The sequence below is a fragment of the Chenopodium quinoa genome, unplaced genomic scaffold (genome assembly GCF_001683475.1).
Source record: "Chenopodium quinoa cultivar QQ74 unplaced genomic scaffold, ASM168347v1, whole genome shotgun sequence".
In the NCBI taxonomy this organism is placed as follows: Eukaryota; Viridiplantae; Streptophyta; class Magnoliopsida; order Caryophyllales; family Amaranthaceae; genus Chenopodium; species Chenopodium quinoa.
In genome coordinates, this window is record NW_018743051.1 from 199,150 (window position 1) to 271,238 (window position 72,089).

Consider the following 72,089-nt stretch of genomic DNA (forward strand, 5'->3'; position numbering starts at 1 on the left):
CGGTCTGACCGGGCGAAGCCTGCCCGATCGGGCGCGCGTTGCACCGTTCAGAATTGGGCTTCTTCCTGTGAACTCCTCATTGCCCGGTCTGCCCGGGCAAGCCATGCCCGGTCGGGCATTCCACATAAATTGCAGTTCTTGGCTATCAACTCTTCCGAATCTACTAAAAACACGTCCAATTGCCTAGAAACGCTTCATATTCCTGAAAAGCTTACTAAAACAATCGAATACACTAAAGAAGAGATTGTTAGCAAGAAATAGCTCCGTAGAGCTCAAAACCATGTAAAATCATGCAATCAAACCGGGGAAAACCATTGTATAAAACACGTATATCAAAGATTTTCTAAAAAGATTTACTTCTTAAAAACATATTATCAAAAGATACTATTAGAATTGATAAATTATCTTTGATAAGTTTTCTAAAAGATTTTCTTTAAAATAGATTTACTTAAAACCGTGTTTTGGGATTTTGTTAAATTAACATATTTATTTTTTGAAAACTCCACTTTCTATAAGAGCTAGTCTTGTATAAGTAGTAGAAATCCCATTTCATTATTTTTTGTGAGTTTATGCGTGAAGAGATCGAATTGTGCTTAATTGTGTAAGTTTGTCAAGCTCATAACTTTGTCATATTAGTTTCGGGTTTCATGCGTAGCTTGCCTTTCATATACTAGGAGTCAAGTATTTTGTATTGGTTCGGTTCTTGAGTGAGTGTGTGACATATATCTTTGCATACAGTTGTGTGGGCTTCTAGTGTCAAGCTGAGTGAATAGTAATCAGGGAGTACGAGTGAATCTAAGTATGGGACTTAGGTTGGGTAGGATAGGGTCCTATTATGTAGCAAGTTCAGTCTGGAACTTATGAGTAAAGGTCTGAGTATAATAGGTTGTAACTTGTGTGTTTGCCCTATTATAGTGAAGTGGTTTGGTTTTGGAAATCCCTTAGAAGGGTCGAGGTTTTACTTCTAGTTAGGTCCTTGAAGGTTTCCTCGTAAAATACTGTGTGCATTGCAAGTTCCTTTACATTCTGTTTTTATATTTTGCAAAAGTAGCCACTAGGAACTCACATACAATTCACCCCCCTCTTGTAGTGATCGTCTCAACTAACAATTGGTATCAGAGCACGATTCTCACGTGCAAGAAGATAACTTTGATGAGTAATAAGTTGCTCAGGAGAGATGAATTACAAGGAGAAACTTGAAGATGGTACTCTACCCAACGTCCACCTATGTTTAATGCTAACTTTTACACCTATTGGAAGAATAGGATGGAATTCTTCATCAAGGCCGAAAATTACCAGGTATGGCGTATAATTGAATCTGGTGATTTTGAGGTAACTACAACCAATGAGAAAAACGAGGTAGTTCCTAAATTTATTTCTGATTATGATAAGGAAGACTATCAGAAACTTGAGTTGAATGCTTTAGCTATAAAATATTTTCATTATAGACTTGGACCCCATGAGCATAGTCATATCATGGGCTGCAAGTCTGCTAAACAGATTTGGGATCTACTAGAGGTTACTCATGAAGGTATAAATGAGGTAAAACGTTCTAAAATTGACTTATTGATGTCTAGATATGAGAGGTTTTAAATGATGTCTAAGGAAACCAGGGCTTAGAAGAAATTTTTACTAGGTTTAATGATATAATTAATGAACTGATCTCCCTTGGCAGGCATATTCCTATAGATGAATAGGCAAGAAAGATCTTGAGGAGTCTATCACAAAATGAACGATGGAGATCCAAGGTTACTGCAATGTAGGAAGCTAAGGACTTCATAAAGTTCAACATGGAACAACGGACAGGATCATTGATGACTCATGAACTTCACTTGAGTTCCAATGTAGAAAGTTCCAAGAACAAGAGTCTTAGCTTGCTCTTAAAGCACAAGACTCAGAAGAATCTGAAGTTGATGATGAAGAGATGGCAATGCTAGGAAGAAAGTTCTAGAGGATAATGAACAATAGGAAGTTTGATAGGAACAAGAAGGTTACAGGTTCCAAAGACACTACCTGTTTCAAGTGTGGCTCAAAAGATCATTTCATAAAAGACTGTCTATTCAAGGAAGGTGACAAAGGAAAGATCAGAGGAAAAGATCAATACAAGGATTATATAGTCTACAAGCTTTACTTCTCTAAGGAGAATGTTAAGAAGGCTATGATGGCTTCTTGGGGAAACCATTAAACAAACTCTTCATGAAGATTTAGACACATTATGAGTGTTGTAAGTCTTTGTTTGTGTGTCCCCCTATCTTTATTCATTCTCAAGGATTCTTGTATAATTGGTTCGTTAATGGTGATTCACGCGGTAATTAGTTCATTGATAAGGATCATGCGGGGTGAAACAATGTATCTAAAAAGGATGTATCATGTATGTATGAAAGACATACTTCATTGCAAGATTTATACAACATTAATGTGTATTTTGGTGAAGAAAGCCTACTTTGATTTAATTCGTTATATATTTGCAAATTGTTATTAAATTCAGACTTTCTTTATACAAGTTATATAACATTTAAGCGATTTAACCTTATTATAAAATAAATGCGATGAAAGTTAAAATATAAATAGTGTGTATATTTCAAAGAATTGTGATGCTTAAATTGAAAAAAGTAGATAACTTATAGACAACGTAATAGTCAAACTATCAAATCAGGTTTGCAAATGGGTTCGAGTGGGATTTTGACCATTTGTGAGTAGGGTCATACTAGATTACTCCAGCACTAGTTTGTTTTCTCCAACCAATCAACATCTATGATGAAGCAATCTTATTATTTTCTCCCAGTATAATCAATAATTATCTACAATTTCCCATCATACAAAGTATATTGAAAAGAAAAATACAAAGACCAAAGGTGCAAAACAATCACAAATTATCCATTACTATAACAAGAGTAAATGATGCAAGCTAAAAGCTCATCATTCATGCTTACAATATTTGAACCTTAAAATCTCCAATCCATGTACAACTTTTCCCAACACAAATATGACTGATTCACATTAGTTAGTGATTACACTCAATAATAAGTCTAAATAAAACAACACCAATAAAAGCAAAACCACCAATTACATTTTACATATACATTTCCATTTTTCGATTTCTTGTCTTAATGGCTCTTAAGAGCAACGGTGGAGAGAATAACCAGCAATACGAAAAAAACTGCAGTGACAAATGATGCCACCACTGCTCCACTAGACCTCGAGCAAAAATTGTCAAATTGTTGGCAAATCGCAATCCAGTTTGTGTTTGTGTTCCCTTTGTGAGCCAAGGATACTATAGCAGCAGCCGCAGCAGCAGCAGAGATAGTCAAAGTCAACGCGATCTACACATAAATATCAACATCCAAGATTATAATCACAACTATGGTTTACTACTACCTCCGTTAATGATTATCTGCAACTTTAGAATTTTTTATACCTCACAAATAATACCCTAAAATTGCAGATAACTATTAACGGAGGTAGCAGAAAAAATATATAAATTGAATAGGTTTTTCATGCAAATCGTTCCCATATATAATACGAAGTATATAATATTGTTTCGTTAGATGGTAACAAAATCATTGGATCAAAATTTTTTTAAAGCTAGGCTAATCATTTGATGATATTTTATTTTGAGGAAATTTTTATAAATTTTTTTAAATACGGGTACAAATGTTAGACCTGTGTCATTGGAAGAACCTTATGTTATGTCAATTAATTATTAGAATAATAAAAGCTAAGAGTGGAAATTAATTAAAAAGAAATGAAGCTCACGGTGTCAAAGATGACTAGTATAAGCCTTGGTGCCTTGACAAGGGGCCTAACAATTGTGACAATGGAGAAAGGCATTGAAAGAACCAGATATGCTGCTACTATAGCATTAGCTACCACGAAATACCTGCAAAACAACGAATCAATGCAACGATACTCAATTAAATTATAAAATAATCAAAGTAATTAAATTATGAAATAATCGAAGATATTTAGTTGTATAGTTATCATAAATTTTATGGTCTAATAAGTATTAGACCTATAACATTACATGACAACACGTAACGAGTTATTAAATAAGAAAACTTACGTGAACGTAGGGAGATCATAATATCTAGCACGAAATTGGAAGAATTGGGTGAAGAAAGGGAGAGTTTGATCAGTAGTACCCATAATAATCGTAGCAGCAAGAGCAGCTGTAAGAGCTAACAGCCTCACAACAAAATCAATAACACTAACCCCTCTCTTAACCGCGGCGCCACCATCCCTATCGTGTCCAACGTCTTTTCCAATCAATGGAGCCTCCATGACGGGGCTCTTCCCCTTGGTGTCGCGTGTTCTACTGCTCTCGCCTTCCACCTCGAGGGTCGAGTAGTGCTCTCCGTTCTTTGTCATCTCGGTGTTGTTGGTGGTGGTTAGTTGTTGAAAATGTAAAGAGAAAGGAAGAAGAATAATAGAGAAGATTATGCAAGAGATAATTGCTAAGAGAGTTGTAAAGGTGTTGGGTGTTGTATGAGACATTAGAGACATATATAGGGTGTTTATTCTATAATTCTTAAATAAAATTGCATGGTGGAGTTGTTACGTAGTTATGTGTTTAGTAGTTTTGTTTGGTCGTGATTTATTAAGTATGTTTTATAATTAAGTGTTGGATTAGATGATTAAAATGTTACTTTATAGTATAAAATTTTAGGTGAATAATGAATGGATTGGGTAGTAATCTGATATGATTTTATGTGCTTTGACAACCAATTATAAGTCATAGAGTAGGTTCACCTTTGACATATGAATTAAAGTTGACCTTTTTTTTTTTACATTAGAGAAGTTGTAAAGCTACTGTATATCTTATTTAAAAAGCATAATTTCAATCTAAAAAGCTAGGCAGCCATTTTTGCTCATCAACTTGACAAAGAATATGTTAATTCTTTCCTAATCCATCAAAGGACAAGACAATAAGTGTGACTTGTGAATCGGAATGTATACATGCGTGTACTACGTCAAAAAATAAATAACTAATCTAAATAAATGGCATATAAGCACATTGATCAATCTAGTCTGAATGAATTTTTAAGGTCTAATAATATGGTATAGTCTGGGTTAGGGGTGATAATGAGATTGAGCTGTTCGTGAACTATTCAAGCTCGGTTCGGTCAAAGCTTGATCATAGCTCGGTTCGACGAGGCTCGACTCGAGTTCGAGTTTGGCTCGAAACCTTAACGAGCCGAGCCGAGCAAGTCAAAGCTTGGCTCGAATGAACAATACAAGAGGGGGTGAATTGTATTGTGGAGGAACTACGGTAATTTTTGCGGAATTCTTAAAGGAACTTAAACAAAAACTTAAAGTGCAAAGAGAGATTTTACGTGGAAAACTTCTTAGCTCTAATCAAGAAGAAAAACCACGACCACAAGGGATTTTAAACTCAACTCTTAATAATAATAGGGCAAACAACCTATTACAAATTAAGACTCTAAACTCAAGTTCCTCAATGAACTCAAGTCCCCTTCAACTGATCCCTCAATCAGTTGAACTCTCTTAACTCTCTCTTTCTCCTTACTTCACTCAAAGCAATAAACACTCTAGAGTTTACCCAAACTCTAACCCAATACAACTCAAGATTAAACTCTAAAATGCTAAGTACAAAGACACTTAAGGACTTAAGTGGATTATGACTCTTTTCGAAAGCTAAAAAATTGTAATGCTCAAATGTGTTTTTCTCAACAGAAAACCAAGTCTATTTATAGAAGAATCAGGAAGTTAATATTATCGTTGCCTCAATCACCACTTAACCACAACTCCCTTAGAATTAAGAAGTGTAAGGAGTGGGATCTTGGGCAACAAGTAAAACCGTAACTAAAGAAAGTGGTTTTACTGCTTCCTTAATTTTCTCAAAACTCTTTTAACAAAGTAAACACATGTTGAAATAAAGATTTTCCATAGCTGATTTTCCAAAATATAAGCATGAATAAAACAAAAAGTCTTTTTATCAAAAAGATATTTTAACTAAAGGATATTTTTCAAAATAAATAAGTTAGAAAATGGAAAATAAAATCTTTATCAAAAATTAAATCCACTTAAATCCTATCAATTATCATTGTACTTAACATAAATACAAGAAGCTTGAAATAAAGATAAAATACGTTAGACTCCTTGAGACTCTGTGAAGCTCCGACTCTAGAGTTTCAGTTCTTCACTCAAGGAACTTGACTTCTGATTTTCTTCTTTATCCTTCCATAGCATATCTTTAGACCTTGTTCCATGCTCCATTCTTACTCTAGAATTTCGTTGCATAAACTTGTCATCAATCAAAGCTAAAAACGAAAGTTAAACTAATATGAGTTTGCTTAGGTTCCTTGAGTCATCATCAAAACATAAGGTCGACATGCATCTTTAACACGCACATTCAATATAATATTCCGATCTTTCTCTTGATAGAAAGGATCAAGCTTAATAGATGACGAGATGTTCCAATGTCGATACTCTAGTACCATTCGGAGGGACTCGAATACTTTGTTATGTGAGAACCATTGCACCGTCTTCACGGATAGGGTTAAGTTAATATCCGCCGAGTAATTATTATTGTTATCAATCTTCATTGACGACACATCAAAAGAGTCAAACCTGGAATCTGAAAGGAGGTGAGCTTATATACTCGTATATAAGTACTAGAGGTAGAATTACCCAAAAAAAGGGTCAAAAAAAGAGCAATGGCGAAAAATAAGCAGCAATCATCACGTGGAGGCACAACTGAAGGGCTCGTGGTCATCTTCTTCGAGTTCTGGTTGATATTATAATTGTTGAGAAGCGGCAGTTTGGATTCACAAACGAGCTCGTCTTGTATGTGGCTGGCCACAGCGTGTGACCACTTAAGAAAAAACAAAGTAACCCCTATAACACTGACCTAGTAACCCCTGTAATACTGAATGAGTAACCCCTATAACACTAATCAAATAACCCTATAACCTTGATGAAGTAACCCCTTTAACACTGACCAAGTAAACCCCTATTACACTAACGAAGTAACCCTTTCCACACGGTGTGGCCAGCCACATATAAGACTTTGTGTTCACGAACATTATGATTGTTTTCATCTTGAGAAGTTGTCATGGGAACCGTAGAAGATCAAAAGAATTCAATTAGGCCACAATGAGATATCTTATAGTCTTCAAAGGGTATTTTAGCGTGCAAACTGTACGAAATAGGTAAAGTAAAATAAGTTTTTTGTTTAGGTTTGAGTAAACGAATTTGGATTGGTTTTGGATTCTATAAAATTCCAAGGATGATACAATTAAGGGGACGTTTGGTTCCCACAAGGGAAACGGAATGGAATCAACAAAGAGAAAGGAGGAGAAAAGAAAGCTAATCCCTCATTTTTGTATTATTGTTTGTTTTACACAAACAAAGGGAATCACATTTGCAACCACCATAACCCTCATCCTTCTACAACCACCAATCCACCACTACCCCTTAAATCTACCATTCACTTACCACCACCACCACCACTTTAGCCACCACCCTCCTCATGACCTACCACCATTTCCCCTGTTCCCCACCCTTTTCGCCGTTGGTTTCATCCTTTCTACCGTCGTTGATGCCCTCTTCACTTAGTTTTTGCGGGGAGTGGGGGAGGAGAGCTCCGGCGAGGCATGGGGGAGCCCCAACAATGGGCAGGGGAGATCCGACGAGGAATGGTGGAGGTGCGGCGATGGTGGCTGGGTGGTGGGGATAGGGTAGGATGGCGGTGGCTGGTTTGTATATGGTGGTGGTGTTGTGGTGGCTAAGGAAGGGGAATTGAAAAGACTAGGGGGGTAGGGAATGAAGTTGGAAGGATTTGGGGTAATAGAGGGGGTAAAGAAAATGGAAAAAAATGTCAAACAAACAACAATAAAGGGAATTGGGACAGTTGATTCCCATTCCCTTTGATGAATACCCCCAACCAAACGCACCCTAAGTAAAATAAATCTTTTAGGAATACATGATAATATGATATCTAAGATGAGATTTAGGTAACTTATGAGGAATTAGGAAGTTAAAGCAGAATTTTTATAAAAACAAATTAGGCAATTTATGCAATTTTTCTGGGTTTTTGAGAAGAAAAAAAACTTGTGCGGACCTAAGGTTCATATGTGCCAATCGACATTATGTTGAACATAATGACTAGTGGTGTCCATTCGGATGTAGCTCGGGTCAAGTCTTTTTTATTTATATTTTTTTAGAAAAGTCTATTTTTAATTTGAGTCAAGCTAAATATTGTGTTTAACTTAGTCTATATTTGAATATAATTTTTTTTTTCAAGTCGGGCCAGTCAAGTATCAATATAATCAAGTAGGTTTTTTTACTGTGTAAAAAAAACGTTTTTTAACACCTCTAATAGTGACCCTAGCTTAATTTTAAAATATTGACAATCATTATTACTGTATTTATATTGACCAGAATATTAAACCGCTCATTATGCTAAATTGCTACATATTACTCACTCTATTTCAGAATAACTAACACAATTAAACTTTACACAGATGTCGATACAACAATTTGACCTAAGTTTTATATAATTAAATCACGATAAAATTATATATATATGTAACAAACTTGCATAGGTGTGCATAGATGTGAGAGGTGAGAGAACAGTATTGATGTGCCAATGAAAGAACCTAATACAAACATGATATGACTTTAACACTCAAAACTCAATAGATTTCAACAAGCTACAAAGTGAAAAATTTACTCAAAACCTTCATAGACTTGTTGAAGATATCCTCAATTCACAAGCTCTCAAATTGCCAACGAAAATATTTAAGAATCACTAACACACACAAACAAAAAAAAACATGGAGTAGTAGAATAGTAGAGCACAATTAAGGTAATTCATGCGAGGCATGGGCCGTGCCGGCACGCGGGCGCACGAGCTCAACACGATTCCGGCACGGAGGCCCACTTGTGGGCCGTTGGCCGTGCCGTGAACACAAATATTGAAAATTGGCATGGCATGGAACGACATGGGCACGATCGTCGGCACGCCGGCACGTTAATTTTATAATATATATATATATATATATATATATATATATATATATATATATATATATATATATATGTATATATATATTTATAAATAAAAAAATTAAAAAAATCGTGGTGGCCCGTGGCACGGCATGGCACGGCCCGCCAAGCACGTGGGTCGTGCCGTGCCGTGGGCTAGGGTGTGCCAAATCTTGGCACAACACGGCACGGCCCGCCACCAAGCCGGCACGGCACAACACGGCACGAGCCCCACCCCGGCAAGGCCAAGCACGGCCCGCGACAGCACGGCACATCACGATGCCCATCTTTATGCGAAATATTGCGAATGTTAGTCATCCTCAAATGGATGAAAGTGTTCAAACTGATTCTACTCTAACCCGCTACCGCTAGTTTTGCACCTAAAAACTCTAGATGAACATAATACAATCAATGTATCAAACTAATGGACAGCCCTATTTGTGGAAATTTATGGGCCTTAGGCATAATATAAGAAAAGGGCCCTTTACGTAAAAAAAAATTTTACACGGAATATCTTTAATAAAAGACAATGAAAAAGCTTATATTATTTGAATAGTAAGTCTCCATACACAATGCTGCAGTAATAACTTTATTTGCATAATATTGCGGTAATTGAATAAATATGAAACGGTGTAATGAAATTATTAATATTTTGAAGCGGATACTCATAAAAATCGGAAGATTAGAAGAAGAAGTGAAGATGTTATATTGCATTGTTATCTCCACCTAATTGTCATTTAAGTAATTTAATATTAATTGCTAACTAATTGCAATAATCTATATCTATACTACTATACTTATATCTACACTTATATATTAAAAAATAAAAAGCGTTTCTAAAAATGTCAATGTGCCACTTGTATCTCATTCTTACACCAACATAATGCCACATCATCATTCAATATACCACATGTACTTCTAGAATATTTTTGTTTCGTGTCATGGTTAACCAAAAATGCATACAATAAGGTTTGAACACAAGACCTCATTGAATGTAGATCAATTTATTACCATCCAAGCTATAAGCTAATGTTGTTCTATCTATGCACATAAATATATAAATACATATTAGAAATAAAAGAAAAAATTATTCAAAACTACGAGTATTTATTATTATAATTGTAATATTATAATTTTCAACAATAAAAAAATTCCTTCAAGGTCTTTAATAATATCATGATAAAAATACTCAAAGTAACACTCGGAGCAACTCCCGGGCCGAACACTAGTTCTCTTTTTAAAAGAAGTTTTTTTTTAACAAGTAAAAAACTACAGAGTAAAATTCTACAGCTATGTTTTTTTTAAATTTTTGGGCCCCTTTCTGACGTGGGCCCTAGGCGGTCGCACTCGAGGCCCTCTGGGCCGGCCCTGCTAATGGATATACTATTATACTCCATACATAATTTTTCTAGGATGAAATTCAAAGAGATTTTAGCAATTTTAGCATTGGTTTCTTTTTTTGAAAACAACTGCATTGGTTTCTTTATTATAGTGTACTAAATTAGATCTCATGCCATGCACGATTTTTTTTACTCTTTATTACGGTGTATTAATTTAAAATTATATTTAAATATATAATAAATAATTTGGTCAAAAAAAAATTTCTTATTTTATTCCAAATCAAGCAACTTAAAATATTATTTTTTTTATCATTTATGATTGCATATTGTATTTTTTATTCAAGCTTTTTTATATTTTGAACCCTAATGGCATATTATTTTTTATTCTATGTTTGATAATTTTTCATCTACTAATTAAATGTTAGCTTGAACATACATATTCATGATTTTTTTACTATAAATAATCATACATTTAAAAGTAATTGTTTATAAAGGAATTTATATAAAGATATGGTTAGATATCTAAGTTGCTAAATATATTATTTTATAATTATTTCTCTTAATTTTTAGAAGAAAAATTTGCATATATTCTCTATGAATTTTTTTAAAAGTGTATTTTTTTAAAAAAAATATATATACTAAGGACACACCAGAAGATGACACGTGTTATTGCTGGTGTGTCTTTTAGTATATATTTATTGATTGATTGATTTGGAAGGCATATACTCATCAATGTTAAGTTATTATAAATGACAATTATTTTAAACGTGGCACCAAGACCTATCAATTATTACTTAAAAAACCATTGTTTGATTGTTCTTTTAAGGTAAACTAAGGTGGCTAACTCGCGCACATCATATCTAGTCTTGTTCGAGAATCTCTTTTAATTGGTTTTATATCATAACTTTAGTTTTAAGTGGTTCTAAACACTATTTTTAAGAGTTACCTCAATTTTTTTAAAAGGTAGAGAAGAAAAGGCTAAAAAAGAGACCAAAGAGCTACGCTAATATTGTTCATAACCGTTTGGTTAAACTTTTAATAAAGTAGAGATATAGGTCTTAAATAGGTTAATCAACTCAACCAAATAAAAAGTTGTTGGCTAATCAACTCAACCGTTAAAAATGTCGTTGATTAATGATTATCGACTATTCAAATTTTATGCCGAATCGTAACTTGGATTGGGCTATTTTGCCCATTGGTACAAACTAAGAGTAAGGTCTCGTTCTCTTCACCTTAATTTTGCTGAAATGAAATTATTTTTACTGAACTGAAATTATTTTTACTAAACTTAAATTAATTTTATTGAAGTTAAATTATTTTTGCTGAACTGAAATTATTTTTACTAATTTTCTATTATAATTCTTCATTAAGAAAACTGAATTTTACTGAACTGAACTGAAATTAATTTTACTGAACTAAACTTATTTTTAATGAACTGAAATTATTTTAATTAATACTCTCTCCGTTTTTAAATACTTGCTCCATTTCTCTTGGACACGCATGCCGATGCTAATCTTTGATCACTAATATCTTTAATTATCAATAAGTATAAATTCTAACAATTGAAAATTAATAATCTAATTATTGAGATGATTCCTACAAATACCCAAAAGACTATATTTTTTCTTATGTATAAATCACAAACATTAGTCAAAAAGTAGGACAAATGAATAGTGCAAAAAATAGAAATGGAGCAAGTATTTAAAAACGGAGGAAGTATTATCTATAGTAATCTATAAAGAGAAAGCACTTCTTCGTTGATAAATTTTGCTTTTCCTAAAATACCCTTCTATTTTTTTAAAATTACATTATTTACCCACAATTAAAACTTATTTTTTTTATTAAAAAAAATATCCAATCATAACTACTCATAAATATAAACCATTATTTAAGAGCTTGTTTGGCATCAGTTTTGGTTTTCAGTTTCCTGTTTTTTTAAAAACCAAAAACAGGAAACAAGAAAAAGGTGTTTCCACTTTTCTATTGTCAGTTTTCAAAATTATCATGATTTTAATAAGTTCAAATAATTTTTGATTCATTATGAGGCATACATCATATACTTTAAAAAACAAAAACCAAAAAACAGAAAACCACAATAAAACGAACCCTAAATAAATAAATAAATAAATAAATAAAACTACCTATCATAACTACCCTATAATAATTGCTTCACTTATTTCACATGAATGTATATCTTCAACTGTAAAACCGCTCTTAAGTTTTTTTTTTTTTTTTTAATTTGTGGTTAATTTTTTTTTTCTTCTAATTTTTTATATGTACACGCATAAAGCGTATCTCTTAGCTTATTTTTTTTAATTTAAGGTGAAAAGAATAGGAACCCATATACATGTTCCTCCGTACATCAATTCAATTAGACCATCAAAATACTCACAAACACTTTCGATAAAATAACACACTTTCTTTTCCTCAATAAAAAAAACACACACACACACTTTCTTCTCTTTTAGCTTAAGGCCGTTGTTTACTATAAGCAGAACAATTAAACAACCGATGGGACCAACCGCCGACGATGGGCCGCCGGAAGTCACTCTACAGACTTCCATGGGTCCTTTCACTATTGAGGTCCTTTTTCTGTCTCTTTTATCTTCGCTTGCCTTTATTATTATGCTAATTTTTCCTGGTTTTTTGTGTTTTTTTACAAAATACTTTCTTAATCGCAAAATATGTATGTTAATTTAGCTGTACAACAAGCATGCCCCAAGAACATGCCGGAATTTTCTGGAACTTTCCCGTCGAGGCTACTACGACAATGTCATATTCCATCGAATCATCAAAGTATTAAACTTACCCTTATTTATTTTCATGATTTATGCTGTTAATTTTGGTGGGTTAGATTCTAATTGGGATGATTTTGGGTGCAGGAGTTTATAGTTCAAGGAGGAGATCCTACTGGAACTGGAAGAGGTGGTGAATCAATTTATGGGTATTGCCCTTTACTCTTCCAATTTCTTAATTTTGTATTACTCGTTTATGGGTTTGTGTTTGAATTGACAATTTGGTATATTGTTCTTGATAAAGCTAATAATCTAGGGTACATGAGGGTGGGGGGCCGAGGACGGGGTGGGGTGGTGCGGGGCGGGGCGGGGCGAGCGGTGGCTGGGAAGAGAAGAGTTTGCTAAGTATGGTATTTTGAAGTTTTGAACCATGTCCTTACATTTGCCTTGATTCAACATATAATTAATTTGAATGTGTTTTCAGACCTCATATTTCTCTCAAAAATCCAACAAGGGTTTAGTTTAACAAACTAAAAACTAGTATGAGTTGTATACAAATATTTGGAATTCAGAATACCTTGTGCCATACACGTACCAATACACAAGTAGGTTAGCGTTACAATCCTCTGAATCCTGTGTGTAATTTTGATTTGGTCAAGATTTTCTTGTCCCGTTTCTGTTTTTGCAAACTTGACCATTTTCACCTTTGTGTACGGCCTGTACGCTACTTAAAATCAGCTATTTGTGTCGGACACAGGCACATCTCCACGTGTTCGACTGCTACAATTTACAAAAATAAAAATTATGAATTTGGTCCGAAATGAAGTGTCAGTATATCCATACCCATCTTGGAGTTTTGAGAATTTTACGTGGGCATTCAGGTGAAATTGAGAAGTTCAAGTAACAATGTTCTCATGTAATACCTTGTTTTGATATGTCATGTATAGTGGTTGCCTGGTTGGTTCTATGACAGATGAATACCTATGTGTAAGACATGTTAGAGAAGTCCTTTTGGTTTGGGTTCATTGTAACTCATGAAAAAAACCAGAATTTGCTTTATGGAGGGAGGGGGGTGAGAGGGGCAATCTGTGGTTGAACTTCAGATGAAAACCAGAAGTTTTGATCTTGGGGGTTTTCCACCAATGCAACAGTTAAGAAGTCGTTATGCTCTGTCATATCTGTGGGTTAATTTGAGAAGTGGATTTTCACTTGAATGTGTTTCAAACTACTCACATAATTAAAGGAATATATGGTGCCATTCCTCTCCCCTAGAGGAGTGGATGTGAAAATTCTATGGCGCACATCAGGGAAATCTCTAAAAAAGGATAATTTAAATCCCACATATTGACATTACTGCAATACTGCTTGATGATTGAGCTGTTATATTATGTAGATATAAAAGGAGGAGGTCATTCAGAATATTTTATTATTTCTTTGGGCAATTTCTCAATTAAATGGCACTTTTGCTGGAGAATAATATAGTGCCAGTGAGGCTTTAACTAACCGCTATTCCCTTGATCTGAAATGAGGGTGGATTATAAATGAATAAAGAAAAAATGTGGTCGTGCACTGGTACTCCACTTTAGTTTTATGATTACCAATCCACTTTCAGGTTTTGACTAATTTTGTATGTACTGCAGTAAACGCTTTGAAGACGAGATAAATCCAGAATTGAAGCATACTGGCGCTGGCATTTTATCCATGGCAAATGCTGGTCCTAATACAAATGGAAGCCAGTTTTTTATAACTCTAGCTCCTACTCCCTCTCTTGATGGTAATTCAACACCCCATTTCCTCTTCAAAAAAGTATCTTGTGTTTGTCTTTGGCTTTTATCTAAATTGAGGGTCAAGCCGATCATATTTGCATCTCAATATATTCAGTTTGACCTTCAATGTGCCACATCCTAGTTTAATAGGATTTGTTTTCAAGCTCATTCGAAATGAGTTTCTAGCTGTAAAATTTAGATCCCAAATAACGTCCAGACATAACTCATAGTTCAGATATTTCCATACACGTAGCAACATCCATGTATGTTTTTGGTTATTTTACATGGAGCAATTAGGACATATATATGTGCTTTTCACAATTTATGTGAAATTCTTATTGAGTATATTATTTTGGGAGAGGGTTTGTTTTCTGTTTGCTGTATTCAGTGGTAAGTTTTGACAGTTTGTCATTATCTTTTCTCACCTTTGTTCCTTTTGAATAGCTGATATCAAATCACCATTCATGTAAAAAGTGATATCTATGAGTAATCGTTTTCTCGAAGGGCTCTCATTGAAAGACTATATGTTCCATCTTACATTCGTATTTGTACTTAAAATTTCTAATATTGTTATATTGTAATGGTTTTTTTAGGAAAGCACACAATATTTGGAAGGGTTTGTAAGGGAATGGAGATAATTAAGAGGCTTGGCAGTGTCCAGACCGACAATACTGATAGGTTTGTCTTTTATTTTTATTTTTTTTGTTTCTCTTTCTTTCAGATTTATCAATAGCCGTGTTATTTAGGGATAAATTTTCGAAAGCTGTATGCTTTGTTATGCCTATGCATATTGCACTAGCCTAGTAGGCGTAGTACCTTGACTCATTAATATTTCTTGGAGTTTGTGGATTATTATGGTCGATGATTTTGCTATATGATTTGAAGTAATTGACATCACTATATTGTGGAAATTTTCATGTGAAACAAGTTAGATCAAAACAAATGGTTTTGTGAGGGTAGAATGAGATGTGAGGAAAAACATGAAAAGGTTGACAAGGTATCTTGTAACCCATATAAGCACCATTACTCATCCTTTAGGAGGGAAGGAAAAAAAAAAAAAAAAAAACCTTCACCATACTAACCGCCATGGCTTATCAGATCTTTTAGGTGGGGAAGAAGATATCTAATTACCCTCTTTTTTCCTGCTAAACTCCTTTAACTCTTCTATAAGCTACCTCACGAAATAAGAGATACTAGAATCGCTTCATCTGACTTATGTTATCCATTCATTGATATCTTTATATCAATTTGTATGTCGCTCACTAATTTTTTTGTTGAGCACACCTTTATAAGTTTGACTCCGCTTAATTTCACATCCTGCTACTTTTGTTATGTCCTGATGACTCGTCATTTGTTGTTGCTGTTGCAGACCTATTCATGATGTCAAGATACTAAAGGCAACAGTTAAGGATTGATCAAGAAAAATCTGTCAACAAGATGCGTCTCTCTGCTCATTATCTAACATGCTGTTAAGTTCTCTTGGCAACCTATTCATGATGTCAGCTATCCGTTTTCAGTTTATCATACAAACTCTGTTGGCAACACAATATCATATTTGTAACTTTAAAACAGAAAAAACTCCATCTCCCATAGATGGCTATATGATGTGATGTACCTCCTGAAGTTGCTGGTTTTGCTACTTTAACAGAAATACAACAGGGCATGTGTATTTAGTGATGAGTTGCCTCTTTTGTTCAAATAAATTATTTAGTATTTCATGTAATATTTGATACAGGGGCATAATTTTAGCAAACTGTCTAAATTGTTAACTTAGATTAAAAAGGTATTATTGTGGGTTTTTTCAAACATGTATCTACAAAATTAAACTTATAATTTTGATAACTATAGAAAAGAGGAAATCATTTTTACTTGTTTACTATTTTTGGAAACTTATAATTAAACATGTATCTACTATGATCCGCACAGGCCCTGAATGTTCGTAGTAGTTTACTGTCAGCTACAATATATACTCCGTATTTCTGTAAGATCAGGGGAACACCACGTTGGTGGTTAAAGGCTTATAAAAAGGAACGGTGAATAAGAGAATAGGATAGCCCAAGTGCCCAACATTCTTCCTGTTCCCATGTTCTTGAACTGCCTTTGCTAAGGTTATCTTCTTTTGATTTTGGATTTCTTGGATTATACCACCCTAACAAGCCTGTTTTTTTTTTTTTTTAATTATTATTTTTTTTTAAAAAATATATTTAATCACCTATTTAAAGGAAAATTTACCAATCGCAACCCTTTAAAGTTTGTAGTTTGTAAATTGCTGCCATTAAAAAAAAAATCCAAATTGCAGCCATTTGTATTTTGTAAGTTTGAATGCTTTAATGAATTGGACTCTTTAGAGTATTTTATAGGTGAAATGTAATTCGGGGCTTTTTAAATTGGAAGCTTCAATATTGTTCAAAGTGTTAGTTATGCCCTGGTATTACTACATAGTAACCAGAAGATCAATAAAAGATGATTATGTTTTCTTAGCTCTCTTAAATGGATATAAAAAGTAGCATAAATATCTTTATTAAATTATAATTTAAGTCTAGATATTATGAAAATCGTTGAACTCTCAAAAAATTGTTTTTGATATTATGCCAAATGCCTAGATATCAAAATTATGTGCTCTTTGATACCTCCAATTGTTGTATCTATATCTATACAAAATATAAGTTTCATGTTTACTCTTTCTTATCGGATTAGCTTCTTTAATTTATCCGTTGAGTTCCCTCCCATGAATCCATGATATTATGATATGCTCTATATAAATAGATAGTTACATGGCTGTTTAACCATGCATTGCATGCTTTGTGGGTTGAGGAGGGAGGAGGAGGAGGAAGGAGGGGGCAGTAGGTGGAGGGAGATTAAATAATTAGTGAATTGGAGTAGTAAAATGAATTCCTCAATCTTCTTCGGTCTGAAGGGTAAAAAGTAACACAACGGAGGTTAAAGTTTGGTTGTGGAGACAGATACACGATCCGCATGGTGCATGCCTCCACATAAAACATTTCAAACGGAGGTAGGGAGAAAATGTTGACAAATCTCAAATTTTGGGATACAAAAGGGCCTTTTCTTTTGGAGTTGCCTCTATTGGTATGTTGTTGGTTTTTATTCCAAGCCAACATAATAATCAGGTGCTAATTTTTTAATGTTAATGCCCTTAATTTGCTTACTAATTACAGTTGTATTCATTTGGTTTAGGGTAAATCATTATATAAAATAGATATATCACTTAGCATGGGGTTTACATTCAAAAAAAGAGTTATGTTTTAAATATTTAGCTCGAATATACGAACCCACAAATTATTATGATATGAGATTATTTTCCAATAACTTAAATTACCAAGAGGCAGAGTTGATTGCTTTAGTTTTCCTTAAACCTAATCCCCTTTGACTTTTGGTTGACAAATTTTGTCCCAGGAAATCATGGGTAGGCTATTCTTATCCTGAGATTGTTTCCAAAAAAAAATTTACGGTTAATTTGATCCAAAAAGTTAGTGTTTGTTTTAGGAAGACGCAAAATAGTCACGTACAAATATCCATTCCAATAATAGGCCAATAATATTCCTTGGACACCGTGTCAAACACCGACACTCGTGGGACACATGACGATACGTCTCAAATTGTATCCTACTATTATAGGGGATATTCAACTTTTTTTAAATAAGAAAATTTAAGTAAAGTAAGATAAATAAACTAATTGTTAAATAATATGAGTGCCTTCATATATAGTATGATCTAATAAGATGACGGAATGACAAATATATCGTAAAATTCTTCTTTTAAAAATATATGATATCAATTTTAACATTTCACAGCCATGTCCCTTATTTTAAGATAAACGTTTTCTCGTATCCATATCATATATACCCGTATCTGTGTCACTACCCGTTCTTGCGCAACCTAAGTTGTGTATATGCATTAACCTCCGTTTGGAAGCCCCGTGCCCAAAACAGTCTGAACCTGTCGGGTTAAGCTTGACCCCAAACCAAACAAACTCAAACTTGACCCCAAACCAACCAAACTTGACCCCACAACTCCATTTTTCCAAAAATATCAAAATTACAGTGATTTTTATTCTCTCGCCATTACAGTGCAGTAAACTTCATCATCGATCAACAATGAGTGGCGCCGGAGATTCTTCTCGGGAGCCGTTGTTGAGCAACGTTAGAGCTAAAGTTTGTTCACTTACCTCCCGTCTTCGCTTTTGGAGAGCTCGTTCTCCCCGTGGTGGCACCACCTCCTCCGAGCGCCACGCAAATTCGGAAGACTAAAGCTGCGTTTGGAACCATTTCACAGCTCGCCATATTGTTTTTTGGCATTGGAGCGCTCTGTGGCGCAATGGCAACAATCTTCAAACTGACGGATGTGAAAATCACTGACGTAATTACAATTTTATTGTTACATTAGATACTCCCTCCGTTTTTAAATACTTGCTCCACTTTTCTTTTCCGATCGTTTTTAAATACTTGGTCCATTTTCTATTTTGGAAAGCTTTTAATTCATTTCTCACACTTAATGGACCCAACATAATACTTTTTCTCCTCCTATTCTTCCACTACTTCTCATTTTTACAATTTTATATTTTCTCAACTATCCCACTACCTCCATATTTTATTACTTTCTCCAATTTCTCCTAAAACTCCGCGCATGGAGAAATGGAGCAAGTATTTAAAAACGGAGGGAGTATTACATTCAATTTTTCAAAACACTAACCACTTCATTATTCATATTCATTAACAGTATGTAGCATATTAAGTATACACAACATTAGCTTAATTGCTTCCAATAAACTAAAAAAAAAAAAACCTCAAAAACAAATCAGTGAGGTTGTTCTTAGCTCAATTAAAAAAAGATATTTATTGAGGACACATTGGTGAACGTCGGAGCAAAGGTACTACTTTTTTGTTTTTGTCATTTTTGTGTATTGCAATTGTATCTTGTGCATTTATTTAGCTATTTAGTTGTTAATTGTCGGTTGCTTATATTGGTTTAGTTTGAATGGGGAATTCTTGTTGTAATTTTCATAATACATACGCAGGACATATTTGTGGTTTTAAATTTCAAAGATTATTCTTAATTCACTCTTTTGCTGTGTAGTTGATATTTTGCATTGTTTATTTTGGCAGTTACCAAGGTGGTATAGGAAAATGAAGAGGTTGCCATGAAGAGACAACTAGCAAAAATAATATTGACAGGTATGTGATGAGAACATCTTATATCTGGGTGCCTTTTGTTTATCTTACCAGAATACTAGATTGCCCTTTGTCCTTTGTTGACAATCTTATGAGAAAATTGAATCATGAGAAGAGGTTATATTTTGTTAATTCTTCTAAATCATTTTTTGACAAGTCAACAAGTTGTAAATTCCCCTTCTATGCAAGAAGCCTCGACCTTTGGCTGCGTGAGATACCACTATTTTAATTATTTCATCAAGGAATTCAATGTTAGTATGTTACTAATACGTTAAGAAAGAAAGCCGCAATTACAATTCCTTCGAATGTATGAGATGGAGAAGAAGGAACAATAAGGTGGGAGAAAGTAAGGGATGGATAGAAAAGGCAAGTGAGATAGGGAGAAGGAAAGAGAGTGTATACAACAATGATGAAGGAAAAAGCGATGAATAAACTTTAAGACAAGTGATAAAAGGATGAGGGGGGAGTTATCATAAATTTACTTCATAATATTAGCAAAACTATAAAAACAGAGTCATAGCGATTATTAGAGTGTAGTTTTTATGAAAATTCAATTGTCACTAGCAAGTGACAATCACAAGAAAATATTGTAACACATACATATGTTGTGATTAAAAATTAGTCTTAAACTTGTCTAACTATAATCAAGGTACTTAAATTCAGTCGAGAAAATAGATTGATAACTTGATGAACCACAAATCTTAATGGATGATAAAAAGTAAAAGGGAAATTATCATTGGTACACTCCAGCTTTTGGCTTTATCTTTGGTACACCTCATTAAATTTTAATTATCAGCGGTACACTCATAATTAACATCTAATTACTGCAGTAACTACACCGTTAATGAAATGTTTAGTTGTTAATACAACACATTTTAATTGAAAAAAAAAAGAGTAAAAGACCTCAAAGCCCTCCCATTTAATCTCCCTCCAACCTTTTCCTCCAACATTTCCCTCCTTATATAAACCTAAAATAATCAAAAATCAGTAACACTATAGCATGCAAACTAAAGGCATCAATTTTGAATAAAGTTAGTCAAAAGAGTACAAAAATAAGCAAGCATACATATTCATATGCAAAACAAACATAAACCAAGGCTAAATTAAGCAACATTAGAGCACAATTCGACCAATCCACAGTACATAATTCAACCATTCACTAGAATTTGCAAATTTCATCTAAAACCTAGCAATTTAAACCAAAAAATTCAGAACTTACAACAAGAGATAACCACTACCCTTTTTAAATCCACAAAGCAAGCCTGAAACTCCTTGGAGTAAATGAATACAGCTGGGCTTGGAAGGAGAGTTATTGAGTGGGAGGCATTTTAGTCAAGTCAAGTTTAAACAAAATCCCTGTCATTTACCCTCACTTAATGTTTGTTTAACGGTTTAGTTACTATATTATTTAGGTGTTAATTATGAGTGTACCGCTGATAATGAAAATTTAATGAGGTGTACCAAAGATAAAAGCCAAAAGCTGGAGTGTACCAGTGATAATTTCCCAAAGTAAAAAAAAATCACTCGAGAAACAACACCGATAACAAATTCAGTCGAGAATATACATTGATAACTCGCGCGGGTCCACAACTAGTGTAAAACAAAAATCAGAATTTATGATGATGAACAATAGAGTTTAGGCATTTCTAACATTGCTAAATTGGCAAATTCATATAGTTGACAATCCACAATTAACAAAAGGGTCAAATATGTTTACTTACTAGTTACTACTAAAAATTAATAAGTACATGAATTATCCTTAACTTCATTAACATTTTTAATTTCAACATTTTATTAAACTAGAAAAAAACCCAAGATTCCAAGATCCACATGGTGAAAAACCTAGGGTCTCATTTCCACAATGGCCCTACCGTGAATTTTTTATGTCATATCACCTTTGTTTATCGATTTTGCAAGTGGACAAGGTGAATATTTTACTATTGTGTGCATGATTACACAATCAAATCATGACATTATAAAAATAAATATATTGTTGGGAAAAGGGTAAGAATTTTCTCACTTCAAAGTGCCCCTTAGTGAGATTTGATCTTAAACTTTATGTTAATAAATGCAAAAAAAAATCACTAGGTAAAGCCTTAGGGTGGGTTTATCGCAAGTAACAACCAAAGTCTTAACAAGAATCTTATGAAAGACTTTAGCAATAATGTGATAAAAGACTATGATGAGTCTTGCTAGGGGTTTGGTAAATTAAAACCCAATTCAAGACTATGCATGTGGGGCAATTAAGTTGACAAATTTTGCATGGCCCAATAATACCATGCCACCTCATCATCATCATCATGTATTTTTAAGTTTCATTTGCCTTTAAATTTCACGTGCTTTAGAGTTAATTGTTATTGTATTATATCCAAAATTATCGTTATTTTATATTTTATGTATTTTGATGTTCATCTCTCTGTCAAAAAAAAAAAAAAAAAAAAAAAAATCAGCTCGTCATTAAATTACCAATGTCCATTACAAATTTTATTCTAATTTAATTTTTTCCTAATCTAATATATATATTTAAAGGGGAGTTTTCCCCGAGTTTTTAGAGAGCCATGTAGAATTTAATTTTCTTAGTACGCCATGTAAGATTATAAATTTAAGTGGTAGCCAATTAAATAAGAGATTATTAATTTCTTTTACAATTAAATAATTCAAATGCCACGTAAGCAAAATTTGCAAATGAGATTTTAAAGTTTAAATTAATTATATACAAAATATTATCTTTTGAGATTAAGAATTTTATCTAATATTTCAAAACTAATATATATAATAACAATTTTAATCACATAAATAAATAAATATATATATATATATACTAATAAACCGTGCATCGCACGGGCTTCATCTAGTTATTATAATACTCGAAGTATTTTTTTTTCAAACTATAATATATACAAATAGACATTATATCATTAGTATTACAAATAATTTTATAAAATAAATAGATTTATAAAATTAATGTTATTATTTAGGAAGGTAAGTGAGTCTGGAGTGAGTCTTGGGATAATGTATGAAAATGGAGAGAGTCTTGTGTAAGTCTGAATAATAAAAAGTAATTAAAAGTTAGTGGAAAGCTGATGTGACAGAGTCTGGAATCTTAGTCAGAGTCTGGGGATAAACTTACCCTTAGATTGGTAATTCAAACCTCATCTTCAGCAATCGTACAATACAGAATATTTGAAATGACTTATATACATAATTGCTACAGAGCTAGTGTTGTGCTTGTATAAGAAACATTTCAGGGTACAATATTCTGAATGCGTTTTCCACTGAAGAAAAATTAACATCAAAACCATAACTTTGACCTCCATACTGTGCATAAAGGTAGTCTTTTGAAGACATAGGGCGCGGAAGAATTTCTGCAAGCTCAGGAAATCCGGAACTGGATGGTTTCGCATCTTCCTCCTTCGAAGAGTAATACACATCAGCCAGTTGAAGCCAAATGAGATCAGGATCAATTGATGCAAGTCCAGAAAGGGCGTCTATTGAAGCATCCCGGAGCCCAGTCACACCACTACATGCTATTCCTACCACAAGACCACTAACTTTTTTAAGTACTACTTCAAGAGCTGAAGCACTCTTTTTATCCCGCGACAGCTCAGCAATCATGCGGAGAACTGCTACTTGGGTTTTCAGATTGGAAGATTCAGATATGGGATCTTCCAATGTGCGAGAAGTACTTCTATAAGGTAGAAGTGGTGCTTTCTCATCACTTGAAATAGGTTTTCTTTTGAACGGTGATGTACTTAAGAGCTTCCAAAAATGGGACCCGTCAGTATGGAAACGTCGAGAAAAAAAGTCTCCACCACAAATTTTCACCACATTGCTTATCACTTCTGCACATCTACGAACAGGCTGCAAAAACATGAGAATTATCAGGAAATGCAAGCAAAATGGAGCAACAGTTGCGCCCCACACATTCCCTCCAAACCCACACAAAAAGAGGAAAAACGATTGTACAACTTACAATATTTAGTGCCAATTCCCACTTGTTTATGAAGAAAAAAATTCAAAAAAATACTTTGTGAATTATCAGATTTTCTGACACTCATTCACCGTCTGACCTAACCTTCCTAGTCTTGTTTCTATCCCATTTAAATCTTTCTACCTTCCCATAACTAATAGCTTCCCTTCTATTCTGTTTCTAAAAAGTGTTGCTCGTAGTTTCAGGATAGAGCTGCAAGGAAGAGAATGCCTGACCCCTTATAAAGAAAATTTTCAGGGTATGCTAAGGGAAAGAGAGAGGGAACAGGAGTAGAATAATGGAAACAATAGTTTTTTTTGTTCTTTTTTTTTTTGGGTTTTTTTAGGGGGGGGGGGGGGAAGGGGTTGACAAACAATAGTGAAATTCGAGCAAGGTTCAGGAGAAGAATAAATGCAGGGGGGGGGGTTGAGAGAAGGCAAACAACCAGGGAAAAAACATAAATAATATCACATTGAAAAATTAAAACCAACAATAAAAACCAACCAAAAAAAAATAGAAAGTAGCACTAAAAAATGACAAAATTGCTTATGCTACAGCAAAAGTTACAAGGCTATCAGAATTAGTATTTAACCTAAAATAAAAACCTTCCTTTCTAAAAAGTTAAATAGATAAAATAAGCAGCTGTTTATAAGATATAGTGCTCTTTATGGCTTATCTTGGGATTCTTTTTTGGATTCATGAGCTGTTTATAAGTTATAACAAATTGTAATTCGCCTTTTACCAACTAAACACCCAATAATATTAAATCATTTTAGTAATTTCTCTGCTATATTTTTTCCTCGTAGCCTTGTTATACTCCAACACATACACCAGGGACCAAGCAAGCAGAAAACCTCTCCATCTGATACCACTCTCACCGTTAAAGAGAACGACAACCAATCTTATTCATAGGGACTACGAGGAAAATTTTGTGATACACCACAGATTACACAATGACAGTTTGTGGCTGAAAGGAGAACCAAAAAAATTACTTTTCCATTTGCTATTACCTGTTGCATGTAAGGGAGGCACATATACTAAGTAATAGTTGTGAGATAAAGAGAGAGAACATGGCAACCCGTGTATCGAGAGAGAAAGAAAACACATTACCAAAAATGGATATGTAGCGTTTATATGAAACTTCTATGATAGGGACATGTAGCAATTCATAGAAAACGCAGGGAGAAGATGCTTACCGCAGGGATCCTATTTCGTACACAAGCAACCAAATATGGCCATACTGTGTTCATCGTTGGAAGTAGTCTGTTCTCATCATTCCCCTCCTCGGCAACATCAAGAATGTCTTTAAGATGATAAAAGGAACACAAAGATGCTACTTCTTCAATGCCTCCTTTAGCTTCTTTCTCATGCCTGAACGCTTCCTCCACATTTGCCAGTGTCACAAAACCATCCTACAGAGGGGAGGAAAGAATCAGATAACTAATTACATACTTCATTAGATAAATGAACCCGGCTAAATTGAAGTCTAGCCAGCATCTTGATACATTCAATAAAAAAACAGAGCTTTCTGTTATTCTGTAATCCACCAATCTGACAACACTCGCATAAATAACTTTGTAGCCACTCTACAGTTTAGATATGCAACACACCCACATGTACTTTAGGGCAGGTAAAACCACAGAAAAAAAATGTCTTAAATATAGAGGTATTGAGCCATCATATTTCATAGAAAATGATACTGTATTACTTAGAGATAAAGTAGAGGAGAAGAGTTTTTAAATCAAATGGAAGCAAATTATACATTAATTGAGAAAAACAATTAGCAAGTGCAAAAGATGATACTTCTGGATGAAAATCTAGAGATACCTCAATTACGTTCAATGCAATCAAGCATATCGGTTCCTTTTCAGATCCAAGCAACGGAGTAACAGCTCTGAAACAGGATACTGCAACAGATGCAACGATCCGACGATACCTCTTATTGTCATGTAATTTAAACAAAATATTCTCCCACTCTTCCACTGTCACAACAATGTCGCGACTAAAGGCAACATCACATGGTTCTGCAAATTGCATGATCAAAAGTAAGAGCAAAGCACCAAAATAAAGGATATTCATTGCATTTAAATGCAAAGAGCACAAATTGGCTACAAACCAGTAAAGCACCTGAAGTAGAGATAATCATGATACATAGCATGGCTTGTCCAAGCAGACAAGCTAGTTATTTGGCTTGCAAAAAGGGGGGTCGGGGTGGGAAGATGGACAACAAAAAGAAAAACAATGAAGACAAGAAAAACCATGGTATAGTCGTTTAGAAATAGCGTGTCCACATTGGCAACGGAACAACGCCTATATCTACTATTGACAGCCATTTGGCCCTACAATATAACACTTCCCAAAAGCAAAAAGATTGGACACTAGAAGCTATATTCCTCTTTGATCAATTAAGATAAAAGACTCCATAAATCTGCCTGAACCAAAATTTTGCATTACAAAGCTACGGAATAAGAAACTTGATAGGATACCCAGAGCAATGGATTTTCAGGGGTAGGGAGTCAGGGAGATTATACAGTGTTTCACATACTGCTATACCTGGTTCCTCTGCATTGACAGTATCCCGTTCGAGTTCCATTTTCACATCAGAAACTTTAGAATTAACAACTGCCAAAAAGGATTCAGCTTGAGCAGGCAACAATTGGGCCTCGTGCTTAGCTGCCTTAACCATCTCTGCTACAGCCTGACATAAAATTGAAACATCATCATAAACATACCAGTGATACAATTGGAAACATAAGCTTCAACATCACATTACTAATCAAGTATTGTGGCAAATTTCTTTTTGTGATCTCTGTGTGATGAGGAAGGGGAGCTGATTAACTTTCTTTTCAAAAAGGGCTGATAGTCCTTGTCAACCAAATAGAAAATTCATTAGCCTAGCCACTCTTTTCCAAGTTCCATCATCCCGCTAAATAATCTAATAATCTAGTAATGCACAGAGACCAAAAAAACTTCTTACACACGTTGTAAGCTAACACTCGAAGGTTTGTGTTTAAAAGACCACAACAAGTATAAATGCATAACCTCAGTCACAAGACGTTATAAAGTCTTAGCAACTATTTTGACCACGAAAACAGCCCAAGGATGGCAAACTGGCCAGTTTACACAATTTAAAATAGGAAATAACACCTAATTAGTGATCTAAACTTCGCTAGTATGGCTTATTCTGACTAGCTACCTATCAATGAATCTATCTACTCATTCCTAGGAACAGATAATCACAATAGTATGTGCAAACCACAAGCCAAAAAATTTTAGAGGAACATAACGCCTGCATGACACTTGATCAATTTTCAAATACTAGCTAATTAAGATTTGAAAATCAGAAGTACAGAATATAAAATGTATTCACACAGTGCACTCAGAAAATTCAATTACCTGAAAATACCAATATGGCAATATTTCAATGATAAAATAAGCTAATAACAGTTTAAGACCAAGATAGGAGGCAGATGACTTATAAAATACAATAAACAGCAACGAAAAATCATCAATAAACATTTCTAAACAAAGTTTCAAATGAAAATGAAAACCTTCAAGAAATGAATAGTCAACTCCGGGTGCTGATGCCTTCCAAGGATTTCCAGTTCCATCGAAACAGAGCGCATCTACAAAAAGTTTTAAAATAAGGCATAACTAGTCACATACCATAAATAATGGATGGTAAAGATAGTTGATGTTCTACATAATTTTAAGAGGACCAAAAAGCCAAGCAGATGTCTCAAAAATACAATTGAAAATCATGGCCCCATTTTAAAAGTGTGATGTAAGAATTTGCTTGAAACTTGCCAATTTTGGGGAAAAAAAAATACAAAAACCCTAAAAAGAATCTGCCAAGGCGACTCTAGATGTTTTCAACAATTCTTATCATATTTGCCAGCTCAATGACTAATAAATCAAGTCAATAAAGTTTATAGCTTATAATTTACACAGAAAAGGCATGAGCTACACTTGTTGAGTTATTTATCACCCATCATAGATTATAGAGTTATTAATTATCAGGGGTTTTGAACAAAAATACTGGATCCAAAACATAAACCCCAACTTACAAAGAGGGTGCAAAAATGTCTCAATATATATATATATATATATGCAGGCATGATAGGTTAGTTAATAACTATTGTACAGGCCTATACTAGCAGGCCCCATCATTTGTCATAATACTATTATAAGTATTTCATATACTATTCCAAGCTAATTATTGTGCCAAAAAAAAAAAAAAAAAAAAAAGTTAATATCAGCATCAAATTAGCACTAAATATACATACATTAATTGATTTACCACCATGTAAATAAAATAAAAAAAATAAATAAAAAGGTTTCAACATATTGATTTATTATCCTACAAAAAAAAGGTATATTATGAATCTATAATATGCAGCAAACTAAATTCCCCATATAGCAAGCATTGGTAAACTCATATTATGTTTTTGACCTGAGATGCCGGTTGGGTTTTCCAACCAAGAAAGGCATGGGATGCACCCTTTCGAACTATGTCTCTCGGAGAAGCGCTCTTTCGGCTACCTTCTCCTCGAGGTATGGTTTGAGCACTTTTTCCATGTTTGAGATTAAAAAAAAATGTGCTTTTTTCGTCAGCCTTGTAGCCTACGGGTCTGTGCACATCAGCCCATCACATCAAGATGACAGGATTCGAACCTATGGCCCTCTGTACCCAAAACAGATGCGCTGACCAGACTGCACAAACAAATTGCTAAAAATAATATAAAGGAAAATTTGTATTTAAAAAAAAAAAAAAAAAAAAAAAAAAAAATTTAACTTACTTTTTTATCAGAAAAAACCTTTCAAATTTTTTTGGCAAGTTAAAACCATAAAAAAAAATTTGTTGTTGTAAGAGACAGCCTAATCCCATTTTCCAATGTTACCGACCTATTTCCGGCATTGACTTGGGGTGCGCAGGTCATATGACCATACCTTTTCCTATTTCCACCCTCTTCCCTTCGTTAAAATCTGCTCTCTCTAATTTCATCCCCATTTGCTCATTTAATCTCAATCAAAGGTCGAAATCAGCCCTAAGAAAGTTAGTGTTTGTAATTAAAGACTTTCCCAATTGAATTTTAAATTCCTCTATAATTTGTCCTTAATTCATTGAATTGAAGGTTTTTGATATATTAGGGTTTCTTCCCCCAATTTTCAAATTTTATCAATCAGACTGAGAATTGCTGAGAGTGTAACTAATATAAGGGAGTAGCACAATGGAGTAAATGCAAGGAAGAGGAAGGCAAAGAAACAAAATATCATTGAGAAAGGGGGCTAATAAGATGAAGTTGGTGTATTGCCAGTTGTTGGGGAGGTGGTAAATGATAGTCTTCCTATTATTAAGCGACTATACCTATTTAACACTTTCTATTTCCAACGTTGACTTAATGCCTTAATACTTATTATATGTGACATCTAATCATCACATTCACTATACTATTTTCCTTAATAACCGCATAAAATCACCAAATGTAACCAAGTTTCAAGAACAGAGGGAGTAACATATAATCTAGTAAAAAATAGCAAGCGCTTTAATTAATGTTCTTATTAACAATTTTCAAGTATATTCAATAAATTAATGCTTATGATAGACAAACAATTCCACACATATTGCGACAAATTATGACTAAAGTATTGTCACTATTGTTAGTTGTTACATCTTATTAAAGTCAATATATGATTCTTTTGGAGTATATTTGAAACTGTTTGACTCGGACCACGGTAATTTATAATTACCACATAATGATTCCATTTCTAAATTGTGGTTTTTTTGGATTCTCAATGATAATTAATAACCAATCAAAGACTTTATTACGGGGAAAAAAGAGAAATAAATAAGATCTTTTTTTTTTTTTTTGAAAGCAGAAATGAATAACATGTAGAAGACATAGCATTTGTCATTTGATTTTCTAAACTGAGAATCACCCTTTTTTGCTATAACCAAACACTTCAAGAACCAGAAACAGGGTGAAAGGATAGCAGAACAGGTTTTCACAATTAACGAAATTTGGAACATACCGGCTCCTCCAACAATGCCAATATTTTATGAGTCACACCAACACAAGAAAGCATTGCGGCAAGCACGTTTGGGACGTGAGGATTCAGATCCAAATGACGCAATTGATGGCATAATGAATCAATAACATAGTCTGAATTTAGCATAACTAGTTCACAACAATTAACGAAATTTGGAACATACCGGCTCCTCCAACAATGCCAATATTTTATGAGTCACACCAACACAAGAAAGCATTGCGGCAAGCACGTTTGGGACGTGAGGATTCAGATCCAAATGACGCAATTGATGGCATAATGAATCAATAACATAGTCTGAATTTAACATAACTAGGTGACCAACCTGTAGATTGTTTGGGTCAGAAAGTCAGTAAACCAGGAATTGGCAAAAGGGATAAGGCATAGTATGACTCTTACCGATGAACATCCAGATGTGGCAGAAATTAAACGTAGCACAACATCAGATGCATGTCTGACGTCAGAGTTTGAGCACATCAGGTTTTCAAGCAACAGATATAGAGAGGAACAGAGGAACCCACTTGAAGCAAATTGCTCACGAAGTGTAGTATTGAAGATCCCAATTCCCTCGATGAGCACCTGTTGGTAATAAATATGAAAAGTGTTAGAGCTAGACAAGATATAAAAACAATAAAAAGCAGCTTAAAATGACAAGTTATGGAAGTGTCATTTCCTGGTGTAGATTGGCAACATCGTGTAAGAAGTTCTTATCAATACTTTCACTGCCAGATTTAAGAAGAGATGTTTCAAGTATAACTGGAAGGTCCCAAATTTCTTGAGTTATGTACTCATGTAAAATGGTACCAACACAATCAATTACATGCTGCCTCACGTTCTCAGCTCCTTTAGTCTGCCAATGTGATCCATGAGCAACATGGCATCGTACTTGGCAAGAATGACCAAAAGCAGTGGCATCACTATTTTGCTTCTCTTCAATTCTTACTCCTGAGTTCTTAAATATTTTTCCAAAGACATTCATAGCTTGATCTGACATGCCAAATAACATTTCATTAAGGATACATGCAGCAGTTCCAGCTTGTCGCAACAATTGACCTGAATTTGTCCTAGCGTACCAAGATTCCCAGCTTTCACTATTGTACTCCTTCCTACGTATCTCAAAGACTAATTTACGCAAATTATCCAAAGGAATCTCGATAATCTTTGATAACGGCACTTCATTTCTATAGTCTGTTTGGCACATAGAAAACAGAAACAAGATACACATAAGTCAGAATATTGACAAGAACATCAGGATCCAATCAGAAAATTATACAATTGAGGAATACATTACCAGAAATTAAGGATAAACCCACAAGTCTTAGAATTCCTGCAAGTGCTTGATACAATTTATGAAAGTTTACATTGGCAAACCAAGGAGGCATACGTGGAAGTTCATAATTCTCATAAGTTTGTCCTTCGGAATACTCCATTTCCTTGACCAAAGTGTGCATGTTTGATACTTCATATATATTGGAATTATTGACAGGATATTGGTCTTCAGAAATCTTACTTCCAATTTTTAACTCTGCAAGAGAATGCAAGTATCCAGTAGAAGAAGGCCTTGATAAGACTATTTTTCCAAGAGAGCCAGCAAAGACAGACTCCTCACTCAGACACAAGGCAAATACGTCAAATAACTTTGCAGCCTTAATCTGCATGGTCATATATTTATAATTAGCTGTGATGTTTAGCTCATAAATAAATAAGCAGAGAGAGTGAAAGGTGCAAATAATTCCACATACAATAACAGATAAAATACTCTCTCCACCCATTTATTTTGTGATACTGGTTATACTAGTAATTAATTCCTAATTCGCAATCCCTATATCTCACATACACCACTCTATCTCCTACTTTTTTTGATGCATCACTCTCTTTCCTACTTTTTCTAACACACACCCCACTTGCTTCCTTCACTCCCCTACCCTTATGGTTTTTGTAGCTACAACAAATGTAACCAACAAAAAAACAGAGTATAAAGCTTATAGGAAAGGCTATAGTTTATGATCAGCTAAAAGAGGGAGCAACCCTCTTGGGCTCTTGCCAAATAGTTCCCGTATCTTGCTTTGGGTGTAATTTGAATCTACAGTTGTCTAGTTGGGATGGTTTTCCATTATTTGAGAAAAGTTATCTCATCTATCTGCAAACTAAGGTATCCTTCTTTATCCTAACATTACTTATTCAAACTTTCAAATACCAGGTAATAACACAGCTACAGAAACATATTCCAAGTGATAGAAAGGATAAACATCAGTGAAATGACAACTAAAGAAGAGTGAAAAGGCATCCTACAAAGACCAGCAGGGCCAGTAATCTATAAATTGATGGAACAGCAAAAAGATGACATATCTACAAGTAGTCTCATAATATTGATGAAAGGACATACAGGAGAACGTAAAAGGTGATCAACAACAAGTTGAGGTCCAGAATAGTAGATCACGGCAAGCATCTGCTGAGCAGAAGCAAGAGCCAAAGATTCCTCACATCCAAGAATAAACTTAGGGAGCTTCTCAAGTAGCCTGTTATTAAGAAAAAAAGATAATACAGAAATGAAAGTTTCTGTTAAATTCAAGAATAAGTAACCAATAAATTCAGAGCTAGTGAATATGGACCTGCTAAAAATTTCAGCTAAATCATCCTCAACAGTATATTTTCCGTCTGATGAGAACAATAATCCAAGGACATCTTGAGCAGGCAGGGAAACATCTTCAGAATCATCACAAGCCAAATTACACAAACAATCCTAAAGCCAAAAACAATTATAAGAATAATCTAGCAAACATGAAACAAAGATCGACTATAATAGTTCAGATATACATCACATAAACACCTTCCACTTATAATTCAAAAGTGATAGTAAAACCATCTTTAGGGAAGAAAAAAAAAAAAAAAAAAAAAAGATGCTAAATAATGCTCCATCATATAGAATTGGCACTAGTTCCATCCAGATATATGAAATGCAGATGCAACATGAAAAGACACGATAGTATAAAAAATCTTTCACATATCACCTAAAAATTGAATAATCTAAGCCATGCTTCTCATCTTTATATCAAAAAGTTATAATTTTATAAAAATTTGTAATTTCCAATGTTTTAGGATAAAAGTTAAGGTGGCAAATAGTTGTGTCATGTCATGTTTGTGTTTGATCTCATGTTCATTACGTGTTGTTCACAATATCAATCAAAAACTAAGTAAAAAGTAGGGTAATTGCATAATTTGACCAATTATTAATACGGGTTGGTTGTGTCGTGGTGTGTCGTGTCATGACTTAGTGTTTTCTTAGTATTCTCGAGTTAATGTCGAGTTGCCTTGTCATGTCGTGTCAAGCTCTTGATAAAAAGGTCTTTAATCCTTCATCTACACTCTTAACCCTTCAGCTCTATAATCTCACCTATTTCTGGAACTCCTAATTTTTCAGTTAAAATTCTCACCTATTTCCGGAACTCCTAATTTTTCAGTTAAAATGGAAAAGCAATTAAAAAGATTGAGGTGCATCTTAGTTGACACTCTAGCTACATTGAGATTGGGAATTTTGTATGTCAACGGGGGGTGGGGGGTGTTGGGGGGGAGGGGGGGGGGGGAGGGGGGGGAGAGAGAGAGAGAGACTGTGAAGCTATTAAATTGTCAATCTCTTTTATTCATTTTACATTCACTTTGCTTTCAAGGGTAAAACTGAAGTTTGATTTCTCTTTCTCTAAAGCTCAGCCAACATATTACTATCAAGGGCAGCAACTGCACTCTTAGGTGTGTTGAACAATCCACCTTATCTGCCAAATATTTTTTTAATGTTTACAAGATGACCAATATACATAGAGGTAGTGACAGCTCGCAGAGACTCTCGAAAGGGATACAATAATATAGTATCAAGAAGTCATCAGATATCATGCATTCTTGTACTACAGATAAATCAAAGAGATTGGAAAAAGAACAAACCAAAGGTTCCATTCCATCTAAACATTTCCTCAAATGCTGGGATGTCAGATGTGTAGGCAGCATGAGACAGTTAGGCAAACATATTGTTGAATCCTACTGTTATTTCATAAGATCTTTTAGTTCACAATTAGTATTGTTTCATTATTCTAATGTAACAACTTTACTGATCTTGCTCTTAGGCATTAAATATCAATAGGGGTGAATGTAATGAAATAATAACAGTCTTATCAAGAGTAAATTTAACGCAAGAACATCAGCCCTGCATCAAATATACCAAGTGATAACTAAAAATATGACACAAAAAGCTTTAGTAAGGAGTAATAAGCAGTATAAAGTAGGTAAACCAACACACCTGCAATATCGAAATCCCCATACAACATGTTAATTGAAAATATGTATTAGAAAGATAAAACTTTAGAGTTAATCAGATTGTTCACCAAACAGGTTTTCTACGTCACAAGACGACTAGCAGTTAGGCTACACTTAAAGTTTGTGCCCAAGCATAGCATACAACATTTTGGAAAGAGCAATGAAAAGAAGTATCAGTAGCTTAACAACACTCAATTGGTTTACATGGAAGAAAATCACAAATAGTAAAATTATTAGGTGGTAGATGTTGATCAGGTCTCTATAAGGAATATAATGGATTTCTTAGCCAGCTTGCACAGCAAGGCTCGTGATATTATTGACAGTTTTGGTCTGACTAACTTAATGTAATACAAAAGGTTAACATCATAGTTTTGCTAGTCTATAGTCATATTTTTGAAGAATATTTGGAGAGATCATGAGAGACCTCAATTAATTAAAATTGGTCAGTTATTTGGAGAATGTCTAGTCAGTTTTTGGAGGATATGTTATCCTCAATTATCCTCTTCCTCTTCCTCAATTTCCTATAAACTCTTTTGTGTTTCCTAACAAACATTTCCCCTTAATACAGCAGATATGTAAAACTAACAGTAGATAACAAATAATAGATAACTTATATATATATATATATATATATATATATATATATATATATATATATATATATATATATATATTTATATTTATATTGCAGTTTGAATATAAGTGAACCAGCAGAAAAATTAACCTCCAGCTCACATATGATGAACGTAAACATTGACATACAGTAAAAAAAATGAAATAAGAGAGCATTATAAGGACATATAAAGCTGTAGTTTTAAAATCAATCAACACTGGTGTAAGCATGAACTCATTACTTGATTCAAAACCTATAGGTGGGTAGGTGGTTGGTGTGTGTGCGTGGATATAATAGTTTTTTGCAACCAATTACTTAGGGTCTCTAAATACTGCAGGTACTTCTGAAAGTGAATTGGTGGCATAAATAGTAAATGACCCAAGAATCAGATTTTACTACTTATATTCAAACAATTCATAAGCACAAAGCCAGAACTCAAAACCACTAAGTACTACAATTTTTATTTATTTTTTTGAAAACATTTTCATGTCATGTTCAGAATTTGAGATGTTTGGGTTCCTGACATCTCCCTAAGAGCCCCATAATCAAACATAATGTTTATCAGAGCTAATCAAAAGTAAGTGAGAATCAAATGAAAGGTAAATGAAGCAGCAGCAATTACTGTCATCCTACCAAAAGCATCAATCTGCTCCCCTTCGAAATATTACTGCAATTTAATAAGAGTCCTTGTACTGCAGAGACAAGCCCACGCCTTATTCTCTTAGATGGATGCCCACATATCTGACAAGAACATCAAAGACACGATTTAGCAGGCTGTAAATTATAGTTGAGAATGAAAGAAGATAGCTCTGAACCAGCTTTGGCAATATATGGCAATACCAGCAATGAAGAGATTTTGGATTTACCCATCAATTCAAATTCAGACATTTACAGTGTAGGACAGGAGTCAACTCTAGTGAAGCAACTTATCCAAATAAAATTTATCAGCTTGTGAAGAATCTTATTCAATATAGTATAAACTGAATTCAAATAACAAATCAAATCTATTAACATACATGTGGAAAAATCTTGCTCAACAAACAGTCAATATTGACTGAGGTTTTTTCAAGCCAGTCTCTCGTACGTTTGACGTGCAAAGGCCCTAGTCCACCACTGATTTTGTGGCTTTGCTTCTCCTCCTCCTTGGTATTAGGTGTTTTTAGACATGAACTATTTGCAGGAGTTTGAATCCGATCCTGAGCTTTGACATGCATGTGGCGTAGCTCCTCCAGAAAAGATTGCGGAGATTCATTCTCATATGAAAGCGAAGCAAGCAAATTGTTGCGGGACACACGAGGATCAAATATATTGGCATCAACTTGAAGGACTACAATGAGGAATTCCGCCAAGCCTCTAACTGCATGATCAGTAGCTTCAGTACTTCCAGCAGCCCCACTAATCATAGATTTGGAAACATTCAAAATTCCAGCCAATTTACTGACAACTCCGGGCAGAAAGAAAGCCAGGGCATCTGGAGTACCAACCTGCCAAAGGGGAAATAACATTCACTAAGAAGATATCAAATATTACTCGAATTTTTGTACAACAACGAGAATCCACTTATTCTACATTTCTACAATTCCAGCAAAATTCTGACTGCAGAATTTATAAGTAACTCGTAAGCATTAGAAACATAAAACTGTTAAGATCAACCCAAAGGCTTGGGTTGAACAGATTCTCCAAGCATTAGCATTTCCACCATAGTTTTCTGGGTATAAGAAACAAGACTTCTTCATTTTTACCTTCGCTACAAGTATGCGTAAGGTCAAAAGAGCTTCTATCCGAATCTTTGCACTGCCCCTAAGACCACGTGAGCTTTCGGCTTCTGCAATCTTGGTGCAAGCAAATTGATAAGAGCTAAATTAGCAACACGTATAAGCATGTGAATAAAAATAGTCTTATTATTCAATATGCATAGCAAACAAGGTTTCAACATACATTCAGCAGGAGAGAGAGCCAGTGTCCAACAGCAGCTGAAGAACTTTCTGATTGGAGAAATGCAATCAAGCATTCCTTGGGTTGAGAATGACACTCCAAATGTTCAGCAGTTGAGGATCTAAAATCTTCAGTATCTAGAAGGAGAGGTTGACTTAAACTGTGTTTGCAGGAGCAAGATGTGTCAGAGCAAGAAATTATATTGGAAATTAATGTCCTAAAGCACTTGACTACTCCTTCTCGGAACTCTTCTGCAGCCTCTAATGGTGATAGCATGGCACCATGAGTCAATGTCTTCAGCACAACAGTCATCTACCAAAAAGCAGAGTCAAAGCTTCAGGCCACATGTAGCACCAATGTTCAAACTTCAACCATGATAAAAATGTAAGGCCAACTACAGCTCTGTTAATTTGGTAGAGTCAGACTTTCCAGTAAAACTGATATTCAAAATTCTTTTGTTTGGAATATAACAAAGGAGAAAAGACAAGAAAAACTCCCTTGGGCATAACGCTTTGACATTCTTCACTATTCATATACTAAGTTTGACTATAGCTTTGAGTAACATAAGAAAATCAACTAGTATCATATAAAATGTTTTTAAATAGATATTACTGTGTAGTTTAATACTACTTTTTAATAATGTGTAATTATACATATTGTTGGTCAAACACACACATTGGTATTGACTGTGTCAATAATTATAATACTGAGGGAGTAGAAACTATATTTTTGGATGAATACTCAAACCCTTCAATTGTGTGAAAGAAGACCAAGGCTATGCAGATCGCCAGATCCTCAGTTCAATGGCCCACAGTGGTGTCTACACATTACTGCCTCATAACTTTTGCCATTGATAATGAACATACATCATGGTGATAATGGAAAACTGCACTGTAAACAATGTTCAGCTAATTGAACAAAGAAACAGTGAGGTATTGTTTGGTTGACATAGGAATCAAATTCCCATAGGCATTTGTATTTCATTGGAATCTAATCCCAAATCAATTTTCCTAGGAAATGGCTAAACTTGTTTGATTGTTATGAAGGCATTTGCAAATCATGAAAATTTTGAATTACCAAGAGGGGCGCTTGGTAATTTGATTCCCATGAATTTGCACTTTCTACATTTTTACGCTTAAGAATCAACCAAACAAACCCCCTATATCCAAATTCACATGAATTTTTAATTCCCCAACTTGTTTTGAGCAACCAAACAATATTTTTCCTTATGTGTTATCATGATGTTTGGCATTCATATTTGCTGGCTTAACATTGAAATCAAACAACAAAAGTGATGAGGATTCATATTCAACCTCAGAAGATGAACACGTCACCTTGGTTTGCAATTTTGCATCTAGTTAAATATTTCATACTTATGTTACATGGCTTGCTAAATAGCTTAGTAATCTTGCTTAAAATATCTTAATTTACTTGCTTTATTTAGTAATAAGCTTGTGGATAATCCATGAACCCTTAAGCTGTGAACTTTACATGGTGCAATTTGTAAATTGGGCGATCTATTTGTTTGAGTCCAATTCATGTGGCTAAGCAGTATGGACCGAATTACTTAATCAATTCCAGTTCAAATGTTGTTTAAAGTTTATTGCACCTCTGGTTATTACAGGAATACTAAGGCGTGTAACTACAAAGGCTGCAGGAGTAATTTTCCTAACCCGGGAATGCGTTAGCTTTTTTAATTCATTTGGGAATTAGGGGTCTAGTAGTGAGCTAATTTTACCTAGCCTCACAGCCGGTTTGACTGAGTTTATACAGTTCTGTGCTCTTGCATAGTCAATCAAGATTCTTATACTAACAACCATTAAACTGAAACTCAGGATTCAGGAGTGAAAAAACTTAGATTAGGAGTAATCTAGGTAATTTCAAAGATTCAAGCGTGCTTTGCGCATTAAACTCAAAATTTCAAGTTTTCAACAAATTATCTTAACTGTACTTATAAATATTGTCTCCCACCCGAAAACGACCTGAAGCTAAGAACATAAGGACTAAACTAAATCCCAAAAACATTGCTGAAAAGACATGTATAACAAAATGCAGTTTACAACAACCCCCTGATGGCATGCAAAACAGATAATACATTTTTGGCGGGCAAAGGAAAGGTGAAGATATACGGAAATGTCACAAGATAGAAGGTTGCTCTATGGACTATGGTATGAATAAAAGTGTTAAAAAGAATCCACAAACCTGATTTACAGAAACTAAACGACATTTGGTAAAAAGCTCCTCCAAACATTGAAGCACGCCTTCTGAAACAGCATCACTCACTTTAAGGGTTTGATGGTCAAAGAGCATTTCTGATTTTCCATCACAATTACGTTTTTGAACAGATCTGCAATCTACTGCTGCATCCATTAGAAGCAGCAATGGAAACAAGATATAGCTGAAAGAAAAATAGAGGTTAAAATTAGAATCAAAGTAAACAAATTAATCACAAAAACAAGTATAATTTGTGATGAATATGGCAATACGCCCTCTGCCCCAATTGTTTGCCCTCAAGATTTGATTACTTTGTTAATTTTTTGTTGAGATGGAAAAGAAACAATATTTTAGGGACGGCCTTAAAAGAAAAACGGAGCAAACAATAACGGACATAGTGAGTATGAAACTAGCACACAATAGGAAATTTGAAGCATTACAAATAAACGTTGAATCATCAATATAACTGTTTAAAATCAATCATCGTTTTATTCCTTCTTACAGTATTCAAATAAACCTTTACATAATGAAAAATTGCATTTGTTCGGATTAGCAACAGTAACAGCAACAGCAATATGAAGCCTTAATTCCAATAAACAAAAACGCAATAACACGAAAGCAGGACAACATACTCAAAAAAAGGTTCGACGTCCTCGGAAGTCAAAGAGCGAAGAAGGGCAAGCAATTGAGAAACAGCAGGTGATTGCTTCTTGGGGTTTTGCAGAAGGTCAAGCAACTCCAAACAACAAGATTTTAATTGACAGAAAGTGCTACTGTTCTGAGCTTCATCACTCAAGAAACCATCTTTATTCAAATCCATGTCGTTTGCCACACCAATCAACAAAATTACATGAAAATGCTGCCAAATGCGATGCCCGAATCAGTCACCTATAAAAAGACACCCAATTTCTGAGTAAATTAACTTGAAATTGTACACTACCGAATACATTTTTTAGGGGATTGATTTTATACAGCATGAACTACTTATATCATATGATCAAGTTTCATAAATAACCTAATCTCATTAAACAAAACCTTGTATAAACCAATTTAAAAAGTTATAAAAAATAAAAATAAAAAACGGGCATATTCGTATAGCTTCGTAGATTAAAGTTGAAAAGTATAACAGAATTCCAAGTATAATTTGAAATAAATTGTTTAGGATATAATTGAACAGGAAAATAGAATGAAAAGCATGTAAATTAGGGAAAATATAAAATGTAGCATCATAATTTATGAAGAGGAAGGGGAGGAGCCGCCACTGACACCACCGGAGACCAGGCGGCGGCAACGGCGGAAGAAACAAGAGAAAGAGAAGGAGAGAGAGGCGGCTACCTGGCCGCGGAACAGTGGTCGTTGGCCTTTTTCCGGCGAGGAAATAGAGAGTGAGCAGCGAGACAATAAGGGACACCGAGAATGAGAGCGCGGGGGAGGATCAACCTTGACAAAGGTCACATTATAAATTATTTGTCTTATACTTCCTTACTTGACACATTATACAATATTTTCATCCATTTGACCATTTTATAATATTTGACACGTTACTAAATACAAAAAATGAGACCACTAATCGGTTTGAAATAAGGAATGAATTTAGAGTGGTATGGGTTTGGAATTTGATATTGTAATAAATTTCACTAGTTTTTGTGCACGCGCGCGTTGGCGCGCACCGTTTTGTTAATCCAAATTAGGATGTACTATATAAATATATGTGGATTAGTTATTATAATTTTGTGCTTGAATTCAACATCATTTTATTAATCTAAATTAGGAAGCTATTAGTGAATATAAATCTATTTGGTAAAGTTTTGTTATTTTGTTCATGTCGTAGTTGTATGAAATATAATTATTGGAATGAGTGTTACTTCATATCGAAATATATTAATGTTAGCAATTATTTATTTCACAAACATTTGATAAGCACTGACACTTATGTTGACTAGTCGTTGGAGCACGCGCGTTGCGCGTGCCCCCCAACGGCAAGATAAGTAAAATTCGTGGTTGTATTCGGGTTTTGTAATAATAACGATACATGAATTTGTAAGTACTAATAATTAGTAGTGATCGATAAAGTTTCTATGGGGAAATATCTATGGAAAAACAATTATTATTATTATAAGTGAAGTTATCTAGATTTTGTTATAACTTAAAGATTTTTAGAAAATTATAGTATTGTTTTGGATATTATTTTTGAATAGCTTCATTTTAAAATGATTGTGATAATAAAGAGTAGTAATAAAAAAAATGCAATACTAATGATATATTAGTTTGTTAGACTTTTTAAAGTGGAAACTTTTCGAGTGGTTCTTCTATTGAAAAATTATATTAATTAGATTTTGTAATCTATACGGAAGGTATAAAATGAATGAGAAAGTTTTTTTGCTGGTCATTTATCTATAAATTATTTGATGTACGATTTTTTTTTAAATACGGCTGGAGGGAATATCTTTACACTTTTATATTTAAGATTATAGTCATTGGAGCACACACTACGTGATTCCCCCCCCCCCCTCCCCCCACCACGATATGATATGTAAGATTTGTGGAATTTTGATCATGTTTCGTAGTTTGGGGTGTTTATTAACATGATGATTAGGGGATCTTATTTGTGTGGTAGTCACTAATTTGATTTTAAGTTCTTCCTATCTCTTCTTCCTTCATATGAACCCTCTCTGTTATATTTCTTCCTCTTCTTATCTCATTTCCCTTTTCTATTCTTTCTTGCTTACTTTCACCATATGTTCCTTTTTTTTCTCCAATCTAATTACTCTTCTTGTATGGTTTGAACGGTTAAGTAAGCCTCCCTCTCTCTCTTATTCTATCCTGAATCCTCCTTCTTTCCTGACTCATCTATTTCTTTATCACTCTATCTCTTTCTCCTTGCCCTTCTTTCTCTTAATAACTCTATTTCTTTATCTTCCGGCCCTTATCTCTTTTTTTTTCCCAGCCTCTCTCCTTCTCCCTCTCCTCTTGGCTCATCTCTATCTCTCTGTCTCTTTCTCTTTCCCTCTCTCTCTTATTCTATTTCTTTCTCTTAATTGCTCTATTTCTTTCTCTCTTATTCTATTTCTTTCTCTTAATTGCTCTATTTCTTTTTCTCTTATTCTATCCTGGCTCCTCCCTCTTTCCCGACTCATCTATTTCTTTACCACTCCACTCTCTCTCCTTGCCCTTCTTTCTCTTAATTGTTCTATTTCTTTCTCTTTCGGCCCTTATCTCTTTTTTTTTTTCTCCCAGCCTCTATCTCTCTCCCTCCCTCTCCTCTTGGCTTATCTCTATCTCTCTCCCTCTTTCTCTTATTCAATCCTGACTCCTCCCTCTTTCACGAATCATCTAATCTTTTTATCACTTTATCTCTCTCCTTGCCCTTCGTTCTCTTAATTGCTCTATTTCTTTGTCTTTCGGCCCTTATCTCTTTTTTCTCCCAGCCTCTCTCTTTCTCTTCCTCTCCTCTTGGCTCATCTCTATCTATTTATCTCTCTTTCTCTTCTCTATCCCGACCCTTCTCTCTCTCTTTCTCACACCTCTCTCTCGTCCAACTCCCTCCCACCATTTCTTTCTCTTCTCCAACTCCTTCCCTAGTTCATCTCTCTCTCACTCCTCCTCCCACTCTCTCCCTTTTTTCTTCTCTCTCTCTTCCTCCTCCCACTCCCTCTTTCTCTTCCTCTCTTCTCCTCCCTCCATCCTTCTTCATTTTATCTCTTAAAATCTATCTATTACTATGATTATATAAACATTTAAAAATACATTTACTTGTGAATCTAGCTCAATTCTACTATAAGGTTAAACGTTTAATTCTAAAAGTGCTACAAATTAGTTAACATTTCCATAATTATCACAAAACCACATTTGTTAACGAATATCATTTAGTGAAAGATTTGAAGTTTGTCCAATTCTAATTGTCGATTTCTATTCCTTCTTTCTTGGTCACTCTGTTTCTCTATCCCTTTAACTTTCATTTTCTTTTATTTATGGTCCATAATTTTGAGTAGTTTTGAAAGTTTCTAAAACCTATTTTCATCTCCTTAATTACACCTAAAAAGTTTCTCCTTACTTTTTTCATTTCCTCTCTCTCTCTATATCTAAAATATCAAAAGTACATATAACGATGTAAATATATACTGGTATCTATGCATACAATCTCCAAAGTGAAACACATTAAGAAATTGATTGGACTTCTTCCTATATCCAAAGCATATAAAGTAGTTTGACAGACACATAACGGATAAATAAAATTGTGGAGTTTAAGAGTAAATTTGCATAATGCTCTGCCTATTGAGTAAAGAGGCTAGTGTTATTTAGGGTAATATAAGTAAAAGTGATGCGTTTAAAAATTACCCATCTTACAATACTCCTTAATAACCCAGAAAATAGGATGTTTTCACCTTTAAAAGCTTAATGTACAGTTATTGAAAAAAAAAAGATCTTAATGTACAACCAGCTAACAATTTGACTGCAAAAACTTCCACTCCAAATTATCCTGAACAAAACAAATTGATCGTATTCTTAGATTATACATGTATCCAAAAGAACATATTAACTCGCCAGTTTGACGATAATCAAATCAAGCTATATCATATCAAACACACGATCAGAAGATAATTTACAAAGAATATAGAATTCCGGGCCTACTAAGAAAATTCTCGATATTAAAAATGGATTAAAAATGTGTAAAAAAGTAACAAGCCAAAAAGCTACGAAGCTCAATATCATTACTCCGTACTATATATCAGTAAACAGTCTAAACACTTGTGAAGCTCACTTTTTGTTTTGCCTGAACGACAAGATAAAGAAAAGCGATTTGTTGCATTTGAAGTCATAATTATCATCGCTATATGCTTGATGCAATGAGCTGCAGTTGCTACCTTAAGAGTATTAACCTGAAAGAGTTAGACCAGAACTCCAATTAATCAAAACCAAATATTTCAGTTGAAAATAAGGAATTCTTGATATCACACTTGTAGTGGCATCATATAACTTCAGATAGTTTTCTTGTTTTTGCAAGCATACCTCACTGCTTTATCTATTAACAGACATTTATTGATCCCTAATCAAAAGCATAAAGTCTAATATGTAATAGTATAATATAGGTAGTATAATACAGGATTACAAGTTCACAATTACATGTAACAGAAATTAAATGGATCGTTGAGCACTCTGCTTATAATTTACTTCTTATAATAAAATAATACATGGCTGTCCATTTTGGATCAAGAGCGTCTTATAAAGGTGTAATCATTGAAGATAATTTAAAACAATTAGCTCAATTTTGAAATCATTAAATCTTTTAGTAAACAATTATTGGAGTCGTCTTTTTTACATGAAAATTTACTGAAGAGTAACAGTTTCAAGACGGTAATGCGTGGGTTCTTGACTCCTCTGCTAGTCAGAGCTAATTTTCTAACAACCTTCATTAAGAAAATAATCAATTAGACATTTAACAATCTTAACCAAATAAATAAATAAAGGCCTAACTTTAGAATGCAGAGAAATCAAATCCCTATTTTTTTTTTACCAAATTGCATCAAAACTACCCCAAAATAATGAACTAATTGATTTAAACTGGAAAACTACAATTTTAAAACGATTTCAATTGATTTGAGAAAACCCCTCAATTTTAAACAAACTCAACTAAATCAGAAGCCCCCGATTTCTTATCGAATTGAATTGAGAAATTCTCAATTTTAAACTGAACAACTAAATAAAGGAAACCATGTGAATGAAGAGATACCTTAGTAGCAAGTTTCTAAGTAAGAGCCATTGAATTAGTTATCCATATATCAAGAACACACACACAAGTACTCAATTTAGAAATGAAGCTAAAGGATCCCCAAACAAAACAACCAACCTTGCAGCAGCAACAAGCACAAAACAATGATACCCGAGAAGAACACAAGAACAATCACACCACAACAACTAACTCACAAGCACCACACAGCAATCCCACACACCACCATAACACGAAGGGAAAAAAAAGACCTTGGAAAAGCTCCTCACATTTGCACACAAGAACCCAAGATTACCTCTTGAATTCTAACAAGGATGAAAAAAATGAGTGTTTACAGTGTGACCATTGCAGAGACATCTAACCAGCAAAACTCTCTCCCAGATTTATCTATACAAAGTTAAAACCTTAGGGTTTCAGTACAGTTGTAGGTTTGCTGTGTTCCATATTTTCCCTAAATTAAAACATGAAACCATTTCTATTGAAAAAATAATTCAAAGGCAAACTTTATAAAGTTAAAGTTGATATATAAGAGAAAACCATTAAAAGTGGTTTAAGAAAAAGTGTGTTGTTTGTTCTACTTCCCACAACCCTTCATACCTCTTAACTAAAGTAAGCAAACACTGCCCAATTGCAAGCTCGTTTTTTACAGCTACGCCCAACCCAACATGTGACCCAGAGATCAAATTAGCATCAACATTCAACATGATAATACCTTCAGAGGGGGGGGGGGGGGGAATCCAACCTGATGCAGAAGGGTAGTCATGAACTGCAGTTCTAACGAATACTTTGTGTGTATAAGAGTCATACACCTAAACATATTTTACAAATCCCATAGTAGCACACATCATAGCAAGTATAGTAGCGAGTCAAGAAGGATTACCACAGCAAGGATAGGAGGACCTTTCCCTGAAGAAGCAGCATGGTTTGGAGCCACATCCTACCTTTTATCCCCTGTCATAAGATAAATTGGGAAGATTCAGGGCATAGAGCGTATAAGTCTTATGATCTCGTAGTTTATTGAACACAAACCACTACAAGTAAAATGAATTAAAACACTATATAGATTGCAACTGCATGTTAGAATTTTACGAACTTGATTAGTATTGTTAGAGCATGCAATGCTACATTTAACATAACTAACTTCAATCACCCCTGCCATGCACTGATTTTAAGTCGCAGACTTTACCTGAAAATGATTCACTTGCATCTTAACCATCTAGTAGCAAAATCGATAGTCTACAAGTAATGAAAACCCCTAGCAAACTCCATTAAGAAAATAATCAATTAGATAAATAGATAAATAAATAAATGAATAAGCCTCTGACTTTAAAACGCATGGAATATAATCCCAATTTTTTACCAAATTGAATCAAAACCACCCCATAATTCTGAAATAATTTTCCACCCTCCATTTCTGCATATATAAAAATTAAAGCACCGCTCATAATCAAGGTACAAGAAATACAACGAAAAAATAGGGAAATGAACACAACCTTAAAGGAAGAAACAATGAAGCCCAACCAATCTTCATGAAACAATTACTCATACATCACTCATACAGAAGAACACAGAATAAATAAATTTCAAACTGAATTTAACAATAATGGTGCAAATATAACCTAATTCTCACAGCTGATCTAGCGTTTAATGGTTTTGTCATTTTAAGAGTTTAAATGACTGAAGTTGGTTCAGATTGTAATTCAGATTTTTTATCAAAATAGTAAGGAAAACATGTTTTGTTCCTCGAAGTTGCCATTTTCAAAAATATCAATCTTGTACAAAAAATGATGAAAATTAAAATTGTCCATAATTTAACAGCAAACGATTAAATGTAGCCTTTTTCTTTTTATCATTCCTTAATTGTGGGTAACTTTTCCAACTTACAAAGTAATTAAGCAACAAATCTAAGTACCCATTCTACGTTAGATCATTATATTCATCAAATGACATAAAAAATTGACAAAATTACTAAGAATTTGAAATAATTAGTAAAGGAAAAACGAAAACAATTAAATGAAAGAACCCATGCATAAATTTGCACGAAAACAAACACCCACCAAAAAAAGGAAGCAATTATCAAACTCTAAGATATCAAAGTAAAATAGAGCAGAATTGTACCTTTCCAGCGGGAAATTCTCCAGAAAAAGCTAAAACCCAGAAGAATATGATGAAGAACAAGTTTGTTCTGCAAGAAAATTGAGAAAATTCGAAGAAATTGTAGTAAAAGAAGTAAGAATAAGAGGGAAATGAAGAAAAAAAGTGTCGAATATAATTGAGAAATTACAGTTTGTTAGTTGCTATTATTAAAAGGTAATGAAGCTTTAGCTAAATTTGTTTCTCTTTTATAAGCTTTACTTGAAAGGTTAGGCATATATTATTATAAATCAAATTCCGCCAAAGAGATAATGCTTTGGGGAAACGGACTCATACAAACAAGTTCCAAAACATTAAGAGTATCCCACCGAGCTACAAGATGGGCTACCGAGTTACCTACCCTTCTCACATGTGACGAAATAAAAACATTAAACATACTTGACATCTCCTAATATCATCATGAATTAGGCAAATTAATATTGGAGAATAGCCTGTGAAGTTGTTATCAATCTTCTGAAATACCTTAGCAGAGTCTCCTTCAATCCAGATGTTCAAGATGCCCAACCTATGTGCAATTTGCATTCCAAAACGCACCGCTTCAGCTTCTGCTTACTCCACCTCTAATTGCGCAGCCACCCTTCGAACAGCAACCCACAACAGCTGCCCATGTTCATCCCGAGCAACCGCATCAAAACCTACATATTGAGTGGTGATGTGTGCATCAACATTTTATTAGTTTAATGTCGTTAAGAGCATCCTAGGCATTTTGGTGAGCCCTGCAGGAGGTTTTATCCACGAAGAGATCAGTCGAGGCGCACTTTGGGTAGAACAGCTAAACACCTTCTTGGCATATCTACAATAATCTTCCACTGACAAATGCAGCAGCATTATATTGGATCACATATAAATATAAATAGATGGAGTAATGATATATTATTAATCTTATTTCAACATATTTGTCAAATTGCTATTATGTCAAGATCTTTAGCGTGCCCAGGCATATATCTAGCATGACTTAGTTTAGTGCAGTAATAAATCGAATTATCTTTAATGTTCATTAGAGTAGATATATTTATAACAATTTGATTTGTTATATGTACAATTACTACTTTATTAAAGTGATTCTTAATCAACAAAAATATGCATTATAAGAAATATTGAGTTGAATTTTTTTTTTTTTTTTTTTTAATTTTTTTTTTTGAAACAATATTGAGTTGAATTTAAGAATGTTGCTTAACCCGAAGTTGGAAGTTGGCCAAGCTAATTTGAGTTGAATCACAATAAAGGGTCAATGTGAAAGTTGGCCAAAAAAAGCTATACCAAATGTTAAAGATAGATCATGGTTTTAAGAAACTACCATAACATGTTTGCTTTTTACGTATAGCTTACTCCATAAATTTTGGTCCATATATTACTTTCTACGAAGTATATTTTAATTCTAAAACTAACAGTACAAATATGAGTTGAATAATCATAGGTTGAGTTGAGTCAACTATTTCAGTATTTCAAAACATATGTACAGGTTTGGGAGTTCAACATATTCATTTTCTACCCAACCAAGCACAACCAGTTTACCAACATAAAATAAATGTAAAGCAAAGAAGAAAGATAGTACAATAACCAAATAGGAGTCTATTAAAGGATGTGTTTCAAACTGATAATACAAAAATAAATGCATAACAAAAGACATACCCATAATTGTAAACACAAAGCAAATTTCTGGCATTCTCGCAACTTCGCCAGTGATGCCTTTATTGTAAACTCGAATTTCAATGTCACCCTCAACATTAACCGAAGAGCTGCACCAATCCCCCAACAGATTAATAACATCACAGACATATACAATGGAGTAAATTATACACCTAAAGTTACACAAACATACTTTTCCACAAGTTGTTGAACAACATAGGCACCCAACATTTCATTATGGACAACGACACGATGCCATTGGGCTGGCATTGTGTGAGATTATGATCAATGTATGACCGTCACTATGTGAATTTGCGTACAATACACCCATATATTCCTATTAAAACTGCAAAAATTTACACAAATATCCAGAATACATCCAAACCCCTATTAAATGCCAGAATCTTAGTATACATAAAAAATACTCCTATAAAACTGCAGGAATTTTCTTAATTATACAAAATGCATCAAATATATGCATAATCCAATATCAAATCTCAGTCATTCGACCAATATACTATGTTTAGTAACTTAACAAACAACATTAAGCACCCGTTTAGCGATTGTTAGCTCGAATCTCAGTTATTCTTCCATATCTCAGAATATAGAGCAGCAAAAACAGAGAATAAATTCAAAATAACAAATACAAATCGAATTAAACTTTTATTTAGACAGATCTCCGCAAAATTGAACATCTAAACCCTAAAAACCATGGAAAAAAAACAAAAAAATTCAAGAAAACACACAAACCTGAGCAGCTTTGTAAGCATTCAAAGTGTCTTCATCGATCCTCTGTCAAATTCAGAAACAACCACCTTAGATCGACCAAAGAAGAGTAGATCAACCAATTCGCAAAGCCAGAAATTATATCTTTACTTAGATCTAACACAAAATGGTCTATTTATGACCAAAAAGTAAAAATCAATTTTGATATTTCATCTCCCCCAACTCCGGTCACCGGAGCTACAACGAGCTCATGGTCAACCACTCAACCGTCCTCGGCCGCCGTCCAACTGCGATCAAACTCTTCAGGTACTCTCTATTTTCGCACAAATTTGATAATTAAGCCTGCTTCATGTTTTTCCTGATTTTTCAAAAGGGCGAAATCAACACTTCTTCATCAATAATTAGTTTGATTTTTCAATCGAATTTCAGAAAATTAATTAAGAAGAATTACATTCGATTTTTCAATCAAAATTCAGATTATTAATTAAGAAGAATTACCAAAAAAAACATAGCACAAAAAAGGATTAATGGACTTCTATGAAATTATAGCTATACCCTAGATTGTTAAATTGATATTAGACGCTTATAAAAAGGATAAAGATCTCACCCCAACAAAGAATCGAAGCCCCATAATCATCATTGATTGGATGATCGGTGGTTGCTGAAGGTGTCGAAGGTTTCTCTCTCTAGGTTTCTGAGAGAGAGCGAATGAAGTAGGTGAAAGGAAAGCTGAGGAAATGAGAAAGAGCAGCCAAGTATCAACCTACCTTAGCTGGCAGTCAAAGGAAGGCCTGAAGAACAGCTGTATTCCCACAGATGGCAAGCAAATGCACAAAGCTAAGTAAGGGCAAATCCGGCAATTCATTAAATGTAGGGGTGTCTTTGTAATAGCACCACAGTGCACTGTTCATAAGAACAGTATTTCCTTTTGCATGTTTTGTAAGGTCTATATATATAGATATGGAGTATAGAAAATTAGAAAAGTTAATACCATTGCTTGGACTGGATCACATGTTAGAGCTTTGTCTTGCTTTGTGTTAATTATTTCTCTGTTAGGGGTTACTCGAGTTACCGCGATTACTCAAGTTACTCGGTCAGGAATTACTTGAGTTACTCCTTATTAAGTAACTCCTCAAGTAACTTCTGACCGAGTAACCCCTCGAGTAATCCATGACTAAACCCCTCAAGTAACTCCTAACCGAGTAACCCCTCCCCCTCAAGTAACCCCTGATTGAGTAACCCCTGACTGAACCCCCAAACAACCCCTGACCGAACTCCTTAAATAACCACTAAGCGAGTAACTCGAGTAACAACTGACCAAGTAGCTCGAGTAACTCATGACCGAGTAACCCTTATATGATTAACCCCTGACCAAGTAACCCATCAAGTAATCCTTGACCAAGTAAACCCCTCGAAGAACCCCTGTCGGAACACCTTAAGTAACCTCTAATCGAGTAACCCCTCAAGTAACCCTTGACCGAGTTAACCCCTTGAATAACCCTTGTCTTAACCCCTCAAGTAACCCTAACCGAGTAACTTGAGTAACCCCTGACTGAATAACTCGGGTAACCCCTAAAAAAATAACTCAGGTAACCTTTGCCACAGTCCATTTCATAATAATTGCAACACTACTTTCTTTGGTAAGAGTCCACAACAGTTTAATTATTTCTCTCTGACCAACCCTATTTACATTTTTTTTATTATGTGTCTCTCCTACGAACAAATAAATATATCCCACTAACTATATTTTACATTAAAAAATCACAAATTTTGGTATGCAGCCGTTGTACAGTGCAACAAGGGTTACTCGAGTTTCTCAGTATGGGATTACTCGAGTTGTCGGGGTTACTCGAGTTTCTGAGTTTACTCAAGTTACTTGGTCATGGGTTACTTGAGTTACTTCTTATTGAGTAATCGATCGATCGCGCGAGTAACCCCTTAAGTAACCCCTGACCCAATAACCCCTCGAGTAATCAACGCACGTTGTGCGTGCACCATTGTTATCCCAATTAGGATGCCATTAGTGAAGATCTAAATAAATATATTTGGATTAGTCATTATTATTCTGTTATTTGGTTTAGTTTTTGTAAGTTTGTGCATGAATTCATTCTTGTATGAAATATTAATTATTGGAATCAATGTGTAAAATGTAATTATTTCATATTTAAATAAATTAACGTTATTAATTATTTATATAACACACAATTGATAAGTATTGACACTTATGTTAGATTTACGGTATCCAATCCCAAGATAATGCTAGATTTACAATATCAACATAAAACAATTTAAATTAGATTGAGTTCTAATGTGTCGCCTTAGTACTTGGAGTAGAGAAAATTTTGGTGAATTTGTTTGAGAGATGGAAGATTCTAGGGCTCGAATGAAGTGTTTGATGGGTGAATATCAATATGATGAGACTATTGCTCAAATGAGGGCTCTTGACAACCGGATGGATGAATTGGAGAGTAGGGAAGAGGCTTACTGGAGACAAAGAAGTAGGCAGGATTGGTTGAAAAATGGTGACAAAAATACCACTTTTTTTCACACCAAGGCTGAGCAATGGAAAGAAAGAAATAGTATCAAAATCATCAAGAATGTCGCGGGAAAGGAATATATTGATAAAGAAGAGATTTTAGAAGTTCTTGTGAGCTACTTCGAGGAGCTTTTTACCACGGGCAACCTTACCGATTCAAAAAGTGTGATCAATAAAGTGGAGCCGAAAGTTACAGAAAGGCAACATTGTTCGCTTGCTGCTCCTTTCCATGCAGAGGAAGTTCGTGCCGGTCTCTTCCGGATGCACCCCACTAAGGCCCCAGGCCCTGATGGTATGCCTGCTCTTTTTTTTCAGAAATTTTAGGATATGGTTGGTAATGATGTGACTGAGAAAGTCTTGGATATTTTGAATAATGATGGTGATATAGGTTCCATTAATCAGACTCATATTGTGTGAATTCCGAAAAAAAAAAATTGTGAGTCTCCTGTTGATTATAGACCTATTAGTCTCTGTAATTCCCTGTATAAAATTGTTACAAAGTGTTGGCTAACATGTTGAAAAAAAGTACTCCCTTATGTTATTCATGAGTCCCAAAGTAGTTTTGTTCCGGAAAGATTAATTACTGAAAATATTCTGGTTGCTTATGAATGCTTTCATTATCTCCGGAAAAAGAAGTCTGGTAAAAAGGGTTATCTTGGGCTTAAACTTGACATGAGTAAAGCCTATGATAGGGTGGAGTGGGATTTTCTAGAGAAAATGATGACTAAGTTGAGTGTGCCGGGAACTTTTGTGAGTATGGTCATGAAATGCGTTAGCTCTGCCTCTTTCGATGTCTTGGTAAATGGCCAACCTTCTAGGATTTTCAAGCCTAGTAGAGGTCTTCGGCGGGGGATCCTTTATCCCCCGTTCTCTTTATTCTATTGAGGGATGCAGAAAGTAAAAGACTCATCCATGGTATTAAAATTGGTAGGAGGCTTGCTCCTATTTCACATCTCTTTTTTGCGGATGACAGTCTCTTATTTGTTCATGCAAGTAAGGAGGAAGTTGATAATGTGCTTGAAATTCTCTCTACTTACGAAGTCGCTTTTGGGAAGAAACTTAATATGGATAAGTCCAAGGTGTCTTTCAGCTGAAACATTGAACAAGAACGGAAAAATACGCTTCAGATGAAGCTAGCTTTTAAGGCTGTCGAAGGACATGAGAAATATTTGGGGCTTCCGACTTACATTGGGGGTTCGAAAAAACAGGTGTTTTGGATTATTCAGGATCGGGTCTGGAAAAAACTGAAGGGGTGGAAGGAGAAATTTCTTTCTCAAGCCGGCCGAGAAGTTTGATCAAATCTACCGCGCAAGCAATTCCTACATATGCAATGCAATGTTTTTCTTTGTCGGTGCCTATCCTTGACGAGATTGAGAAAATGTGTAGGAATTTCTTTTGCGGTCAGAGGAAGGATGAAAGGAAGATGATTTAGGTGGCTTGGGACAAACTATATGCTCCTAAGTCTCATGGAGGTCTCGGTTTCCGGAATATGAGAACTTTTAATAAAGCTCTTCTTGCTAAGCAAGTGTGGAAGATCATGACAAACGAAGACTCTTTAATAATGATAAAAGTGCTCAAGGGGATATATTTCCCAAACTCGTCTTTTCTTGAGGCTAAAAATTCTCTGAATATGAGCTACACATTGCGCTCAATATTGGGAGCTCGTTATGTGGTAGAAATGGGAGCAAGGACACTGATTAGTGATGGAGCTACAACTGATATAAGGAAGGACCCGTGGATACCCAATCTACCTGACTTCAAGATTCTGCCAGAGACTGAAATTATGAATGAGGAGTACAATATGGTGCTTGATTTATGGGTGGCGAAAAACTGAATATGTAGGCTCTAAATGCTTTGTTCAGTGATAGGGAGGTTGAAGCTATTCGCTCCATTCCTATCCCTCTATTTGATCAGAGAGATGGATGGGTATGGAATTTCTCGAATGATGGTAGATATACTGTTAAAAGTGCCTATAAGATGCTGTCACTGAGGAATGGCGTGAGAAGGCATCTACTTTTGGTCGCCATGATGATACTTTGACTGGAATTCTCTTTGGAGTGTGGATGTTCCTCTAAAGGTGAAGAATTTTGCGTGGAGAGCTGTAAAAACTTAAAAATGGTGTTGTTACTCAAGTAAATTTGCAACAGCGAGGCATGACCATTGACAATATGTGTGGCTTATGTGGGGAAAAAAGTGAGGACACTTCATATGCTGACTTTCTGCAATAAAGCAAAATTAGTTTGGCGTCTCTTCCCTTTGCGCTTGGAAGTTGATAGGTATTAAGGCAATAATTTTAGAACTTGGTGTGCATTAGTGAGAAGTAAGCATAAAGACCACCAATGGTGGAGTATTTTTTGGAGTCTCATTTTGGGGGATCTGGCTTAGGAAGAACACTTGGGTGTACGAAGGGAAAAAAAAGATGTTGGTGAGCTTATTCAGAAGGTCATGGGTTTGGTGGGAGAGTATGTGCAAGTGGTAGAGGCAAGCGGTATCGATGGGTCGGCCAAGCCTCACCTGAATCAGTGGTCTTCTCCTAGCTAATGCGGGGATAATCAAAGTTATTCCTACGCGGCTATATTCAGCAACAAATGCGTGGGATTGGGAGCTGTGATGCGGGATCATCTTAGTGATGTGGTAGTCTCTTAGTGCTTAAAGGTGAGGGGTGCTTTTGATGTGGATGTTGCGGAAGCTATGGCTATGATGCATGCTCCACACAAAAGAAGCTGATAAAATTTTCATAGTCATTCTCTTAGATTCATGAATTCGACCCCCTTCAATCATTTTTCTAACTCCACCCCCGGGTATAGCCAATCAATTCTCGGTTGATGGTTTAGGATCTTGATTCTCGGTCAAGAAACACTAAGAAAGCGCTAGGGTAAATCTCACCCGGAGAATAATCTCACAAAAAGGAAATAATTGTAGCTTTGATGCAAAGAATCTAATATTATTATGATGATGAGTTGAATATTTATACTACATAAAATCATCCGTACAATCCCTAACTCTAATGCAAACTTTATCTTTAAGAAATCCTAAATAAATTAGAAAACCTTAATAAATACTCCATATTCTATAAAAACTAAAATAAGTAAAATTACATAAAATATTAAAAATCCTAAAGCCTAAAATAGGAAAACCTTTCAAGTAAAAGGTAAAAACCTATAGGCAATAATAATAATAATAATAATAATAATAATAATAACAACAACTATCAATCCACATCATATACAAAAGTTGGTTGCAATTGGGAAAGATGCATTGACATAGAACAAAAATTATTCGGTGATTCTGCAACAACGATCGGGCAGAAGCGATGCTATTAGTAAATTTGGAGTTGAATTATGTATAATTGTTTTAGATCTAAACTAGTCTTAATCACGGGCGATGCTCGTGTAACCAAGGTTAATAATATGATGTTCAAGTAATATTGAAGTGCAATTTCCTACTCGTACTAAAAATACAATAATTAAAAGATTGTAAAAAAGTATTAGAGAAAAAAATTATAAGTCGATTGTGTACAAATGTCTCTTTTAGATTCAATCTTACTATATAAAAATGATTTATTATTGTTGTATTTGTTTTATAAAATTAATTATGATAATATTGTATTGTATAGTACAAAGTAATAATATTATGATATCTGTGTTCTACTCATTCTGAATCTCAAAATCATCTTTTCCTCTCTTGTCCCTTTTCCATGGCTCTTTGGTCTTCTTCTTCTGTTCTTCAGTGGATTGGTCGTATCCCTCAATTTACTCAAATCCATGATTTATTTCGCTCTCTTAAATTCAATATGCCTAAACTCCTTCCTAAGATAGCTATCTTGTTTTGGAGTATTTGGAAACATCGTAACACAGTTATTTTCAAGAACTCTACTGCTACTGTTCCTAGTATTTTATTCGAGCTTTTTCAATGTTTAAAGAATGGGAATCTCGCTCCCTTCTTGACACAATTCACTTAACGACTGTGTCACCTCCGCCGCCTCCTCCTCCTCCCACTCCACCTATTGTCTCATGGTCTCCACCTCCTGTCGGTTTTTGTAAACTTAATTTTGATGGTTCTTCCTACCAGAATTCTGCTACTGCAGGTGTGGTCATTCGGGATCACTTAGGAAATCATATTACTAGTCGAACTTATAATTTAGGTTCTTGTCCGGCCTTCCTTGCCGAAGCCATTGCACTTCGAAATGGCCTCCTTCTTGCTAAGGAATTTCATATTTCTGATATTTTTATTGAAGGCGATAATCTTACTGTTATTAATATTTTTCAGGGTCATTTCAGCTGCCTTTGGAAACTTCAGCTTCTTATAGCGGATGTCAAAGCTATTTTAGATTCTTTTACGAAATTTCAGGCAAGACATATCTATCAAGAAGGCAATCGGGCAGCAGACTATGTTGCCTCTCTCGGCTACTCTACTCCGACTCATCAGGATATAGATCCTTTTTTGGATAGTAAATTTTCTTATTTTTTACTCCTAGATAGTTTAGGTCACGGTATTGTGAGAAGACGTACCTAAGCTCCCCAATTTATTTTACTTTCAAAAAAAAAATTATGATATAATGTTAGATATGTCTTAGTCAAAATTTTGCTTAAAATAAATAGATTTTGTTTAATGTGTTTAATTATATTGATAGATATTGCAATTTTTTTAAGTAATTATATATTGATACGTAGAATATTCTAGAATTTAATCTTTGTTAGCTATAGATTGATAAACTCTTTAATTAGAATAAAAATTTATTCTAAATTTTAGATTCAATGTTTATATTAGTTATTTTACAAAACAATTTTTTTAAAAAAAAAAGGAAAAAAAACTTTTGGAGGAAAACTTTTAACCAGGAGGTGACATGTGTCCATCATTGGTTTTTGCTTTAGTAATATTTAATAGATTAGAGAGATATATTTGTTAATTCAAGGCTTGTAGGGTTATTCCTTAATTACAGTAATTACTAGTTTTATATGCACGCTATGCGTGCTAGAATATTTTAAGCTTTGTAGGTTGCTTTCGAATCTTTAATTATGAATCACTTTTATTTATTTTTTCTTTACTTCTTTGAAATTTATATGAAAATTTTGACAACTTTTTATGGGCTAAAATTCGAGTTCTCCTTATATTTGATTTTTTTTGAAAGGGGGTTATATTTGATTTTTGTTAATAATTTTGGGGCTAAAATTCGACGTTGTGATGAATTATATATTTGAAAATTTGGGGCTAAAATTTTAATTCAATTTATAATTAGAAATTCGAAATGTTAATAAATTGTTCATGGGTTAAAATTCAAGTTCTCATTAATACAAAAATCCCCAACTTTAGATTTCAGTTTTTAGTTACGTATCTAATTATGTTTATGCATTGTAATTTTTTGTTAATGTTTCTATGTTATTTTATTGTAATTTTTTGGTTTTGAAAATATAAGTCAAATTGAGTTAATTGGACTATGAATTAATTACAATGATTTTTTTGGGTAACTTTTTGCATGTATGTGTGTTTGGTTTTGAATTTTTTTTTTTGAAGGGAAAGATAAAATTTCATTAATTGAAAGTCATACGGCATCTACAATAAGCATCATATAAAAGTAAAATACAATCTAAATTAATCAAGTAAAATTCTACTTCAAAATAACTATACTGATGAGAAACTAGATTTGACGTTGAAGTGTAGTTGCAGATTGTTCTCTGAATTATCCAGCCTTCTGTTAGCAAGTCCATCTCCTTGACATAGTTTTGGGAAGAAAACTCATTACTTGATAACCATGTAGATCGCATCCTCAATTCTGACACCAATTGCAAAATTGTACGAATTACAGCCCATGAATCCAATCTTTCAAACAAAACCCTAAAAATATATTCCAATCTTTCATAAGGGAAGAAAAGAAAGACAAACCCTAAACTCCCACAAAAGAGAGAAAACCCCGGAAATTGGTAATAAATCTCTCATAAAGAGAGAGCAAGGATAATTATTAATGGCTAAAAAGCAAAAAACTAAGGAAGCAAAGAAAATTTAGGGTTTACCATCATCAAACAGATGATGATGGTAGCCCCTTGCGGCCACCAAAAGTTTTAGGGTTTTAGAGGGGGGGGGGTGAGGGAGATAAAGATGTGAAAGAGAGAATTTTTTGAGGCTTCTATGTATTTGTGTTTGGTTTTGAATTGTTGCCGGTCAATGATGTTAATTTAATGTATGGAAACTTATTATTTTTAGCAACATTATGCATATTACTTATTTGGTCATTATATTGATGGGTAATTCTAAATATGTAATATTATTAATGTTAAGGGGTAGATATGTAATTGTGTAGGAGGGACACCATTACCCCCCTTCACTTATATAATAGAGATTAATCGTTTATTATTATTCCTTAATCGTTACTTATATTATTATTCCTAGGTTAAGAGTTACTGATTCTTTAATTATAATAGGATAATAGGATGTTGACGTAAATATATATATATATATATATTTTAAGAAAGCATGTTCACGTAAATCCTTTTTTTTTCCAACTTACTATTTTTGAAGCTAAGCAAAAAAGGCGGGAAAAAAATTAAACCAGAACATGCCAAGTGGCACTTCTGGTTTTTGCTTTAGTAAATAGTTATTGATTTACAAAACAAATTTTTTTTAAAAAAAGAAAAAAGTCTTGGAGGAAAACTTTTAACCAAGAGGTGACATGTGTATCTCATTAATTAGTTTTTGCTTTAGTAATATGTAATAGATTCTTTTTCGAGTATATGCGGTTGTAATTTGTAAGTGTCATTTGGATTTTAATTAATATGTTATTTTTCCATTTAGCCATATGTAGGGAATATTTCAAGCATTACCCAAACTTGAACCCCACTGTGATCATACACTTAAGCATGGTGGTGTCCAAAGGGAAGGAAGTTAGAGCAAAAGAGTCGCCAACAAGTTTTAGGAACTTGTAAACCGTTCACAGGGTGAAGGTTACACCCCTAAACGATCCAGGAGATCGTTAACTCCAATTGGTCTGGAACTAAGACTGGAAGTTCGGGGATGAAGGTGCAAATCCAATCTAAAAGAGAAAGAACATGCCCTAATAATAGGCCTCTACTTTATTCTATTCTTTTCGTATTCATGTGCGCTTTCCGACTAACATGTAATCATTAGGTTTACCCTTAACCTATTTAATGTATGTTGTTTGAATATTAATGCACAAACAAATCTATTATTGGCGATCACATGAATTATAATCATATTAACCTAAATAAGATTATTAATTATCTTATTAAGCGTGATTACAAGTACAAATTCCCTTTAAACATGCATAAAAGGTGTGATCAAGCCATAACAATAAATAATATCAAGCAACATAATAATAATCATAAAAATAATAATCATAATTAAAATAATAAATCATCACCATAAAATTATAATCATAATAATCATAATTAACATAATCATGTTAAGGCATAATAATAGCAAGATCCTAGGCATGATACCAACAAGATTAATAACAAACCCTAGCATGTCACTAAATATTAAAGATCAAAAGTTTAGCCCTAACATGATACTAACATGAATATTAGGAAAGAAAATAGGAAGCATCATAGAAATCATAATTGATATAAGGAACTTATTGTTGTCACCCTAATCCGTGCCATTTATGGCACCTTTAGGCTATGTTTTCTTTATATTTCTATGCTTGTTTTTAGTCGTTTATTTCGTATTTTTATAGAATAATGCTCAATTTGCGTGTTTTTGTGTTATTTTAGAGAAATGCGTGCTTTTAATGGTTTTCTTATCATTTTATTCATATCTCGGCTATTTCTCTCGCTTCTCCGTTTCTTTGTCTTGTTTTATAGGAACGTCGAGTCCCCATGGATTTAATAATCTGCCGCGGGCTGTCCGCGAGCGCGAGCTACAGTACCCGCGGGCGCGGGGTTGCCACAACCTATTTCTTCCCATTTTCGACCAGGAACTTGGAGAGGGTTAGCCGCGTGCACCCCGCGGGTGCGGCCGATTTCTGCGCGGGCGCGACTTTCTGGGTTTTACTCGCGATTTCTTTTATTTCCTCCTTTTATATATATAGTGTACGACCTTCTTTATTCTTGATACATGAAATACTTTAGTTTAGGATAGTTTCTCTCTCCTCTAAGGAAGATTATCTTAGATTAGGAGTTCCTCTCTCTAGATTAGGAGTAGTTTTAGAGAGAGAAAGTGAGGAATTTCAATGGTGATTGAGGGATTGAAGATTCAATGGTGACAATTGTGTTGGAGATCTTCTTTATTATCAATGAGCATTTCTAAACTCTATCTCATTTAATTGCTTTGTTTAATTTGATGTTTGTTTGGTTTGATTTTGATATTTGATGTTTGATTAGAGTAATTGTTCTTGATATTTTGTTGATTCTTGTTTTCTATAGTTGATAGTTGATTTGATGATGATGTTTCTTGAGTAGTTTACTTGCTAGGGTTTGGGTAGACATGTGTGATTGATGAATTGAGATTGATTTGGGAATTTGAGTAGTTCTTGTGTTATGATTAAATTGATTCATAGAGGTTTGCATGTAGCTTAGTTAATTGGAATAGCTAACCATGATTGCTAGCATTGATTGCATGATTGAATTGATTGACATGACCACTTGATATCGATTTGATCATAATTGGTTGAGTATTTGATTATGTTTCTTCTTATTGTTTAGCACTAGAGAAATCTAAGTATAAAGTATGAGGATGATTAGTTGAATGCTCCTAATTGCTCATACTATTTGTCTTTGCATTGCTTGGATGGCTTGATTCCCTAATTAGCTTGGTTATCATGAATGCATGTTGATCCCCATTCCCTAGTGCTTTATTTGTTTGGTTCTTTGCTTAGTTAGTTGGTTAGTGTTTACCTTTTACCCTTAGACTTCGACCTAGCTTAGGCACATAATTGAGAGCACTTGAACATAACCGTTCCTAGTGGTTCGACCCTTGACTTACCTCTATACTTGTATTTAGGTTAGTTGAGTGATTATAAATTTGTTGATCGTTGGGAGGATTAGTTCAACGACCTAGTTTTCCCCACGTCACACCCTAAACATCATACTAAGAAAAGCATCGTAACATGATACTAGGAATCAAAATAATAACCTAAACATGAAATCTATATCATAATATCAATTAAAAAATTAGAGCACTTACTTGGATGCCTCGTACCTTTTTCTAATAACAAAATACACACGTTAGTAACTTCAAGAAAATTAAAACAATTAAATTAAATAATTGAAATAGAGATTTGGGACCAAACCCTCAAAAATACCAAACATTTCACGTCTAGGGTGAAGGCAACTTCGAATTTGGATAAGTGTGTCTAAATCTCGTGAATGCGGAATTTTATTTGTGAAAAGTTGGTTTAGAAAAAGAGAGAGCGAGTATCAAGATTTTCTTGATGAGAGTTGGTGAGAATTGGATGGAGAAATTGATGTTAAAAAACGGAGGCCTAAGGACACTATTTATAATGAAAATAAGCCGGATTTGATAAAAAAAATCGGAGTTTGAAGAGGAATAAAACACGGCTCTGTCGCCGCGCGACAGAGTGCAGCGTCGCGCGACAAGCTTGTCTTCCGGCGTTGCAAGACAGTTTTTACGAAATTTTTTTTAACATATATTTTGATCTAGAAGTCAAAATAAGACGTATAATATGTCGTTGGAAAGATATTGAAGTCTAATTTCCAACCCAATTGGAATCATATTAAAATCTTTTGTAGATAAAAAGATATGGCCGAAATAGTGAAAGGGTATCAGTTTTGGATAGAGTTTCGTATCTCATTCATATCTTTTTCGTTATAGCTCGGAATTGATATTATAATATATCATTGGAAAGATAATTTCAAGATCTATCCAAATATATAAAATTTGGATAAATTTTATGAGGAAAAAATAATATCTGACTGTCTTTGAATATCTTTAAATTCGAATAGAATTAGGATTAAAAAAAGGAAAGTTTTTATTTAACTCAAATTCTTTAATCTTATCTTTTCAACAAGGATAATTAAGATCTTTTAAAAACTTATAGAATATTATAATTAATCCTAATTAGTTTAGGAATAGGATTAGACCTTTGGACCCTCCACATGATCATTGAGCTGTAGGTAAAAACCGATTTGGGCCCAGTTTAGTATTTTGGCCATAACTTCATCATTATTCATCGGAATTGGGCTTATAATATATCGTTGGAAAGGTCTTTTCAAACCCCATCCAACTACACCATTATTGGACCCATATCATGGACCAAACTAAACTGGAATGCACTTTTTCAAAAATAGGGTAAGAAAAGAAATATTTTCAAAAATAGAAAGAAGAGATATTTTAATAAAAACATCCTCATCACTAGAATTTTCACACTTTCACCTCATTCGATTATGATTCCACGTGAAAGGTATTCATCACCGGGTTTGGTTTTGGGGAGACACAAATGGGTGTCTACACCATAAAAAAAAGTAACAAATTCTTTCAATGTGGGAAACAGGTAATCCGTAACAAAAAGAAAGAATTAGAGCAGGTGTTGGATCGTATTACGTAAAAAAACCGAGTAATCCAACCAGTAAATAGCGGGTTTTGATAAAAAATTTGAGATTTTTGAGCTGTTTAAACCTGTTTTTTCAAACTCGCTAGAATTTGTTGATTTTCAACCCGACCCAGTTCAACTCGGTGGGTTAAGAACTTTTTAATATTTTTATGATTTGTTGATAATTTCTATCATATTAGACTATTAAACCTTAAATATCAAATTTCTAAATTGTTATTTTGATGGTTTTTTTTGTTGAAAATGATTCTAAAAGACGCTATTACATAATTGTAGAGAACATTACGACTCTAGGAGCCATAAATCTTATTTTCTAATGCCGCTCTAGATAAAAGGGTTGAGAAAGCATCTACAACTATTAGAAAGAGGTATGAAGGTATAGGGTCACCCTATTGTAAACCTCTCGAAGGAGCCATAGAGGAGAAATTATTGCCCCTTACCAAGTATAGTCCCCCTCTCCAATACCCTAATAAAAAAAATAATATTTGCAAATTAAAAAAAGATAAAATAAAATTGGGGGGTAAAATGAAAAAGGGTTGGGTAAAAAAAAAAGGAAGAGAGAGAAGTTACTTTCCCCCCTTTAGTTGTTGCTCTTCCCGCTAAAAAACAGTCGATCAGCGCCGGTGTAGCTGAAGGTAGCTCAAAGAGGGGAATTTGGCTTGAACTTCCACCTAAATATGGAAATCCACCTTAATCGGGGTAAATAGTTGGGTAAACCATTTCTCCATGAAAAAACACTAGAGGATTAGATGGAGTTCTCAAAAATGGCATCATAGCCAGTGGCTATTCACCGGAGATCTGGAGAAGATTCCAAATATGGTGGCTATTGATCGAAAATCTTGAGGGAAAGTCGAGCTCCCTTGTGGAACGAAATTAAGCGCAAAGCTCTGATCTATTTCCATGGAATTTGCAAACTTTTGTAGATAATATACAAATCAGGTAGGATGATTATTCATCTAAGCTTTGGATGTTTGGGGTTGAAGTCGACGACGAAAATCATTTGGCAGTAATAACTATTATTGATTTTACACAGTTATTGTTAATTGTTATACTGTTATTTTTTATTAGTACACTATTATTTTTATTAGTATATTGTTAATGGCTGATTAGTATAATTAAAAAGTTATTTTATTTATCTGTGAATCTGGGTTTATATGCTTTTTGTTTTTTTTTTTTTTAAATTTCATGGGTTTGATTTAAATGTTATCGTTTTATAACTTGGTTTAGGTTAAGTTTGTACTGTTATTGTTAATTAATAAACTGTTATTGTTGATTGTATACTACTACTATTGATTTGTATACTGTTATTGGACATCCGATAGTGGTGGTGGTAAGGCGGTGCAATAATCTAAACCATCATGTAATTAATGAAGAAGATGATGATGATAATGGTGATTTTCTTTGGTTTTGGTGGTGGTGTTAATGGAGGAAAGCGGCAATGACAGATTGACAACAGTGGTGGTATCTTTTCCAAAAGTATGAGAGAGAGAAACTACTTTTTATTACTGCCAACTCATGTGGTAACTATTAATGAAGTTACTATCCAATATATGTTAAATGACAAATATACCCCCAGGTATTGGGCATGAGAGTCCCTACCTGGTAGTGGTCCATCATGCCTCGCCATAGAGCGAGCAATTTTTCTAAATCATTTAGATGTTAAGGTATTGTTAATTTTATTTCTGAAAACAAATTTTTAATGATTTTATTTATATTTAAAGCGTTAGCATTTAGGTGGGAAAAATGATATGATTAGGTGATACATGTCTCTTCCCTAAAATCAACCCAACTAATTAAGATATAAGTAATACATCAATCAAATCAACCCAACTAATTAAACTAGCACACCAACTTAGATTATGTACCACATTTGATTTGCAAAAACAAAAATTAAGTTGTTATCGAAAGTTCGATTGTGAGCCAATAATTAAGTCGCGAAATTAAAGGCCTTATTTGGTAGTTAGTGTAGACACCCATTTGTGTCTCCCCAAAACCAAACCCGGTGATGAGTACCTTTCACGTCGAATCATAATCGAATGAAGCGAAAGTGTGGAAAGTTTAGTGTTGCGGACAATTTTAATTTCTTTTCTCTTCTCTCTGTTTTTGAAAACTTATTTTAAGAAAACAGCCAATCCAGTTTGGTTGGTCCATGATATGGGTCAAATAGTAGTGTAGTTGGATGGGGCTTGACAAGAGCTTTCCAACGATATATTATAAGCCCAATTCCGATGAATATTGAGGAAGTTATGGCCAATTTACTAAACTGGGCCCGGTTAGAGCCTTATACGCGGCCCAATGATCTAGGGAAGGGCCTAATGGGATTTATCCTTCCAAATGCAATTAGGAATGGTTTTAGTCTTCTAGATTCTTCTAGAAGGTTCTTTTTCATTCCTAATTCAATTAGCATTGATAAATTGACTTTTGTTGACTTTTCAGAGTTTTAATTAAAATCAAAGTATTTTTGAGGAAAATACGATTTTATCCTCATGTACGATAGTTTTTATCTGATTTTAGAAAACGCGTGAATTTCAGAAATCAACGCCAAAAGCCAGCTATAGCGCCTGGCGCCAGCATTGGCTCTTGGCGCTAGTGTTGGCGCCTGGTGCCAACCGCCAGCGTTGGCGCTGGTTCTGTTTTTTGTGCTCCAATGCTCTGTTTTATTAATTTTATCTTTTTGGCTGATTTTCTCTATAAATAACGTCGTAAAAACTCCGTTTTCATTCACCTACAATCAGTTTTCATTCGCAATCATCAATTCTCTCATTCGTTCACCATCTCTCTCTTTCTTTTTCTAAACTAGCTTTTTAAATACAAAATTCCGCATTCATTAGATCTAGAAACACCTAGCCATATTCGAAGTTGCCTTCGCCCTAGATGTGAAAGGGGGTTTAATTTCTGAGGGTTTGGTCCCAAATCTCTCTTTCAATTATTTAATTTAATTGTTTGATTATTATTTTCTTTGAAGTTACTAACGTGTGTATTTTGTTATTAGAAAGAGGTACGAGCCATCAAAGTAAGTACTTTAATGGTTTTTATTGATGTTATGATGTAGAGTTCATGCTTAGGTTGTTATTATGATTCCTAGTATCATGTCTAGGTAAATTTAATATTAAGCATGATTAAAAGTATGATGCCTTTTATGTTCTTCCTAATATTTATGATTGTAAGTATCATGTTAGGGTTAAAGATTTGATTTTTATTGCTTAGTGATATGCTAGGGTTTGTTATTAATCTTGTTAGTATCATGCCTAGGATCTTGCTATTATTATGCTTTTTTATGAATATTATTATCTTGATTATAATTATTGTTATGATTATAATTTTTTTTTTATTATTATTATTATTATGTTGCTTGATATTTATTTTTATTGCTTGATCACGCCTTTTATGCATGTTTAAAGGGAATTTTGGTACTTGTAATCACGCTTAATAAGATAATTAATAATCTTGTTTAGGGTTAATTATGATTATAATTCAAGTGATCGCCAATAATAGTTTTATTTGTGCATTAATATTCAACCAACATAGATAAACAGGTTTAGGGTTAATCCTATTGATTGCAAGTTAGTCAGAAAGCGCACATGAATACGATCAGAATAAAGTAGAAGCCTATTATTAGGGCAGGTTCAATATCTTTTAGGTTGGATTTGTACCTTCATCCCCGAACCCTTATTTGGTTCAAGACCTTATGGAGTTGACGATCTCTTGGATCGTTAAGGGGTGTAACCTTCACCTCTTGAACGATTTACAAGTTCCTAAAACTTGTTGGCGACTCTTTTGCTCTATCTTCTTTTCCATTGGACGCCACCGTACTTTAGTGTATGATTACAGTGGGGTTCAAGCTAGGGGATTAACGCTTGAAATATTACCTACAATATGTCTTCTTTTTTATTTTGGTAATTACACTATGCTCAAATTCTAGTTGATTTAAAGGGGAGGGGGGGAGGGAATATCAACTATGTTAAGAAATTGTACCTTAAACTTCAGATGAGATAAACAAAAGTTATATGCCCCCCATACAGATTCGGCTACATTGCAAGCATCATTCAAATATGTCTTCTTTTTTATTTTGGTAATTACATTATGCTCAAATTCTAGTTGTTTTAACTCCTGCGAAATATACTTAGCCACTGGAGTATCTTTGAAGGTCCACTCATCATATGGTATCAACAGCTTTTTTCGAGCAACAAACAACAAAATGATCATCTCAATGAAGTTCCTTCCATCAATAAGTAGTGATAGAACACTTTTAACATCTTTCTTATGAAAATCCAGCAGAGTAGTAACAACTTCTTTATGCAACGAATAACATGTATTAAATAATAGAAGATAACAATAGTGAAAAATGCTACCAAATTTCTTCAACAAAAAATAAAAACTAGCTCCAAATCATTATAATGAACAAAAATATTTGATACCATGTCTGAATCGCACAATGTGAGAATCAGGGTTGTTGTATCGTGTTTGACAGTCCATTCTCTGACACGTTTGTGATACCTGTGATGTGATATATCACGTGAAATCTTTAAGAAATAAAAAATAATTATTAAAAAACATGTGAAAAAATATAGAAGACAAAGAAACACCTTAATGTTATGAGTGCACTACCAAGTATGGATGTATGGAAACCACGACATTAGCATCAGCTCCATGTACTAGGAAAGTTTGAGTTAGGGGTAAAGATAACTTAAAAGCGACTACCTCCAACGAAATAGATGCCTCACTGATATGAAAACGGTTGACATCAACATCAGCTCAAAGAGGAGACTCGAGTAATGCGGAGATACACGCTAGAGCATTGTTCTAGCATAGTAAAGCAAAGACCTCCACGGTGGGGAAGTCATGAATTAATTCATGATTTGCGTTCAAAAATACAACAAACTTGTCTTTGTCATCATCACGAATAACGTTTTCAATTTGGGTCAACAAATAATATGATGAATAGATGTAATCAATCTTTGATTTATCCAAGCCTTTGGCATTGTTGAAGCTAAGTCGAGTAAGTCAGGAAGAACACCGAACATCTCAGCGTTGCTTAGATTGAAACAATTTTCTCTCAAGTTAGCTAACTCTTCAGCCTTAACTTCTGGGGAGAAAGTTCCATGACATCCTTCGAACTAGCAACAATAATACAACAAATAATAGAATGATCATTAGTTTGATAAAAATATATAGTGAGCAAGCAAAGTGGAAGATCCCAATGTCCGACAATATGGAAGAAAACATGATGGAAGAAGATCAAGAGCAAGAAGAAAACATGATGGATAGATATTTAAATGTCCAACAACCACTTGTACCCTAAACCCAAAGTCATTCAATTTTGAAATCCCAATGACCGACAATATGTACCAAGTCAATGAGCCATAGGAATAAACAACAAGAATATGGGAGGTTAATCATTGAGGCAAAATAAGTAGGTAATTCCCAACAATTTAGAATGATTGTGGGAATAAAAAGTTTTACTTTTTAATTGAATTATTGAATCCTAATAGTTAAAATAAGATACTTCGACTAATGTCCAACAAAGTGAAAATAAATATTTCCCAATATAGCAAAACTGAAAACTCTTTTATTTTTAATACAAGGGTTGAGTTCATGAATGGTGATATAAAGTCGGTTTTAACTATAAAAAACATAAACATGGACTACATGGTTAATTATTTATCAATTAATTGAGTAAAGTAAGAAGTATTGAAAGATGATGCATAAGGCCTACCTGAGCTTTATATAAACTCATCGTTCCTTCCTGAATTAAGCAAGCTTCTGGATTTTTCCTTCCTGCATTGCATAATGTTTTCATCATATTGCGTGATTTTAAAGAATAATTTAGCAATTGATTAGTTTCGAACACTGAGCATCACTCTCAAATCTGGTTTCAATAAGCTTTGCCTTGAAACCGATTGCCTTAAGCTCTACTCTTGCTTGGTGAAGTCGGATGCTAGTCCTTCTGTTTTTGGGTCGATTGTTCATGATATATTTTAAAGCTTTCTAGTTCTTGTTTATCTTGTTCTTTTTCTTTTGTTAAGAGGGAAGGAAATCGAGTTGCCCATAGTCTAGCTTCTCTATGTAATAGCTATGGGGAGCTTATGGTTTGGATATAAGATGCTCCTGATGCTGCTTTGGAGCTTGTAATGGCTGATATTAGCTTTCTCTCTTCTTAATAAAAGTCTTGCATTTCTCAGCCATTACAAGCTCCAAAGCAGCAGCAGGAGCATCTTACATCCAAACCATAAGCTCCCCATAGCTATTACATAAAGAAGCTAGACTATGGGCAACTCGATTTCCTTCCCTCTTAACAAAAGAACAAGAACAAGATAAACAAGAACTAGAAATCTTTAAAATATCAAGAACAATCGACCCAAAAACAGAAGGACTAGCATCCGACTTCACCAAGCAAGAGTAGAGCTTAAGGCAATCGGTTTCAAGGCAAAGCTTATTGAAACCAGATTCGAGAGTGATGCTCAGTGTTCGAAACTAATCAATTGCTAAATTATTCTTTAAAATCACGCAATCTGATAAAAACATTATGCAATGCAGGAAGGAAAAATCCAGAAGCTTGCTTAATTCAGGAAGGAACGATGAGTTTATATAAAGCTCAGGTAGGCCTTATGCACCATCTTTCAATCCTTCTTACTTTACTCAATTAATTGATAAATAATTAACCATGTAGTCCATGTTTATGTTTTTTATAGTTAAAACCGACTTTATATCACCATTCATGAACTCAACCCTTGTATTGAAAATTAAAGAGTTTTCTGTTTTGCTATATTGGGAAATATTTGGTTACTCGGTTCCCATTATTCTAATCAGCTCACAATTCAGCCATGAATTATATGTCATAGCACAAAAGCCTATGGTACTTCATTTCCGATGGCCCACAATATATACTCCGTATTTGCAAGCAACAAGCCAACAACACACAGAGCCACAAGAAAGAATTTAAATCATAGAATGTAAGCATATGCATTATACAAGATTGAGTAAATATTTAAAATTATAATCCATTTAGCTTTTTTTTAAAAAAAAAACAAAATCAATTTTGCGTTCACCTTCTCCTTTTGCTTTCCTTGACTCAACGTCTCCACCTTTGCAATTTTAACCAAAAAAAAAAAAGAAAAAGAAAAGCAAATTCTTTCTATTAATCTCAAATTAAAATCTACATATTATTGACCAAAATAGCGATATAATTGAGGAATATAACAAAATTGAAAACTTATTTTGTATGAACTCAACCAAATTATCCTGAAATCATATTGTCAATTCCAACAAGATTGCGACACAATCGAAATGAATAACTAATTGAAAAGCTAGAACAGAACATAATACATCAAAAATAGAATTAGGTCAAAATTACATAAGAAATTGAAAACAAAAATATCAAATTCAAAACGCAGAACAGACAATTTACCAGATGAAATACAAGGGATTAGAAGGCAAGCTTTAAAACTTAAATTCTCATCAGAAAAACTTGAAATTTGGATTTTTCTGCAAAAACCAAGTGAAGGATTCCAGGCTCATTGGTTAAAGCAGAGCAAAAATTAAGTTGGATTACTTATATAGTTTCCCCCGTATTAAGCAGAGCAAGAAAGCACCATCGCCTCATATGAATGGTGGAACAGGAAGCCAAGATATAGGGAAAAGCACAAATACATTATTAAAAAAAAAGAAAAACAAAATCAAAAGTAGAAATAAAAAAAATAAAAAAGAGAAGACAAGGGTAATTTTCGATCAAATTGAACCCTAAAATATTCAACCCACAAATATTAATAAAATTGGTTTCCATTTTTTTCTCAAATTAGATCGAATTAAATCTGATAATAATTCACAAAGAGTAAATCCGATTTTAAAATGGAAACTTGATGATTGAAAAACACATTACCTTGTAAGCTGCTTCAATAAAGGGGAAAGCTCAGAATTTACTTTAATCGGAAAAAGCTCGGAAGCTTCTTCAATGGAGAAAAAAAATAAGAAAGTCACATATTCAATGATTTAATAATAAAAAGAAAATAATTTAACCTCAAAAGCTATTTCTATGGAGGGGTGAAAACCTAACAGCCGCTTCAGAAACAGATTCGATCAACAAGAGCAAGCAGCATCTACAAAAATATCACATAAATCGAAGAAATTGAAACCAAAAACTAACTTCGTTAATTAAATCAAAATCAAAGAACTCACCTTGAGGAAAGAGAAGAACCAAATTGCAAACAGATTTCTCAGCTTGAACCGCTACAACATCACCGCGATAACCCCGGCTATATGAGAATTGTTCCCAATGGCCGTGATCCCACGATTTCAGGCCCTTTGAGGTTGTTAAGATAGAAATATATGATATTATCTTATATTGTATAGTTGGCATAACTTAGGTCTTATGGCAATATTTGATCTCATCTAGATTGTTTCTTAAGTCCAACATCATATCTTTGTACACTATATGTTGATGGCATCTCTAATGAATGAAGGCAAGCTTTTACACTACACATTATTTTTTACATGGTATCAGAGCCAATTTTTTTTAACCCCTAGCAATAGCAGGCGATGATATACCACCACCGCCACCACCTTCAAAAATTGAATCGAATTCCCCTTTTTACCTTGGGTCGCAAGATCGACCTGGTGATTTTATAACTCCGACCCGCTTACGTGGAGACAATTACAATGATTGGGCTGAGGATATTCAGATGGAATTGGAGGCACGCCGGAAGTTTGATTTTTTAGATGGAACGATTATTAGTCCGACTCCCCCTTGTACGCAGTCGGATTGGAACACGATCAATGCTATGCTTGTTTCGTGGATTATGAATACCATAGACCCTGAAGTTAAGAGTACCCTGACAAAGTATAGAGAGACAAAGAAGCTATGGGATCATCTAAAACAGCGCTTTGCACTTGTTAATGGTCAGAGAATTCAACAATTGAAATCTTCGATTGCAAAGTGCGAGCAGACGAAATCCATGTTTATTTCCACCTATTTTGGAAAATTAAATGCTTTGTGGGAGGAGCTATTTCATCATGAACCTATAATCAATTGTGTGTGTTGCTCCAATTTCAAGGAAGGTGAACTTAGGGGTGTCCGTTCGGTTTTCGGTTTGGATTTAGTCCAAATCCAATCCAATCCGAAATATAATTCGGTTTTTAATTTTCCAATCCGATCTGATCCGAATTTCTCTCTTGATCCAATCCGAATTAAAATTCGGTTATTTGGATCCGATCCGAAAATCCGAATTATAATACATTATTTTTTAGCGCCTAATACAATTATAAAAATAAACCTTTACTATAGATAAAAATCTTCAAAATCATGATAAAAATAAATAGTTCAACGTCAAGTCATTAATTAATTAATACAAAGTCTCTCTACTTTATTTTATGTAGTAGTAAGTATTTGAGCTAAACTTCAAAATATATAGAAATCCATATTTATACAAAATTAATTTTACAATTCGGTTTTCGGTTTAGATTGGATCCAATTAGGGTCAATCTGATCCAATCCGAAAAACCGAATCTCCAAAAAATCTCAATCCGATCCGATCCGATTTAAAGTTCGGATCCAATCCGAATTGATAATTCGGTTTGGATTGGATTGGATTTCGGTTTTTATCCGAATTATGGACACCCCTAGGTGAACTCCACGCTCAAAGACGTGAGGAAAGGACGCTACACGATTTTTTGA

At 34.1% G+C, this 72,089-nt stretch overlaps 4 protein-coding genes and 1 long non-coding RNA gene across 41 annotated transcripts; 1 reads left to right on the plus strand and 4 right to left on the minus strand.

Moving 5' to 3' along the window:
- Window positions 1-2,856: 2,856 nt before the first annotated feature.
- Window positions 2,857-4,489, minus strand: LOC110730950 (casparian strip membrane protein 1-like). Its single transcript, XM_021910796.1, has 3 exons — window positions 4,064-4,489; window positions 3,757-3,880; window positions 2,857-3,323 (listed from the first exon to the last, which is right to left on the minus strand). Exons 1-3 carry the CDS (start codon window positions 4,366-4,368, stop codon window positions 3,108-3,110), a joined length of 645 nt encoding a protein of 214 aa, XP_021766488.1. The 5' UTR covers window positions 4,369-4,489; the 3' UTR covers window positions 2,857-3,107.
- An 8,239-nt stretch (window positions 4,490-12,728) lies between these two features.
- On the plus strand, window positions 12,729-16,603 carry LOC110730961 (peptidyl-prolyl cis-trans isomerase CYP18-2). Its single transcript, XM_021910806.1, has 6 exons — window positions 12,729-12,932; window positions 13,050-13,145; window positions 13,232-13,293; window positions 14,725-14,858; window positions 15,444-15,528; window positions 16,220-16,603. Exons 1-6 carry the CDS (start codon window positions 12,861-12,863, stop codon window positions 16,263-16,265), a joined length of 495 nt encoding a protein of 164 aa, XP_021766498.1. The 5' UTR covers window positions 12,729-12,860; the 3' UTR covers window positions 16,266-16,603.
- A 6,522-nt stretch (window positions 16,604-23,125) lies between these two features.
- On the minus strand, window positions 23,126-40,608 carry LOC110730962. Of its 2 annotated transcripts, none has more exons than XM_021910807.1 (18): window positions 40,460-40,608; window positions 39,757-40,012; window positions 39,113-39,308; window positions 36,914-37,222; window positions 36,718-36,807; window positions 35,992-36,459; window positions 35,609-35,716; window positions 32,670-32,800; window positions 32,444-32,576; window positions 31,349-31,709; window positions 30,731-31,245; window positions 30,457-30,636; window positions 30,224-30,382; window positions 27,561-27,635; window positions 26,563-26,707; window positions 25,837-26,033; window positions 25,206-25,421; window positions 23,126-23,900 (listed from the first exon to the last, which is right to left on the minus strand). In XM_021910807.1, the coding sequence occupies exons 2-18, from the start codon at window positions 39,942-39,944 to the stop codon at window positions 23,256-23,258; spliced, it is 4,116 nt and encodes a 1,371-aa protein (XP_021766499.1). In that variant the 5' UTR covers window positions 39,945-40,012; window positions 40,460-40,608; the 3' UTR covers window positions 23,126-23,255. The 2 variants fall into 2 exon arrangements, with proteins under 2 accessions (XP_021766499.1, XP_021766500.1); XM_021910808.1 differs by having other exon boundaries at window positions 39,757-39,983; window positions 40,460-40,598.
- A 2,964-nt stretch (window positions 40,609-43,572) lies between these two features.
- Window positions 43,573-50,120, minus strand: LOC110730963. Of its 9 annotated transcripts, none has more exons than XR_002513188.1 (9): window positions 49,969-50,120; window positions 49,386-49,719; window positions 48,829-48,981; window positions 48,639-48,745; window positions 47,469-47,815; window positions 46,971-47,037; window positions 46,039-46,266; window positions 45,733-45,803; window positions 43,573-44,004 (listed from the first exon to the last, which is right to left on the minus strand). It is a non-coding gene; the product is annotated as an uncharacterized LOC110730963 (long non-coding RNA). The 9 variants fall into 9 exon arrangements; XR_002513185.1 differs by lacking the exon at window positions 48,829-48,981 and having other exon boundaries at window positions 46,039-46,107; window positions 46,213-46,266; window positions 49,969-50,119; XR_002513183.1 differs by lacking the exon at window positions 48,829-48,981 and having other exon boundaries at window positions 46,039-46,115; window positions 46,213-46,266; window positions 49,969-50,119.
- A 16,499-nt stretch (window positions 50,121-66,619) lies between these two features.
- On the minus strand, window positions 66,620-70,975 carry LOC110730964. Of its 28 annotated transcripts, none has more exons than XR_002513203.1 (6): window positions 70,595-70,905; window positions 70,468-70,515; window positions 70,299-70,362; window positions 69,828-69,904; window positions 67,006-69,504; window positions 66,620-66,916 (listed from the first exon to the last, which is right to left on the minus strand). XR_002513203.1 is itself a non-coding variant. In XM_021910811.1 (6 exons), the coding sequence occupies exons 1-5, from the start codon at window positions 70,773-70,775 to the stop codon at window positions 67,499-67,501; spliced, it is 399 nt and encodes a 132-aa protein (XP_021766503.1). In that variant the 5' UTR covers window positions 70,776-70,949; the 3' UTR covers window positions 66,625-66,916; window positions 67,006-67,498. The 28 variants fall into 28 exon arrangements, 4 of the variants coding, with proteins under 4 accessions (XP_021766503.1, XP_021766504.1, XP_021766502.1 ...); XR_002513202.1 differs by having other exon boundaries at window positions 70,299-70,365; XM_021910811.1 differs by lacking the exon at window positions 70,468-70,515 and having other exon boundaries at window positions 66,625-66,916; window positions 67,006-67,536; window positions 69,469-69,504; window positions 70,299-70,365; window positions 70,595-70,949.
- Window positions 70,976-72,089: the final 1,114 nt, after the last annotated feature.

Bases quoted from the DNA above. Each gene is read 5' to 3' on its own strand.
- LOC110730950 (XM_021910796.1), bottom strand. From the start codon at position 4,368: ATGACAAAGAACGGAGAGCACTACTCGACCCTCGAGGTGGAAGGCGAG. The intron at 3,881-4,063 runs GTAAGTTTTCTT...GTTGTTTTGCAG, and splicing joins TATGATCTCCCTACGTTCAC to GTATTTCGTGGTAGCTAATG. The intron at 3,324-3,756 runs GTGAGCTTCATT...ATTTATGTGTAG, and splicing joins TACTAGTCATCTTTGACACC to ATCGCGTTGACTTTGACTAT.
- LOC110730961 (XM_021910806.1), top strand. From the start codon at position 12,861: ATGGGACCAACCGCCGACGATGGGCCGCCGGAAGTCACTCTACAGACT. The intron at 13,294-14,724 runs GTATTGCCCTTT...TATGTACTGCAG, and splicing joins GGTGGTGAATCAATTTATGG to TAAACGCTTTGAAGACGAGA. The intron at 14,859-15,443 runs GTAATTCAACAC...TGGTTTTTTTAG, and splicing joins TCCTACTCCCTCTCTTGATG to GAAAGCACACAATATTTGGA.
- LOC110730962 (XM_021910807.1), bottom strand. From the start codon at position 39,944: ATGGATTTGAATAAAGATGGTTTCTTGAGTGATGAAGCTCAGAACAGT. The intron at 26,034-26,562 runs GTATAGCAGTAT...TGCAATTTGCAG, and splicing joins TGTCAATGCAGAGGAACCAG to AACCATGTGATGTTGCCTTT. The intron at 25,422-25,836 runs GTATCTCTAGAT...TCCCCTCTGTAG, and splicing joins TTGCATTGAACGTAATTGAG to GATGGTTTTGTGACACTGGC.
- LOC110730964 (XM_021910809.1), bottom strand. From the start codon at position 70,775: ATGCCAACTATACAATATAAGATAATATCATATATTTCTATCTTAACA. The intron at 70,366-70,594 runs GTGAGTTCTTTG...TCTCCATTGAAG, and splicing joins GGTTCTTCTCTTTCCTCAAG to AAGCTTCCGAGCTTTTTCCG. The intron at 69,905-70,298 runs GTAATGTGTTTT...TGGTTTTTGCAG, and splicing joins TTATTGAAGCAGCTTACAAG to AAAAATCCAAATTTCAAGTT.